Genomic DNA, 60948 nt, shown 5'->3' on the forward strand with positions numbered 1-60948 from the left:
TTCACTCTTGCCCTTCGTCCTCTCCTCCTAACATTGTCCCCAACATCGCCTTTTAGTACAGACATCAAGTAACCTTCCTCCTGCCCTCTTGGAAAAGGAAAGACATGCAGCCTCTCTCTTTTCTTTACTGTTTAGTGCAAATATGGAGCATTCTTAATCTTATAGGTTTGTGCTTCTTCTACATTATTAGTGACCTCCATGCTAATCTGCCTTCACAACCCTTTGAGCTTTTATTCTATCCTCCAGTCTAAACACACCCCCAGACATTCATCCACCTACAGTGGCACTGAGTGGAAAAGTGAAATAAAGCCCCATGCCTCCCCTTGCAGGACACTGAGTTGTTGAAAAATTATCTGAAGTTTCTATAAGGCAGAATGAGGGGAGTAAAATCCTACGGTCTTTGTACTGCTCAGAGCCTCTGCAGCATATAGATCATTTGTCAGTGCCAGTTTGAGGTAGTCTCTATAAAAGGCTGTTTTGAATTTGAAGCACTCACAGAACATGATGGTTCGGCTAAAAAACCATGCATTTTACATGTAATCACCAGGATAATTTGGCTGTATATCGTGTTCCCACAACTTAATATTCTACCTACAGACGCAAGATCAAGAAGAGATTCCTTAACTTTGACAGGGCACATCACATTATACTCACTTTATTATTGGAAATGATCACCCCAGGGTGCAAAAGGGAGCAAAGGCATAGTTTCATCATACTTTTTTTTTTTTTCCTTTAAAACACATTTACTGCACTGTGGGGTATTCCGAAGCTACAGAGCGCCACTTGCCAGTGGTCAAGTGGCTAAATTTTACCTGGATTGTGCAAGAAAAAAATAACTGCTTAATCTAATGCTGTGCTGTGGAAAATTCACACTGGAAAATTCAACTTCTAGGCACACAGTTCATATCCTCAAGTGAAAAGTCACTTTAGGGAGTGAAATATAGTGTTGTAAATGCTGTACCCATGGATGTAACTAAAAACTCTCCTGGGTACAGCTATACATCTCCCTTAGACTCAGGACAGGATCTGATTCTGGATTCCTGACCTAACACTAAAAGCACAAGGAAACCCTGACAGTTTTGATGCTTGCTAGGACCAGCAATGAGTTTTTTTTTCCTCTGCTTTGATGGTTATTACAACCTATTAAAGTTTCCTATTCTCCAACTCTGCAAAGACTTGAATGCACTCCCAGTTGAGCAGACCAGAAAAATATACTCTCGAATCTCAACAAGCACTTGATACAGTACATTTATCTGGCAACTGATTGATATCACATCTATTTTGGCATTATGATTTTTTTTTTTATCCTCCATATAAATGCCCTATTTCACAATCTGGAAGGAAAAGGAACAAGTGATGGCCCATAGCTATTTAATAGCTATAAAATAAAACCTATAAAATAAAAGTGAAATGAATTATCAAACCATAAACTAAAGTTCGGTGTTTAAAATGGGCCATGGCTTTAAAAATTCAATTACAGCTTTAATAGAAACAAGTTTACTCAATATTTTAATGACCTTCTCTCAATGTTTTTTTCCTCCTTTGCAAAGCCTGGCATTACCGAGGATGCATGGCAAGCCTACCTTTCCTCTAACTACTTTAAGATTGATTAGGAAACAGAAATATTGATGCATTTATCCAAAATAACTTAATTAAATGAGGCAAAAAATAGCACACAGAAACATGTCTCAGTAGAAAACTGGAGTTGATTTAGATTAAGAAAGGTTACATTTAATGTTCCTGGATTGAAAACATTAGGACCATTAACTGAATGTCAGCAATGGAGAATACGCTGGATAGGAAACTCATATGAGTTTTCTTAACTCATCAGTGAGCTATTTCCTGAGTTTCAGGTTAGGTAACTTCTGCAGATTTGCACACGACCAGCATGCAGAGGGGTCCTGCAGGGCACCTCAGCTGAGAACAGCGGATGAAGAGATCATCTCAGAACAGTAATCTGCATTATCTTTGTTGAAGTACAGATAAAGTCAGGTTCATGTCTGCTTGGTTTCGTCAAATTGGTATTGCGATGGTTTGTGGGATGTATTTAGCAATGGGCTGCCAGCGGTGTTGGTTTCTTGCACTCCTGGATGCTGAGTCTAGACTCAGTCCTAGCTCCTGCTGGTTTCAAGGAGAGCCTAAGTGAGAAAAACCCTTAAGGACAAGAGTTCAGGGGCTGTTATTTCAAGCAACAGCACCTTTCAGGGCTGTGGTTTTGGAGGGAGCTTTTCTTGTCTGCTTTACTTTCCTCAGGACACATTAGGATTTTGACAAAATCTCTAGAAAAAGAGAAAGGGGGTGCTGAAAGAACTAGAGAAAAAGAATTGTCTCTCTACTTTGTTTTGGCAACAGCCCATTACTTCATTTTAAACAGTGCTTCTAAAATACACAGTAGCATCAGATCCAAGTTGCAATCAGATAGGTCTAGGTTGATCTGTGTGGAGCTTGGCTGATTTTAATAGGACTCACCAGGAGCTCTATAGCCTGCCCTGACAAATCCAGCTGAAGAATCAGCACCACTGATAAATTTAAAGCTTTGCAGGTGCAATAACATGAAAAAAATAGGTAAGTGTTTCTGGGAGAAAGAGGGGAACTGCAACTGAAAATACAAGATTCTCAAAGCTGCATCCAAGGCGAATGGAACAAAGATCTGAAAATATTACCCCTAGATGTTTTCCCCCTGCAGTTGCAATCATTCCCAGAGTACCCTGCTTAAAATAGGTTTTTCAAACCATGCAAGACTAATCATTGCAGTTTGGAGATGTAAGCAGGCACTTACCATGCAATTCACAATTAGCTAAAGATGGTAGAAGAATCTCAGTCGTGTTGGCACAGCGGATTTAAAAAAAAAAAAAGAAAACATTTTTATTTCTTGTAAGAATGACATGTGATGGGAGAGTAGAAAAAGATAATTGTCATAACAAAGGGAATATGTTATTATTTATTGGCCATACTTAAGCACTGGGATCTTGGATTACAGTATCTGGTGACAAATGCCGCTTGAAATTCTGTAAATATAGCTTAAAAGGTAAGATAACTGAGTAATGCCAAATGTGCTCTGCAACAAACACTTTCAAAATTCGGGTCTGGGAAGCAGATTGACATTTTCTTTTTGTCCTACAGAAAAAGTAAAATGCAACATCTGAGCACCAAAAAAATCTTGCTCTCTTTGGGCTTGATGGTACTGCAACTAGGATTAGAGCAATATTATTCACAGCTGGCTTTAAAAATTCTCTTGCCACAGCTAATAACCTGTCCCCTGCCGCTGTCAAGCCCACCCAGCACAAGGGCTGTCCCCACTTGAGACCACTCAGGTTTGTTACAACAGAGGTTCACCTCTGCAGACGTTCCCTCCTGGGTGATGGTGAATTTCACCCTCCTGAACTTGGAAGGGTCACAGCACTCAGCTCCCCGCAGGATTAGACCATTTATTTGTCAAGTGGCAGCTGTAAATCGACATTTAGGGTCTAATTTCTACATCCTTCAGTTTTTCAACTTATATTTAGCCAAAACATTGACACATTTATCTGATTTGTCGCTATTAATTTCCTGGTTCCCTTTTTATTTTCTTCCTCCTCTTGCAGATTCGCTGGGTTATAAACTGCAGTAATAACCTTTCCAAACCAATTTTTCTTTTTGCAAAGCTTTTGATTTTTTTATCCCTCCACTAGTGCTGGGATGCTGATTACCCCCCTCCTTCCCTACCCAGCTCTAGAAGTGCATGCAAACAAAAAGGGGGGAAAAAAAACCCTCAGCAATAAGTTGGCTGATTCTGGCAGCAAGACAAATCTAGCACCACACAGCAGGCAGGCAGAGAGTGCACTGCTCATCCTTTCGGTTTTGTCAGTGTATGGGAATGCTGGACATCAACACACAGCGAGGGATTTGGCCGAAAGCACTCCTCCTCAGCGTCTGAACCCTGCTGCTTTCACCCCCAGTTGGAAGATACAGGTAAAAATAGAGAAATGCTTTAGCTAACTGGATTCGGTGAAAATATAAAGCAGTTTGAAGAAGCCCGGACAGCTTAATCTTATTCCTAGCAGGCAATGGAAGTAAACCACAGTGTACGGGCTGATAGCTACTGTATACATAATACCCTCAGGTACTGTAACTTGCATGTGATTCTTTGCATTACAGCAAATAAATTGTCGCAAGTGGCAGTAAAGACCTTTTTAATACACTTTGTTCAAGTTGCCTTTATAAATATTTATCAGTGTTTACATAATTATACCTCTCTCCGACAGCAGGCTTTACAGCAACTTTGAACCACAGTAAAGAGGCAGACTGGATGCCTCCTTTTTAGCCGGACCGTATCTATTCTGTGTTATATGTACATCTATTACCAGCATGCTATGACCATATCACTCCTTCATTGCATAATGTAATCTATAGTTACATTACAAAAGAATCCAGCTACTAACAACTACGTAATATTGATAAAGCAGTTAGGAACAGAACATAAATTTAATGGGTGAGATATTACATAGCATAATAATCTGCAGGAAAAAAATGTGTCTGTGTAAGTAAACACAATTTATTATAGCAGAAACCTAAACAGAAAACATATTTCTTTGTCAGAAACTTTCTTTAAAAGAACTTGACATCCCAAAATTCTTTTCTCCCCCCACCCAGATGTCAGAAGCCAAGACAGACAAGGTAAAAATCAAACCAGCAGAAAGTTTTGAACATGACAAGCAAAATACTTCTTGGCTGAAGAAAGGTAAGCTACATTGCTGAGTTATTAGTTACTGGTTTGTGTTCAGAGATATTTCTTGCTTATCAAAAATTCTTTTTTGAAGAAAAAGGCATAAAAATACCTTACAGGCTTAAATATGGCCAGGAATTTCTACCACATGAATTCCATAGCTTGACTGCTACAAAACGTGCACGTACATTTGTTGACGGTGCATAAAGGCCTAAACTGCCAAATTTCAAAGTAACCTGAAAGCTCATTTTTCTAATATCCTGGCATTCCTGAGGTAGCTTTATTTGACCTGCACTATAAGCCACTAAGAAGTAAGGATCATCTTAATTCTGATGAAATGTTATTAACTCAAACTATTACTGAATTGGATTAACATTTGTTTGGTTTTCTCAAACATGAGTGAGGATCAACCCTGAACCTTTGGATTTGGCAGTGTGTTATCTTAGAATAAAGTAGCATCAGTTGTCAACGGTTTATGAAATATAGACTCTCAGAAGTAGAGAAGTTATAAAAACAAGTATCGAGACCTTTTTTGTTTTAATATCTGTCATTTTTCAGCCTTTATGTAAATAACGTGTCAAATAATGGTATTTCAAATACCACATTTTATTAAACTATTTAGAAGACGTACCATTGTAAAGGTTTTCTTATTGCATATTCCTGTACGCATAAAGAAGGAAGGGATATATTTCTTGCTGGGAAAATTGATTTGCCAAGTTAGTACATAACTTATTACATCTTTATGTATGTTTGCTGGTCATAGCAGAGTTACTTCATATTGTATTTCATGTTACTTCATGTTGTATTTCATATACGCACAAGAATATGAATTAAATGGTTTCAAAGCAGAGGCTTTCAAAATGCACGTGATACAAATTAAATATCCATGCTTGCTTAGGTTTTTAATCGGTTTTTAATGAGAACAATTACATTCTAATCCTAACAAAAGTATTTTGGGAACACTCAACAAGTGACCTCATGTTTTGAGAACATTACCTAGGAGGATATCGAGGAAAAGGCTCATTTATATCTATATTTATATCATCTGTAAAATGTGCATCACTTTTAAGCTCATGTAGTTAATTGTACGTTAGATCCTTTAGCTGCAAGAGGAGCTGCAATCAAGTAGGCCTCACAGCCTTCATTGTTTATGCAGCACTTCCACAGAATGAAAATCGCACGCTCGAGCAGAGCCGAACGGCCAACACGCAGGCTTTGTTTGGCTGGACACAAAATCTTCTGCTTGCAAGGTGTCAGCTAACTTCACTAAAAACTCTGCAAGCAGAGGATTTGCAATCCGGGCATCACAGGGCTCAATACAGGTGAGGGAGATCTGGGTCTGATCCTACAAGACAGCATTCTGCTTTAGCTTGTAAACAGCAAACATGTAAATTAATTGTTTATTCCATCAGAACAGATTAAAGCACAAGAGGTTTGCAGCTTTACAAAGGGGGTGTTAAGGTACAGGGGACTTTGAGCAGGATGACACTGATGGCACGGGCCCTCAGAGTCCCATGTGGTTATTTATCCTCTAGTCCAGACCTACTCCAGCAGCCAGGCGGCATCTCTCTCACCTGGATGTTCCTGAGCTCATTTCACTTAAGTGATGCTAATCCACAATGTTTTCTTTCTCCACTTCCTAAGGAGAGACACCGTCCAGAGTTTCTGGATCATCAGTAATGGCTTGATTGTTTTGTACTTGGAGGAGCTAGCCTTTCAGAAAGAGCCAAACGCTGCTGTTGGCACCTCTTCTCTCTGAAGTGCCACAGAGCAGAATTGGGCCTTGAAGGTCTTACACAGCAACTGAATCAATAAACAGCTAAAATGTGTCTCATAAGGAAAGGAAATTTTCCTTGAGATAAGAATATGGGCATTATTTTATCTTATATTGAAGTTTGCTTTTTTAAAATGTTGTTGTTTCTTTGTTTTAAGCAGTTCTGTGGTACACATTGGGCTTTTTAGAATATGGTAAACCAAATTGTCTGGAGCAGAAGCTTAACTTCTATGTTTAAATGTTTTAAAAATATCTCATGTATAGATTTCAGGCTTTCCAATAAACAATGAATTGTGGAGAACAGACTTGTACTGTTTCCGTCAGGCACAGTAAGAAGACTATATGTTCTTTTAGCAACCAGTTTTAAAGAAAAGTTATTTTTATTCATGGTTTTGTATTGATTATTTGTTCCTTCTAAAAAACAATCATGAACCACATAGTATCAGAAATAAGCAAAAAATATAGACTAGGCTGTGGCTTTAGTATCTTTCCTAGACTTCAGGTTTTTCCTAATGCTTTGCAAAATAATAGCCTTTGGACTGGTAGTGCAGTGGGTCAACATCAAAATAAGGCACCAATTGCATTTTTGTTGTCTTTCAACCTTAAAAGCTGTTTAATCAGGAAAGAAGGGATGGGGATTTTAATCTGGCATCCAGTATTTTAGGTTTGGTTTCTTTTTTTTGGAATAAGAAATTTTGCTCCTGTCTTCAAGCCTCTAAAAGCAGAAGTTGAGGTCTCATTCTGAGGGAAAACTTCTTCCACAAAGCAAAACAGAAACCAAACCAGCCTTATGAAAAATATTATAGGAAAACATTAGGCTGTGCATATAGGATTGTATCTTAGTATATCAGCATGAAGATCATAAGTGGTCCTACTCATGCCTCTATCTCTCAGTTAGTCATTTACACCCACTACTGTGCTCCTGCACCCCTGCCATGGGTGTACCAGAAGACTGATGGGAGTTAATGATAACAGGGTAAAAAATAATGCTGCACAAGCCAGCACAGACTTGGAGAGAAACATCTACATAATCATTGCCCCAGACTTTTTTTTTTGATGGGCATTGGCACATTTGTACTTTTTATTTCTTGCTTACCCTACAAGCCTTTTTTTTTTTTTTTTGTGGCAGGCCTGAGGTCCTCTGCAGCACCTAGCAGACTGCAGAACTATAACAAAATCATTACAAAAATGTAAGCAAAGAAGCGGACCAATAAATGCATGCTCTAGGTTTGCTAGACTTTAAGAAAGTCCTAAATACATCTCTGTACCTCCTAAGGCTCTTAGCACTTAAGTCTGGATGTGGACAATATGAGAGACTCCCTGGGTTGAGAGTGTGAATGAGGATGGTGAAATGATCACAGTCCTATCCCAAGATGTCTTAGGGTAAGGAATTTATACCAGCAGTCTCTTCTGATAGTGTGACATGTTCCTCAGGACTATTTCTAAAGATCACACAACAGATGAGAAAGCCTGTGCTTGGAGGGTATGCATCAGACCATCACATGCAAATCAACCAGAATCTGTAAGAATGAGCACAGAGAAAAGGCAGTTCTTGGCCTCTTTCTGCTTGTCTTAGCACCTGTGCTGTGCTTAGCACAGGTGAGAACCAACTCAAGAAAAGCCTGGGACATAAGAATAAAGCCAGAGAATGAGCCCTATTTTGTGTAGGACTGGAGGCAGTTATCTCTGCTTGCTTCTTCCCACGGGGAAGAGCTTGGCATTGGAGATAGGAGGCAGGTTTGGATGGAGATAGAGTTCCCCGTGCCAACACCTACAAAACATCAGGGCAGAGTGAAACATGAACTCATTTGCAAAGAAACATTTGCAGAATTACCTGCATTTCTACCCTGAAAAACTAAACTAAAGCAGGAATTCTCAGCACACACATTATCCCCACTTATACATGTTTTGCCCTGACATGCACAAAGTGACATAAATGACAGAGTATATAAAATATGAATATGCATAAGTAAAGAATGACCAATGTAACTTGAAGGTAATATTAAAGAAACATGCTCTGCATGGGCCTGTGTCCCCATCTATTTCATGCACCCACAAGATATGCAACAAGCAGACCATTACACCCCAAGCATGAAACATCTCTGTGGGCTCCTAATCAAGCACAATTAGAGGGTCCTGTGAAATCTGGAAGCTATACAAAACATGCTTTTAGAAATGCAGTATCCATGGATGAGTAGCACTTCCAGGGGCTGACTTGGGGATGCTCCCACCTTGCACAGCACTGCCACAACCACAGAGCTGCCTCTTCCACATGGACCAGGGCTCTTCCCATCATGGTGGTGATTTAGTGCCAGATTAGCAACCATCTGGTGGGAAAGGAGGTCAAAGCAGAGCTAAATTCACACCAGCCTCAGCATGTGGCTTTTGGAGTTCCTTACAAACATTTAATCTCTTGGTATCACTTGATGATTACAGCCATATGGATACATGGGAGCAGGCAGGAGCTTATCTGACTGACATAAAGCTGTAAAAGGTGACACTGATTTTGCACAGGGGCCAGCAGCAATGGTCTGTTCACTATTCCTGCATCCGTTGCAAATGGAAGGGAAAATGTGCGAGGGCCTAATGCTGCCCTCTGACAGTTTCAGCCAAAACTGGCCACGGCAGCCCAGGAACGCAGATCCGAGTTGCACAGAAATGAAATTTCATTTCAGATATTTTCCACACAAAGCCCTCCTGTTTTATGCTGCCCAGCTGTGTACACAAATGCCCTCCATATATAACTTCCAGTGAAAAGTTAATGAAATTACTTCCTTGCTCTCCTGCCAAAAATATAACTGAAACGTTAATCTCAAGACTTTCTCCAAAATAGCCCCTTTCTGCACTAAAATTCTCATAAATCAGAAACATTTTTGTCTAAAATAAGCCTGTTTTCATTGTCTTGCAAATAGTAAAAAGTCTAGCCCCAATTTCTTTAATCGGCTGCTCTAGCCAGCAGATTTTTGCTGTAGGGTGAAATTCAGCCCTGTACTGAGGGTCAGCACAAGGTCAGCACTTAAACCATAAAATAGGGCTTAAGTGGTAAATAGAGCCTCTGTTCAGGATTATATTTCACCCCTCCAAGGACTACACTTCATATGAAAAGGGAGATTTACTCATATCATAGACCCGGCTGTAGTGGCATTATTCACATTATTCAGATAACACTTTATTTCGGAAGTAATCCCATTGGGTGAGATTGTGCCACATTTCTTAGTGGTACATCCCAGAAATCCAGTGCAGGAACAGACTATTTCTAACTGCACCACACCAAAACATCCCACAGCCTGGTCCTGGGGTTATATTCCTGGGGGTAATAGCAAAAGCTTCTCATATTGCAGCACTCAAATGCCTTTTCCCCAGCATCCCCCTCTCACTGGTTACCCAGGAGCTTTAAGAGACTTTTACAAGAAGTAATAAAGTGCAAAGGACAACGCCATGAGACTGGTTTTGCGGAAGAGTTGTCCTGGAGACGCTCAGGGAATTTCCCAGCTCTTTCACAACCCTCCAGCTTTTTACCTGGTTTGCAGGGGCTGGAATAACCGTTATGGGGCTTGTACTTTGATTTCAGGGAGATGATTCTCAGCAGAGTGTTCTGCTCTGACAGGCCTCCCTACATTTAGGAAGCTAAATGACATTTTTAGAATTTCTTTCAAAACTCAGAAGTCAGTGAATACAATTTTACGTAGACTTGGACACTTGTTTCCTGAATTTTGCTGACTTGGGTCCAGAAGCTTTTTTCACTCTCTTCTTCCAGCCTGAATTAAGTCATTTGATTGAAAAGCTTTATAGAAGACTGATAGCAAAGAAGTACCTCTCAATTTCATGTAAAAGAAAATGCCAAATGCTTATAAGATGAATGCTCTAATCCAAGCAGACTGTTTCCAGATAAGACCACCACACACCACCACACACACATAAAGACACATTTAAAAACTGATGACAAGGATCCCAGGGGCCTCAAATTCCTGGAAGATGCCTTGTCAGCTTCAGAACTATGACCAAATGAATTAATCAAGACAACCCTTCCTTTAAGTTATAAAACAGCAGATTTAAAGACTCTCTTCCATTGGAGAGGGAGTATATGAAATCTGCAATGGTCCCAGCTCACCACTCCTAATTATAGTTTTATAAACTGAGTGGTCCTTGATCTTTGAACTGGAGGGTCCTTGGAGATGCAAGACTGCATTGCCACAAAAGTGGAATGAATGTACTGTAAAGATAGTGCTACTTCTCTGGGTGATAGGGTTAAGTTTAAAAAGTCACACTCCTATGCTGGATTATTGACTGTAAAAATGTAAGTGAAGGCTTATTTAGGTTTGCCTTAAGTAAATTTGTTCCAAAGGAAGAGAAAAGTCTATTTCATTCAACTGTCAATGCTGGGGAAGAACTGAAGATGTTGTTTCATTCACCTCTGGAAGTTTTCCAGACCAATTCTATTCTTTTCTATGCTTGGGTAAAATATTCCAAATATTGTCCTCAGTTGTGTCAGTAGACCAAAACATGGAATAACAATATAGACACTCAGTTGTTTATTTTCTCAGCAACATACATGTTAGAGCAGAATCCACATACCAAAGGGCCTCCATAGCACTTCGTACTTAGGATGGCAAACCATGATGCACAGAAAAATCTTAGCCTAAGGGTCAGTGTCAAAGCAATGAGTAATACCATTAAAGCTGCATTGGCTTGCAAAAGATTTCATTTGTCCCAGTAAGTTTAAGACATACCTGTAATCATTTTAGAGCATTAATGAGGCAAGAGGAATGAAGCAACATATCTCATTTTTACCACTTCGATTCATAGAGGGAAGGGTCAAATGCCAAATTGGTCTCCTAGATCTAAGGCACTACAAGGTAGAAAAATGCCTGTACTAAACAGAATTAAGTAACCTGGGTGAAAAAGAAAATTCAGTACTAATAAAAGCAATAAGTATTTCAGAAGCTTCATAATTTTTAGTGTTTGATTATGGTATATCTGCTCCCTATTAGGAATGTGGTTGGCCTTAGATTCCAATAGCCATATCACTTTCACAGGGCAGTTTGCTACTCTTCAAGGTGGAAATGGAGCCCAGTTTTTGTTTCTTTAATCAACTTCACCCTACATTTCTGAAAGCTCAAAAAATTATTTGTATTCTTCTGATCTGGAGTAGTAATGCAAGTGTCCTCAGGGTTATTACCAGTTTCTTATAAAGACAGCAAGACCTTTGAATCTAATTGGATATTAGATGTTTAGAATATGAAAAACAAACATTTCAAGCCTATTAATAAGCATTTAGTTTATTTCTAGAACATAATTGTTTGATAGAAATCACATCAAAACAACCTCTATGCAGGCCTGATTTGCTTTCACCCCGACACTGAAGGCAGGATAATTGTGGATATAGGTAGTTCAGCACTAGTTTTCAGAAGGTGTTTTACAGGCCTGCAGGATTACACACTGATGTAGAGCCAGATGGACCGTCATAGCGATGTAACAAAATCCTTGCTATTGGAGGGGTTCAATGAAATATTTAAAGATATTTAGATTATGAAAAAATAGGCCTCCCCTTGTCCCACTGAAGACTTGCAATCCTTCTCCAAAATACAACTGCTTCTAAGTACTCAAAACAAAATGCAGTCGATGGGCTAAAACTTGGGGATGCTGTTTGTCTGTTACTTATGAAGGATATTACAGGAAAAGTTGAGACAAAGACCAAAAGTGGAATTAGTTTAAATATTCATTGTTAGCTGAAGTTCAAAGGAATTATTTTTCCATCTATTTTTAAAAGTATTTAGAACTAAGTCCAAATGGAAAGATACTTAGACATTGAGAGTGACTGCTCTAAATGGCCAATAATAAAATACTGGACATAAACCCCTTATCAGAACAACTTAGTGATTCATAAGTAGTTCTGTGACTTCAGATCTGGGATGAGAGCACGTGATTGTATGAGAGGACTCAAATTCACACCTTCCAAAAGAAAACTTTCAGCTATCAGATACCCTATGTAATTATTGAAGTTTGGAGATTCCCAAGTTTCTATGTCTGGATGGACTACTTAAAGCTCACTGCTCCAGAGAGAAGTGAAGGACACTACAGCCCAGCAGGTAGGACACCTGCATGAAGGGAGGAGACTGGCTCTAGTCCCTGCTAGAGAGAGTATTCAGCTATCCCATAAAAAGCAGAACACCCTTGACAGGTGGTCTCACACTGATGAGAGCAGGCAAAGGTGGATTTGAGACTGGGTCATGCCAAATCTGCCAGCTGCTCTCACCAGGATCTCACATAGGTGGGAAGGGACAAGAGCATCTCCCCCAGCTCTGACTCAGCAGCAGTGGCTGGCAGAGGTGCTCAATGCAAGCATAGCAGCCCTAAGTACACAGGGGTGGTCCTTCTCCCCATTCCTTCCAGTAGTTTTTCCTACGTTAATTCTTGTTTCCTCACCTGTCCCATCAGTTTATTGGCCCCAGTTACCTGATCCTCTGCATGTGCTGTACAGAAGGTTGAATCTGGGACTCTGGTGCCTGCTGGGCAGAAGGATGTACGTGAAAATTAGGTGCTGAAGCCCTCAGTGTCAGCCGGGTTTCTTAATAGCTCTTACTACAACTGAGATTAATCTCTGAACAGAATTGCATAAGGCCTCTTTACCACCTAAGCAATATTTATGTGTTAGATCTTTGCTATCCCCCTAAACTAAATTAATTTTTATTTTATAGGACTCAGTCTCTTAAGGTCTCCTGATTATAGTGTCTCATTTTAATTTCAGTCTTTAATCTGAATAAACATGTTAGAAAAACACAGACACAATTAACTTAATCATAAATTCAGATGGATTGTTTATTATCTGTCTACTTAATGTGCTTATGATTGCAGCAGTTAAACATGATAATGTTTTTTCTCACACATAAATGAATACACACAGTACAGAAATACATGCAGGAAGAAAGACTTTTGCCGGAGTATGTCAGTAGGCTCCCGAGACAGAGAAGTAGATGCACTGCTCACTGTTGTGCTCTACAGAAAAAACAAACATTGCCATGATAGTGTTGAGACATCTGAGAACTGATTACCGACAAATTACGTTCTTCTTGCTGAAATATGCCTACGTGCAGTTTGGAAGGAAAGAAAACGTTACTGCAGCAGATGCAGATAGGAACACTATTGGGCTATACCACCGCCCTTGTAATCTAAAAGCAGAGGTGTAGATTTTGGGTAAATAAGATCCCTTTAGTTCTTCAGAGTAAAACACAGGTCAAATGAATGTCTTCCTACTGAAGCAAACTCAGACATCAGATTTACAGAGAAGAGTTTTCTGCTGTGTCTCTTTGTAAAGAGAGTTGTCTTAAAAAGGGGTTAAACCCTTTGAACACTAAATTGTCTGGTTTGTTACATGCCCATGGCAACTAACGCATGTGCCAAAATGCTATCACATATCCACAAATACTTGGATGCCAAAATAAGAGTTGGAATATGATTCTTCCTGTTCCCACAGCATATTCAAAGTAAATAATTATTTCAAGCATGCGTTCACTTAATTTGGTGATTATTACTTAGAGACTTTTCTCTGTCATTAGGCTAATTTTTTAATGGCCACATAGTATACCACAATTAGGTTACATTTGGCTCAGGAATATTCAAGTTTCAGCTAAATATAAACCCCAATACACAACGCAAAAAACAATACTTTGGCCTCTCCCCATCCCCAAACAAGAATCATTTATCATCTTTGTTTCCTCACTCTTGGTTCTCAGATAAAGCAGCCCCAAACACATGTTCTTATGTCACTAAAGCTAAATTCAGACTGGTATTTCCTATCTCTAGCCTTCCTAGGGTTTCTAACTTTGTGTGTTGACAATCAGAAAAAGGGTCTTCAAGGTTAACTGAACTCTCTCATCCTACATTTCATGCTGGCTCTCTGCATGAGGCTCACTCTCACCAAATAGACCTTAGAAATAAGTTGAGAGGAGTCTTAGAAAAAAAACAGAACGTACCCTCAGGTAATTACAATTTTGTAGGGCTGCTTCATGTAACACTCTTCTATCAGATGCCGTTCTTTCAGCTTTCCACCCTATGAGCCACGCTTGCTCTGCACGCTCTTTGAATAACAAAATAGTCAATACTAAACTAAATCACGACTTCTCTCTTGTTGGTTAACAGAAAGGCTAATACACTGGGCAATCCATGCCATTATGCGTATAACAGTTTTGAATTTGACTCAGACCAAGCTGAGGTTTAATGCCTTTTAAGATTTTCATATAGACATCTCATCTATGTTGACTGCTGGTCCTAAACTTACATCATGGCTGATAAATCAGTCAGTATTTCTGACTGAAAAGAGTCCACTATGATAGAAAATGGGCAAAGAGGAAGAAAGGGGAAGATAAAAAAAATGGAAACAAGTCAATTTAAGCCTCTTCACTTTTACTTTGCTGCTTCTCAACGATTTCCCTCATATAAGAATGCTACAAAAAAAACCCAAGTAAAATTTTACAATAAACTTTTTTCCTGATTAAAAGAAAAGGAGAGGTTGTATGCTACTGGAATTTTAAACCTCGAATCCATGCTGATATTCCAGAGGTGGGCAAATCAATAGAAGAGGCAGGAGAAGAACGTTAAAATAATCATAGGAAAAAGCAATTATGGCACCTAATAGTCATTCTGGTTAGACAAAGTTGTGACCAAACATATTGTCTTCAGATATTTTAAGTGTTTACTATTTCAAAAAATACTGTTGCTGTTATAAAACAAGATAACAAATATAGCATAAAGTGTTTAACATACATCTATTTCAGCTTCCAGCTAAGCAATGATTTATTTTTCTGCTTTATCTATGATTTAAATAATTAGCCTATGAGCTTCACATAGATATTCACTTGACCCACAGTCTTGTCCCTAGCTTTATGATCTGCACTGTTCTATCAGAGATGACAATCATTAAGCATAGACAATCCAAACAGCAGTGGAAGCTTTCCCAGCTCTGGGTTGGAGGGAATCACCAACAGTTGTAGAAGGATAGTACAGTCTCCATACCTCAATTTTTTTTTCATGAAAGATAAATAAAATATAAAACTAAGCTGTGGTTTTTACAGTATGACACAGCAGTATTACTTGCATTAGGCCAATTTACCACTTATGATAGCAGTAATAGCACTAAAAGCCAATAAAAGTGGTTTGTTCGTTCAAAGATTGGCTTTTATGGCTTATTCTAAATATTATCAAGTGAATCAAAAGCTGTCATTATAGTGTCTAAAAAGCCTTCGTACCTTGTAAGCAAACAGTGTGACTTTGACAAATAATCATTAATATGCCTGTGTGAGACTAGGGCTAAAGAGAAATAAAAAAGAAAACTGAATATTTCATTTTATATAAATCATTAAGATCATTTCAGTTAAATTTCATACAAAATAACACAATTTTGTATGTAAAATGCCATAGTTTTCCCAAGTTGTTTTTTTTTAAATCTGTGAACATACTTTTTTCCACAAAACAAAAACTTGTCAGATAACTGAACAATGAATGATTGAATTATAATGATATATTCTCAGCAGCTTTGTCAAGAAAAAAAAAAAAAAAAAAAAGAAGTCATGCACATGGCTAGGTAGTGCCTTTTAAGCCAGCATCTAACCTAACCTTCCCTTGGCTCCCATCCTGCCTGCCAGAAGCCCCAACAAGCACAGCACCGCTCCCCCTCTTCTTGCTTCACAACAGAAGGTATGTTCCCACAGCACTGCAGAGGTGTAAAGTAATTTATCTCCTGCCTCATACCTGGCCAGCTACTCTTGCAAGAAGCTCAGGGGAACAGATCCAAGGCTCTGGCAGCTCTCAGCTGCACTCCACCCACCTCCTGCCCACTTAGATGTGAACAGGAGGGTCCAGAGACCTGTGCATTTGTACGTAGGGCAGACGTTGGATATATAGGGTTTCCTCTTTGCAGTATTCCTCGCTGCTGCCCAGCAACACTAGGGCAAGTTCTCTTCAAAGCTGCACACCCCAAGTCACTACCATCTCCCATTTCTAGTCTTTGAACCTCTTGAATGACACTGCCCAGTGCACATTTGTCAGCAACAGTTCAGAATTAAGGTTTGGGCTTAACACTGGCTGCCTAAGACAATTATTACTGGTAACATTGCAGTGATTCACATGTAGCTTCCTGAAGTGTTTGAGAAAGGATGGAGGCAAAGAGACAGACAGGAGAAAACACCCTTATTACTGCCCTTGTACCATCACATCAGTGTCCAGTATCGCTTCTTCGTGCTCTCCTGCAGCATAGCCTGCTAGACCTTATAGATGCGTTACTTCAAGTCACACACCTCCAGCTGGGTAGCCCTGTTGGCCCTATAGAAGTTTTGGATCCCTCTGGGTAGGCATTACCTGGACTACTAGAGAGGGTAAGATGGACAGAGTGGAAACACAGCAAGAGCTTCAGGACATCATGTGGAATGGGACACCACCTAGTGCTGAGATGACTCCATGGGCAGGGTGAGCACAACATCACATAAAGACTGTAGGTACTGGGAAGGTTAAGTGTGGATTGTACGACAGTCCTGACTACATAATCAAGGCTTTTCTCAAAGAATTTGGATTGTTGAAATATTAACTGGACTAACTATAAAACCTCAGCTGCACACACACTGTGTGCCCCTTCTGCTCATAAATATTTTTCAGTGCAACATCAGCAAGAGGATTTGGGAACCCCAATTATTAGCACCCAACAAGGAGTCTGGCCTCAGGGCTGCGGGCCACAGTGCTTTCTCAGCCCCCAAGCAAGCCACAGCAACTTCTTAACCATGCTGGCAGACATCCAGGCTCTGGACTCAAGACCAGGGTATGCAACTGTGGCAAAAGCCTGGGACAAACTAAGTGCCTTGGGCCAGGCATGGCCACCTGTCAAGTCTCATGCATTGAATACAAGCCTTGGGCAGTTGGCTCAAGCATTCATGCTCCCGCAGCAAGTGCTGTGTCTCAGGGAGTTGTCTTGCCTATTGCTATTTACAGTTTTTGGGGCCCCATTGGAACGGCAGGCTAGCGTGCTTGCAGTTGACGGCGTTATGTGATACATTGTGCAGCTGCACAGAGTGCATGGGCTAGCAGAAACATGTGGTGCTGCACTGCCAGTGGAATGATTCCCCCAACACGGCCCTTTAAGGGCCACGTGTGTTTTGCAGGCAATTTATTTGCACAGAAACCCAACAGACCTCGCATTCCAAGCTTCTAATTTCTTTAGCTATTTTTCTTCCATAGATTAAAGGACTTTCCAGAAATGCTAGGTTACCAGTGAGGTAGAAAGATCCTAGGTAGAAACTGATGCAGCAGGTTTTGCCTAAAGTACCCTAAAGCATGGTAGGAAACCTGTTATGATCTTCTATTTGCTTGCATTTGTCCAAGAAATGGTGTAAACTATTCTATAAATCTATACCAAATAGAGCTGCTTCCCTAAAAAATAAAATCTCCCACTGAATTACAGGTTTATTTCAACCCAAGGAGTGAAAGAGTAGGTAAGAGCTGTTTATCTACTCACAAGACTAAAAGTACTTCAGTTCATTTGAATCTCCTCTTTCAGGCATTGTCTAGCAACTGAGCTCTGTTCTAGACCCAGTACACCCACCTAACGTGCTCTTCTGTGCCCAGGCATAAGCTGGTTCAACAGAGGGTCAACAACTGAGACCTAGAGAACATAAGCTGCTTATTGAAATCAATAATGTCAGTGTTCCTCTTCCACTTCCAACAACAGTATTTTGTAGTACTCATTTCAGCTTAAGTATTCCTATAAAATGGTAAGAAAAGATTTTATTGCACAAAGGTTTAAGTTGTTTGGCCTGTTTGCTTTTCATGTCATGGGTCTGCAATGCATGTATCCATCACATACAGTTTTCCTGTATTATTTTTCCCAAGGGTTCAATCCCCCCATACTTTAGCCCCACCATTTCTTTGTCACAACCAAGTTCTTTATTATTGCTGAAGAAAATCAGAGCACAGGACTCTACGGGTTGCTGTGCAACCTGAAACAACCTATGCAACACTGGCAAAAAGCAAACATCAGATATGATTCTTTTGACCAAGATTTCGAGAGCAAAGTCTCTACAATTACTCATATGCTTGAAGTTAGGCTTGTGCTTAGGCATGTTGCCAAATCTCCTTCTGACAGAAAAGGAAGATGAAGAAAATGCTTTGGCCTAGATTAGGAGCCATGTCTTGGGTGTAGTGTTGCCCTGTTTCTAATTGCTAGTGTAGCCAAAAAACTATATACTTCCCTCCACTTGAGGGACCACCTGGAGAAATACATTTTTTTCCCCCCTCAAACTTTGCACAAGAGCCCAAAACTTGACTTTAATATAATACACATTTTCCAATTTCCACCCCTCCTCTAATGAGATGCATTGATATTTTTACCTGCATGTACTGTGTTTTGTTAATGGGAAACGTTTCAAACACTGTGTGGTAATGGACTGTGGGATATGGGATTATAAGTTTATTAATCTCAAGAGCACTGTGTAGACTGTACCAGTAAGTTACAAGCAGACTGGCAGAACAGGGTTTGGATTCTGGCAGGAGATCTCTTCCAAGCTTGCCTGTTAGGCTGCATTTGGCTCTGCTTTGAAACTTTACGCTGAGCTATAGCCGCTTTGGTCAACTGTGCTACAACAGGCTGCACAGAGTATTCTGGCTCTGGGTCAGCTGTGTCAAAACTAGGGTGACCTGGTGGCCAAGGAGATGCACTCTGAGAAGCTGACCACTAGGGTTTGTTGCATAAGACAGAAAATGTTGCTATATCCAGAGTTAACAGCAAAAAATTTAGTCATGGTGTGCTTCCATTGACAAAAAAGCTCTCTCTGCCCATGAAGATTGTATTTATACACAGTGATGTTTAAATGTAGCTGTATGCGAGTTTACACAAGCATGCTAGTCGAATACACCCTCACCTTACCTCCTGACACAATAGGTCAGTCTAGATTTTCCAATGTGGTGGCTTTTGCAGAACTGAAAGGCGTTTTTGGTACAACTGAAAGACTCTTTTTAAGATGAAAAAGCCTGCTTCCTCCAACTTTCCCTCAGGGGGTTTGGGGGAAGTTTCATGGATTTGCCCTTAGTAATAGTCTGGTTTGTCTGCAGCAAGAGGAAGAAATAAAAACTAATGGAAAGGGACATTTCTTCCTGGATCAAAACTGAATAGTTCTAAGAATGCGTTCTCAGACTGTACTCAAATACTTAGAGGAAACAACTGCTAGGTCAAATGATTCACAATGTCCAGCTCTGCTCACACACTTCATAATTATTTTTCCTAATCAGCTAAAAAAACCTGATAAATTTTTACTTTTCATTTGAGAGTCTCAAATCCTTTTTAGCCGTTAACAACTGAAACAGCCTATTTGTTCCATGAAGGTGATTAATAGGAAAGGAGGTGAAGCAATTACTTAGAAGTGTGAAATTAATTCTTTCCTAGATTTGGACATTGGGACAAGAACATACTCTTACAGCAAATCAAGTGAAAGCTCAGCCCAGAGCCTTTTTAAACTTCAGAACAGTTCAGATCTCAACTTTGCAGCTGTGTTTGATCTTCCCTTATGCTACCACATCTTGAGGAGCTGAAGCATCCTACATTGAGACAGTAACAAAGTAAACTTTTACACCCAATCCTAGATTAGATGTGCATAATATTTAGATACTCTAAATATCCAGCTTTCTGGGTAGCTGAGACCTTTGACTGCAGTTTCCAGTACCCAGCACTTCTTAATGAAGATAAGCTCTGCATGTTTCCATGAAAAACAGAAGTAATTGTAGCACCCAAAATTAGTAACTGTAGATGAGAAAGATCATAAAAGACTGCCATTGATTTTAGTGACAGAAAGGTTGAGCCCTTAATAAAAATGCTAGTACTGAATTATTAGAATCTGGCCTTCCCTGATTCTCAGTCTCTTTTAGTATTTGTTTCATCACTCTTCCAACTGTCTTCCAAAAACAACAAAGTGGCACCACCTTCTTTTTTTGCCTGTGATAACCTAGTTTGTGCAATGCCAACCCATTCAAAATCTTCCATTTAATTTTGAGCTCTGGACTGTGAGCCTAGGATTGGTTTTAAAACAACTAAACTTTCCCTCCAGAAAATACAACACTTTTGGGACAGCAGACACTAACAGACTTGTACATAAGTTTTAAGAGGTCTCTTTCCAGGACTGGCCACACTGACCTCCTTCTCCCACTGGTGTCACAGTGGAATGCACGTTGTGTGTAAAATTAGAACAGGATCTGGTTAAGTACCCTCAAATCCTTGGTCCCCTTTGACTGCCAGGAAAGTGACAGTAGCCATCATCAGCCAGGTGTAACACTGGAGTTATTGACATGGAACTTGCTTTGGAATGTAAGTTTACCCTGAAGTTATTTAGACAGCTGATTTTCAACTACTTTATCTACATTGCCCACAACGTACATCAAAATCCTTTTTTTTGCTCTGTGGTGAAGGCTACCTAAATTATGGCTGGATGAGAAATCTGTTTGCTTTCTCTAAGTAGTGCAAGCTCTCCCATATCCAATGACTCATTGGAATTATTTGTGTGATCTTTTCAACTTCTAATACATATTAATTTCTAATATACAAAACCATTCAAATAAATAATTGTGCAGACTGAATAAAAATGCAATTTAAACTTTTCTCCCCCCCCCCCCCCCCCCCCCCCCCCCCCAACTGGAGACACTTCTTACAAATAGTTCTTTTAAGTAGTCTTAATAGTATCTCTTTAATATTGCCATTAAAATTCACCAGAGTTCAAGAGCAGAGCAAATTTACATGTGTTAAAATAATGGAATTGACACAGATATTACATCATTGCTATTTTAAATAATAATTCTTCATAATTCTAACCTACTTGCTTTAAGTTGCAAATAAAGGGCTTGTTCCTACTTTCATCAAAGTCAATGGCAAAACTCCCTTTGGCTTTCAGGGAGCAGCACCTAGCTTTAAAGACAGGGGCCTCTAGTAATATGTGGTGGGGTTTGACTGCATTCACTAATGCAGCAAAGAATAAATCCCTCTGAAGGAAAAATTACTAAGGACAGTTCTATGAGCTCCAGTCAGACGGGATAATTGTACTGGACTAGCCTGTTCCCAGAAATCATGAGACTCTATAGATTACTCTGAATTTCAAGGGACTTAGAGTTCTTCTGCTTAGTTTCACAAGAAGGTATGTTTTACATAGGGTTTTTTTTTTTTTTTTGCCATTTTAGTGCAATTTTGTGGTTTTCCTTCCTTAATATTTTGGGAGAGATTGCTTTAAGAAAAGCATAATGGCAACCCTCACAAATTCTCCTTCTCTTGGGAGAACATTAGAAGTTTTGCTGAAATTACATAAGTGTTCTTCTATGAAGAATTCAAACTGAACCTAAAGAAATTAAAAAGATCACTATACACAGCTGGAAAGCCACCTAGAAAGTGATCGATGTAGCCCTCTCCTTGACTACAAGAGAAAAATGAAGCAAGGATTTAAGAAATACAAAGTATAAAAGTTATAACTAAGACTATTTAGAACTGGAGAAAAGTGGTTTTTACTAGCCATTTAACACAAAGGAATAAAGTTTGATACCTGGCTATTCCTAGGATGCCTTTGTGTTCTTAAGAAAAAAAAAAATCTGTGTCTACACCACAGCTTATCTGTAAAGTCATCACAATTCAGCTAACTACATAGATCAAATTTTCAGAGACAGGAATGTTTCAACTGTATCTACAATGAACATCTAGTTTGACAGATTTCTGGCCATGGAAGAAATCACCAGTCACTATAGTTAACTTTCTACTAATGCGCCACTAAAATATGTTGAACATTTACTGAACAATAACCACCAGTTGAGTCCTAACCATAATTTTGCACTGCAGTATAGGGCCTGTTAGATGTTATCTGGGAGCCAGAGAACTTTATTAGCACTGTCATAAAAACTAAAGCAGAATCAATCCCTTGTGTTATCATTACTGACACTGCTTATTAGACATAAAGTATCTATCAAACCTCAGCAAATTTAGGTCCTAACTGAAATGGCAATTGCCTTGGAACCTTTAAGAGTAATTCAGTTTAAGAAAACCCACATGAATGAAAGTGTGACCCTTTACTGTGAAGAAAAGAATAAATAAGCAGTACCATGAAGACCAGGGAGGAAATATCAAATTATTCCAGAAAAAAAAAAAATCAAGTTTTGAAGAACCTGCAGTGCTGACTGCTTTACTCCACTTGGAATTACCTCATCACATGTCTGTCTGCTTCCACAGCAGGACACCTGCCCTTATGTTTATTTGGGAAGATAAAAGAAAATGTAGCTTGGATGGTAGGGAAATGTCTCCCAAGCAAGGAGGATTAGGCAATGCTCTGCCTCAGGAAGAGTTTCAGGCCCTGTCACTTGATGGTGTCTAAGAAGTAGAAGAAAAACACCTAAGGGATTAACCTACAGAGGTTTTCCTGTCACACAGGCTGAGACTAGCTGAACTAGGAGGTCCTTTCCAGATGCATCACTGTGATTCTTTTTGGCACCATTCCTCAGCTTTAAAAATTACCATCTTCCCCCACACCAGTGGTGCTAACTCAACATGTCTAGCGCAGGTCATACTTCAGGATAGTCTTGAATCACAGCAGGCCAGTGCTGTGCAATTAAATAAGTTACAAATACAGCTTTTGTAAGAAATTTTAATGTGGTTTTCCAACTATGCTAATAGGAGGAAACAGCATACACCTGACATGGAGGACCAGTTGTTGGCAGAACCCTCATCACTGCATCAAGGAAGAATATTCAAATACGTCTGTCTATCCCTATCTAATCAAGCATACATATTATAGAGGCTATTTTTATATTATAAATACATAGTCTAGAGTCTTCATTCCAACACTATTCTTTCCTCTTCCAACACTAAAACCTGCTTGTCTGAAGACTTCATGTAACTGCAGAAATCTTCATGGGAAGAAATATGTTCTCACGTCATCTATTTTTGGCCTTCTATGCCGTGACAACAGAGGCTGGCCTGGTGTTTCTATATATGAACGCTTCCCAGGTAGCGGAAGAGCTACTGCAGATTGCCTGGCACCTGCTTGAGGATGAGGTGAACAGAAAGTAAAGCCAAAGTATTTTTGTTTCATCAAGAATATCTTGGCTAAACCGTATTTGTAGCAGATAAAAACCTGAGGAAAGTAAACCGGTGGGGAATGGAATCTTAATATTTTGGGAACATGAGATGGTAAAATCAGAGTTCTGAAATAAACAGGTTTAAAATGAATTGGAACAAGAAAGGCAGGTGTCAGGGAGGAATATTCTTCTGAGGGTAAGTATTTTCAAAACCTGGTAGTTACATTTTGTTAGTTCTAACCTTCTTTTAATGAAATAACTTCTGAAAAGGGAATATAAAAACACAGAGCCTGAATGTCAATAGAAACACATTGTAAGTATGATACATCACCAACAAGTCTACCACTGCTAGGTTAACAAAAAACGTAATGCACTTAGAGCTTCATTTGCTTTCTAATATATTTTTTGAAAGACTTGTCTTTTTTTTTAATAGAGCAGCTATTAAGAGAAACTAATTATGATTTGATTTTTAATGGCCTGGGTTTTCTTATATGTATCACTCTAACTCAGGAGAAAGCCCATTCAAACAAATGAGATGAGGCTGGTGTGAACGAATTCAAATGTGACCAGAAGCAGGCCCCAAGATATTTATGGATTGAATGAGTCATTCTTGTTCTGGTTGGACGATTACATCAGTGGATAATTAGTCTATCATCATGCAGGGCCTGAGCTTCCTTTCTCTTACATCACCATACATCAGGAATCCTTGTGTGGAGTTCACTAATATTTTACTAGCCTACAACCAACAAGATGGAAGGACTGAGCCCACAGCCCCACACCCCTACACTAGTTGTGCATTGACTACAAAGAAGCTGCCCCATTTAAATCAGCAGATCATCTGGTCTTTCTTCCTTAGTCTGTTTACCTACTAAAACTTTCATATAAGGTGTTTTAAGACCCGTTTCTCATTTAAAATGTTAAGTAACTGTGGTCATAAGAAAGCACATTCTTTTTCTGTCATTTGATTCAAGAAGTAACTTTTCTTCCACCGGTCTCCAGTGACACATCCATGGAGATAGTAAGGAGGAATTGAATAGACAATGTAAATTTGACTACTCAAGCTCCCTCTACACCAAATGCTGTTCTGTGAAAAATCTTTAGCAGTCCAAGTCTCTGCGCATTTTGCAGAAATTTCTGTGTCAAAGTAAAACAACTATGCCAGACCCAACAGTATTATTCCCATTTTAGGCACACACCAGGTTTGGTGGTGCTAGAACAGCATGTGACCCATCTATCTCATCTCTAAGAATAGGCAATACCAGCTATTCAGGAAGACAGCTCAGGAAATGTTGTGGTGGGGTGCTGTATCTAGATTCTGAAATTATGGAAGGAGAAAAAAAGATGGCTGGAAAATCTCCAGCAACCGTTGGAGTTCCTGAGAAATTTTTCCCCTCATGGCAATGACTTTAAGGCTAATTAGAGGCAGAAAACCAAAATGGCAGCCTACAAATTCCCCAGATACCAGGTGTTCACCAGTAAAATCTGTTCCCTGGCCACAGACTGTCACTCTTCTCAATGGTTTCCATAGGCCTCTCCCCTACCAGACAGTGGGCGGTCTGCCTTCCCAGTACATCTGTACACGTCTCACTTCTGAGAAATGGGAAGGATTAAAACCACCTTCAAAGTGGAGAAATCAAGTGTGGTTGCTTCTTGGATCTAGCTCAGCAACCCCAGAAACTGTTCAAGAACCACAATGATGCTTTACACCAGCTTCCTCATGCTGTAGGCAACCATACAGCATCGTGCTTTGCTGCTATCTTGTCCCTGGACAGCCAGTGGTCCACCAGATACGCTGAGCTGGAGAACACCGGATTTAAATCATTCCCAGTACAGTTTTACTTCCTACCATTACACCTTTTTCTCAAGATATCTAAGCACCAAGCATTGCAGTCTCACGCTTTCATATTCATGTTATACTTCGCTAATACCATGTAGAGTTTCTTTGCATTAAGTGGTCTATTTTATCTTTTCCCACAAATAAGATATCTGCACTAGAATGTATCCTATAGGCAGCTCTTTTCATATCTAAATCCCGAGGATTGTTTTTTTTTAGAAAGAAGATTATATATTTATTCAGAAAGTAAATGAGATTAATAATTTTGAAAGTAATTTACAAATAGCAATCAGCTTCTGCAATGAAGGTCAAAAGAAAAAGGACACATTAGCAATTGAATAACTTCTCTCCCTTTAAAGTTTTAATACCTCATACCTGTTAATAATGGGAAATATCCTTCTTCAAGAGTAGCATTTTCAAAAATTGGTAGGATCCTTTGCTAATTCTAATCATCTTTTAATAAAATAATTTGTTAAAAAGGATTATAAAAAAGCATGAAAATGGAATGTCAATAGAAATGTACTGCCTATACAATAAATAGTTAATGTATTTTCTAAATGAATGATTTAAAATAGCTATTAAAGTAAAGAGAATGAGCTTATGTTTCTAGTAATGACTTCTCTGCCTCAGAATGAAATCTGTAAATCCCTGATTGCAATTTCACATCCCAAAAGAACAAGCAGTCCTGGGACCGATGCTTACTGCCTTATCATTAATACTAGCATACCACATGTGTGATTTTTTTTATATCACTGGTTTGAATATTTAGATTTATACTTGTGTATGCTTTATATTTTAAATCTCATACAGCTATTCTGTCACAAAAATAAAGCTGTCCTTCAACAAGGCTTTTTTCTATGTACATGCATACATGTATACACAGACTTTCAGTATAACTACAATTTTATTCATAAGAGTGCATAATGATTCAGGCTGTGATTGTTAATAAAAATGCATTTCTAACCATCAAATTTGAGTCTATTATTCTAAGTTAATTGCATTTGCCCTAAAGAGACTTGCGACTGGCTGTCAGCCTATTTGTGTCAGTTCCATTTTATTCATCAGTCAATCTTGTCTCCTCTTTTTTTCACATCCCATATATTGATCAAATAGATTTGTTAGCATGCCTCTGCAGCTTTAAAAAAGTTTGTTATTTGTCAGGTTTATTTGATTACTATATTAGTTTGTGTGTTATCTTAATTGTTATTTCAATAGAAAATAAATGCCCTTTGATAGTCCCGCAAGATTCCCGTTAAATATAATCCATATAACAAGTTAGTGGATGGAGTGAATGTGGTAAGAAAATAAACACATTAAACCTATTTTAAAAGGTGGTATTAATCTGCAGCTGTATTGTACTTGATCCAAAAGACAGGAATAGAAATAAGTACAGTGTGAAACAATTTTGATAAACATCAGTGCCGTATCATTGCGTATTATGCTATGTATAAAATACTTTAAGAAATAGACACGTGACAAAATAAACTGAGGTCATATCTGGAAGAGTGGGTTTTGTGGTTAAACGTGAAATGGAACGATATTATATATGGCTTTAGACACTAAAAATTAGGCTAGAGAGGCTGCAAGCAAAGGCAGGTAGAAATGCTGTGTTACGTGGGGCAAACTTTTTATAGGGAGAGAAAACAGCTTTTAGGAAGGTATTTATTGGAGCAAAAGAAATACCTAAGCAGGTAGCTTCTTCCTCTGTAAAGATATGATATGCTGTTCAGTGGAATAAATAGGAGTTTAGCTAGATTAAAAAATTGAAACAGCATCTCATGCCCGTTGGTCAAACAGTTTTGGTAATGACTTCACAAAACCACAATTTTTACCTCAATCTTCCCAAAGGGGAAGGTGAATCAACCATTTTTTCCATACAAATGCCTCAGAACCCTGCCTCTGATACCTTCGTTATCAGCAAAACTGCATAACCCTGGCTTCTTACTTAACATTGAATCTGGGATCTGCCCAGCTGGTAGCCGAGCTTACATAGTGTCAGAAGTAAACTTTGTGGGAAATCAGTAGTAATGTGCTTACCATCTCATTAAAAAGTTATATGAGAAGTCCATGTGTCTTAAGAAAGCCGCTCAAGGCATTGAAGAATTGATTTCATAAAAATTTTAGGAAACTAAAATCTTGTGTTTTACCTGTACTTACGTACATTGACCAACCCCATAGTTGTCTGGAACTGAAACGTGAAATTACCCGAGTTAGCCTTTCACAATAAATTTGGGTATGTTCTTTCACTTCTTTGACCAGAATTAGTCTTCATGTTATCTAACTTTAATCACCTAGAAATTTGGTTTCATGTCTTGGTAATTATCTATATTTTGGGTGCAGCCAACATCAGGGGGGTGGGGTGACAAAACAAGGCTTCCAAAGAGCAATTTTTTCCTGGCTTAAACTCATCTGTCAAGGTGGGATGACTTGCCAGCAGGAGGGCTTGTCTCTTCCATTGATTATTGTAGAAGTTTAAGCCAGACTGAAGACCTGTCATACCAGCCTAAGGAGGACCTATCATTATAGCAGGAATATTTTTAAATGCCTATACCCAGCTGTGGACACCTGAAATGTCTGACTCCTAGACTGTTTTTCATCTGGAACTTCTTTAACAGTATTTCATAGAAACAACCATGCTAAAGCTTTATTTGCCCTAAAACGAAGCTCAAATTTGCAGTTGTCCTAGAGCAGTTAGCAACACTCCTGCAATTCAGAAGTGTGCAGTGTGGTGATCATTTCAAGCTAAACTCTTATGACTAGCTAGTATGGAATATAAACAGGAACAGATGAGAAGAATACAGCCTCAACATTTGAGACAACAAAGAAAGAGTGAAATGATTGCTACATAAAAGACATTTCAAAGACCTCCCAGAAAAGCAGGCATAAAAATCCCCAATAAAAAGGCTCAGCAAGAAACCTGTCACACCCCCTAATCCTCAGCAGACTTTAACAAGATGTTCACATGAGCCAGAGATTGCCTCCTTCCCCAGAAGACAAAAGGCACAGAAAACAATACTGTCTAGCATAGGATTAGGAGGCAAGAGACAGATAAAAAGGATTCCTTAGCCTTACAATTAGAAACCCCAACTCTCCAGCCAAAAGGATAATCACAAACAGACTGCAAACCTGTGTCACAATAATTGCTGCATCTTTCTTTACTCTTTGAAAACTGATATATTTTCTGAAGATTTCTTTTAATTTATTGCCACCCCAAGAAAGGTTTTGATGGCCATTTAGCTACAAGACAACTGCTGCTACCAAACCACAACTCAGCACACATGGCAATAACCTCTTATTTCCCCTTCTTTACATTTCCACAACCTCCAACCAAGCAGAAATTAGATTACCAACGCTCGTACCAACCTCCCAGTAAACTGTATAACTAAAAGCAAAACTATATGTAATGTACTAGTCTTCTAACAAATGATCAGCTTACTGTGCCCTAAAGCAGACACACACAGATTCATCATGCCAAACCTGGCATAAGCATGTGCTCAGATTAAAAAGGAAACGACTTAGTTGTTATAACGAGCATCTTTAGCTTTATTTGGTATTACTAATGCCTTTAAACAGAAGGCAGGGTACTGGCAAGAGTAGAAAACAGACTTGAAGGGGGAGGAAGACTGCAGGCTGGAAAGAAACTACAGTTTCCAAAGTCTGACCCTCCTGCTGTAGCTAACTAGTGACCATAAGCTATAATAGCTGTAGAAGTTTGTTGCATAAAAAAAGGTAAGACTCTCTCTGAAGCTGAGCAAGGCAACCACAAGACTGACAACTGCATTCATAAAGCAATATAGTAACTATATTAGCAACAGACATGACTTCAGCATCCAATCTTATATGATTAGGAACTATACATAACCCCACTTTGTAGGTGATTAGAGGCACTCCAGTCACCATATCCAATGGGCAGTTAATGTTGCTAGCCTTTCCCAGCCTTTCTGTACCATCAAGGAAAGGAAGAGTCAAACAATTTTTTTCTTCAGGTGCAACACACTTGCAAACTACCACTCTATGCTCTTGTGATCCTACTGTCTATTGGACCTTAAATTTCCTGCCTTAAGCTAATGTTCAGTGGCCTTGTTCTGGGCAAGTTAGTATCTAACTCAGAGCTACCTCATATGCTGTGGTACATGAAATAATCCCTCTCTAAGTAAACTACTTGGGAAGAGGTTGGTAGAGATGCAACCTTAGCCATTGTCATTTGTTATGGCAAGACACAAACAAATCACACTTCCCAGAAGAATCACGGCTTGAAATAAACACACAGAAAAAGGCATATGTTTCTGCTCTCTTTTTAGCAAAGCTCAAAGGGCGCATAAAGTTTGGTTTACACATACTTGCAGAAGAAAAGGGAAAAAAGTTATCTACAGATTTCCAAGTAAACTTTCTGGACCTTGGTCCAGATGAGAGCAAGTAATTCACTATGTACGACCCCAGAGCAGGTAGCTAGCAGCGTGCCAGGCAGAGCAATACAGGATGTAAATCACTGCAGGGTAGGAGTGAAGGGTAGTGCGGTCTGCGTGGTGCCGTAGTCTCTTCTCAGCCATACAGTGACCCAGGGACTCCAGGTCTTGCTTGTGGCATAGTGTCAAAGTCTCACAAACCTTCGCCTACATGCGCACTTGTGCTCATGCCATGAGGAGCTTTGCTGCTGTGATGCTGAAAGGCCAGCTATGCTTGAAACAAGAGCCTTGAACTAGGACCATAACCCCGTCTGCTGTCTGAAAATTATTTCCAGATCATGTTTTTCTCATTTTATAAGCAAGCAATTTTCTGGTTGCCACTATTTCAAGCACAACTTAATATTTACAAGGTAGACTAGTATTTTTCACAATTCACATTCAGATCTAGATTTACCAAAACTACAGAACAAATCTTTGAGTGGCCCCTATATGGCACAAAATCCCACATCCAGTGGTATCACAGTGTCACCCAAGCATTCAGTCGTTTAGATAAGATCTATGTCTTCCCCTCCAAGCAGAGGAGAATTACGTAGTGCTACAAACACCATGAAATCTTCTGCTTTGTCATCATTATTGATTTTGAGATACTCGGATACCATGGTGGTGAAAGGCACTGCAGAGCCCTAATATACCTAAAAGCATAGGAAACATTTCCATACTGAGAAAGAAAAGCAAAGATAGGCGAGCTAAACTTGAACCTCCACCATCTCCTAAAACCAGAAAACTACACTGCATGTATTACAGCAGTTATATTTAATAATTCATTCTGCTAGCTTCAAAAACCTGGAAGCCCAGCATCTTTATATGTACCATTGGTAGGAACAGGGATGCGATGAAACACACAGTGATGAGGTCTATATTCAGGTTCATTACCAGTGTTTTCCTCGGTTGCGATTATTTTAATGAAGATTTTGCCTAATTAAGATTTTCATGATTTGGTGTAGGAAGCAGATACAACACCTGATATAGCATGCCCTGAAGCCAAACATTTCCATCAGCTTTAATGGGCTTTAGATCAAGGCAGAGCCATTTCACTGATCAGGTGCATGAAGACAACTTGGACATGAGCCACCAAAAAGACAGCAAAAACTGTAAACTTTACTTACTCAGAAACTCAGGGGTGAACACTGCATTAGTGAGTCAGGATCCTCAGGGAGTCTCTGCTCCTCTGTGTAATACAAGCTGTGTTGACCTTATGAAAACTGGTTCCATCCCCTAGGGGAAAAAAGATCATATCAGTGAGAGGCCAGAGGACACTGGACCCTTAAAGGGAAGAAGCATCTCTCAACTTCTCTTAAGAGCTGTTTTTTTCCATACTCGTGAGGTCAGTTAGGGGACTAAGTCTCCAGCCTCAGTAGCTTGGCTGGTCTCCTCCCTCTGATAACAATAGAGTTTTGAGGCATTTACAAAATGCTGGTGCCCGTGTGGGATAACAAAGCCACCTCACCAGCTGAGGAGCTTTTTCCTGCCTAGTGAAGCCTTCCTCTCCCATTCTTGTTTTCCAGAACTGGACAGCCCCATCGTACAGCCCCTTGGAGACTCAGGTAAGTCCCCCCACAATACACAATGCATTGCACTACAGCCTTGCAACTACCCTGGCCCCTTTCATGCAAGAAAACAAGCTCAATTATTCTGATCCCATGGGGAATGTGAGCAACATTTTTTGCCTTAAGATGATGAGTCAGTATGTTTCAGATTTCAGCCAATCTTTAAAATAAGACTATTATTTATATTAATGGCTTAAACATTCTAAGGTTTACTCAAAACAGCAGAAGTAGTATAGAAGTGCTGTGCAGCATGCTAAGCCTACAAGATTGAGTATGATTATAACAAGCTCTTAACCTCACAATCATTTTCCTATTAAAATTGAGTAAGAACTCCAAAGGGTCAGCCTATGAGTGACACAAAAGCAGCTTGTTTCAGGCTGCAGGATCTCAGTGGATTAGTTTGTGATCAGACAACCCCCTAACTGACACCTAGCTACCTTAAAAACACCACTAATTCTGCACCTTACCTGGAGAACAGCCATAGCATTGCTTTCATCCTCCTACCTTTATTTATCTGCTGAAGAAGGAGGAAGGCCTATGGTCCCCTCCCTTCCCAGCTGAGGATGTTTTCCTGAGTGAGGGTTCTTGAACCAATTGGTACCACCTGAAGGCCTTCAGAAGGTGGAGATATGCCAATTTATCTGCTTCCTACTCAGCCACAGCAGAAGTGTGTAATGCTTATCTGCTTCCTTTACTTCTGATGATTACCTTTAATTGGAGAGTCCCACCTGGAGCCAACCTGAGAGACCTCTCAGGTTTTGGCATTGGCTCTCAGCAGTCCTCACCGTGACCACTAATGGGGTGTTGCTGACCAGAGGGTGACGACACCAGGCCATATAGCACCCACAGCCTGGGGTTTTCCAGTAATAAAGAGAAGGCTGTGTTAGAGACCATGTCATCTAAAAAATTTTAAAAGCACCATGCCCCAACTAGGACCTTTCTTGCCAGAGCACCCAAGACTCTGTAGTTGCAGGTAAAAAGCCTGGACCCAACGGCTCTGCAGGCTCTGGCTATGCATTTTTTTGTATTGCAAACACACACGATGCAAACTTTCTCTACTGGTTAGTGGACGCTGCTGGGGGTTTGGTAGGCAAGGTCAAGACAACATTAGTCTGCCCTGATAAAGCATGAGGAAGTAAATCGTTCTGTGCAACTCAGAAGTCATTTGATGGTACTTTTTGGCATTTCCCCCCCCCTCCCCGCTTTTGTTCTGTCAGCCTGAAGAGAACAGCTCGTGTGATGTAATTTAGAATGGAGCTTTTTTAAAGCTTTCACTCAGGAAAAGCTTCGGGAGCTCTGGGGGTATAGCTTAGCTCCGAGAAATAGAAAGAAAGCAAGTTTGCATTGACAGCTTGATCCCAGAGAGAGGTGGCTGCCTGCTTGTCTAACAGGTCCTCTGGGTCTGGATGAGGCAGAGACAGAGGAGCAGTCATATTAAGTGAACGTGCGCTGCCAATGTTAAAGGAACAATTACCATTATTCTGCATAGTTCACTGTTTGCTGCTGCTATTTCCTTCAATAAAACCTCTTTTCACTTGCCAATTGGAGCTTGTCATGTAACAATATTTCTTATGCACAATACACATACTAAAATGCCCCTGTGTTTTTAATACATTTATAGTTGTTAACAATGGCGGTATAGTGACAGAAAAAAATGTACTTGCTTTGAATACAGAATAGATTGAAAAAAGAAGAAACCAAAGGCCCTGCTCTGAAAGATTAATGGGGGTTAGATTTTGCCTAATCTTAGTGTTAAAAGTGACACCTCTTCCATGTCATAGACACTCGCTTTTTCCTCTCAAGGCCTGGGCTGTGGCCTCCTTGCTCGGAAGGGGCTGTGCACCTGAGCCTTGAGCAAAAGCTTAGGTGAAAGTTTTGATGTGAGGAAGTGTTGAGGAGAGGGTTGAGCTCCCACCCGCCCCCATGCCTGGGAAGCTTTGAGGGGGACATACAAGGGGCGCTGCTCCTGGGGCTTTGGCGAGCTCAGCACACTGAAGGTCACCCAACAAACCCTTTGATCCTTGCGCGTGGTCTGCAGGCAGGTGGGAGCGTGTTGACTTACCATCTAACAACACCTGAAATCTCTGGTGTTCACTGCTCACATCAGACACTAGCAAAACTCCTTGTAAGTGCGGTTCCTTGCAAAGCAGAACAAACAGCTGGCTTTGGGGAGAGGCTGGCGTTTCACGGAGATTGCAGGAACTCTGCAGCTCTCCTCTGGAAGCTCGTACAATGAAGATATTGTGCTAGTACTGCACTTGCCAACGTTACAAAGCCAAGCAGAAATTACGACAGTGAAGGTGCCACAATGAGAAGAAATTACGTGTTTGCGCTTATGAGCAGGCTGAACCTAGTACTTCATGTACCCAAATGAGCAAGCAGCTGTTTGGAGACCTTTGTAGCACCGTCATGAAGGAAACTTTCTCCTGCCATGAGATTCGCGATTTCTAAGAATATGATTTTGTTCTGAACAAGTTAATATACACAGGAAAAGACATCTTGAGTGTTCCTGGACTCTCCTACACTATCCAGGAATAGTGATAGACTGCGAGTTTAAACACATCCTTCCACGGCACAGTGAAAGCGTAGTTAATACTGCGAGCAGAACAGTTACCATGTTTGCCTTTGCCAAAGCAAAGAGTACAAGAGTACACTGTCCTAAAAGTACTTATCATAATTAAGAAAGAGTGGATGTCACCTCTGTGCCCCCAAAATAGATGTTCTGCATCTTTGGTGTCCCCCAGGAAAAAAATGTTTTGTGAAAAGATATACAGCATGATAACATGTTCTGCTTCAGACAGTGCTTTGTCTACAACAAGTCTTTCTGAGGAATAGTGCAAAGAAACCCAGAGAAGGCTACCATATTGGAGGTTGTTTTGGAGCCTGATCTGTTGAGCTCCCTGGAAGTCTATCCACTGACATCTGCTGATACTGGATCAGGCCTAAATAATCAGGCTAAATAAATGGTTTTCCAGCATGGATGGCAAAGGCTGCTCAGCAGCACCCAGGGAGGTGCTGAGATGGTAATAAGATTAATAATGTTTGCTATGGTGGACAAGTCCATCTACCAGTTTTGTTCCAGTACAGCATACAGATGAGAGAGTTAAAAATGGAAGCGTTTGCTAGGAAAGTCTCTAGAAGACATAAGACTCTCACCGATTGCCGTTCATCATCAGATTTGAGTCAAAGAAAAGCTTTTAGACCTTATTAGAAGACATGCTTTTTTGTAGCTATATATCATTACATGACGATTTACCATGAGCAAAGCTTTAAGGACCATCTATGAGAAACGCTGCATCTTCTATGATTTGAAGCGCTATTTGATGATGTTTAAACTGTTTGGAGATATTTTAAGAATGTATGTGGGTTTGATGGTGTTTTCCCCCACCAAATCAAAAGGCTGACAGCTTCAGAGCTCCTCTGACATTAATGCTGTGCAAGGATATATTTGTGACCATAACTGTATATAATACCTGCTTTGGGTATAAACTTTTGGCACATAACTTCAGTGTCATTCAGAAAGTGGCACAGTTGGCAAAGACCTTGGCACATGAAAGGAAGACACTGTGCTGTCTGTTCATTGGAAAGTTCACAAATTCTGCCTAGAGATCCCTCTAATATTTTCACTTTTCATTAGATAGTGCTTATCAAAAATAAAACCCAGAATTTTAAGTGGTTTCCAAATTTAATGACACAGAGTTTTAGGTGGAAAAAAAATTCCTTTGTCATAAACTCAGTATTTTCTGCTTTACATTTTCTATAAATTTCCCAAACTAAGCAGAATGAGCAATTGCACAAGCATGTCATGGGGTGAGACCTGCCTTTAGTTACTGTGCCAGTATATTAAATAAAGCCCTGTCCACTTCTGGCTACTCCATTCTGGTTAGGATTTTGTTTCTGAAACTTGATCATATTGGCAGACAGTCTTAACCTCATTGACAGGGTGAGTAATTAACCGTGAGAAGAAGGAAGGAAGACTGAATTAAAGTAGAAGTGCTGTCGAGGCAAGGACTATAATAATAATAATAAGGTTTGCTTTTTCTTTAGTGTGAAAGCAACACGATCAATTCAGATAAGATAATCCATCAAAATGTCCAGACTCAGGCTCTGCAGTGAGGAATAAAGAGAATTTGAGAGTTTTGAGATATCCCTGCAATACAACAAGCAGCTGCCCATGAGTGCTGGGATAGACCTGCCACAGAACCTGGATGCAGCCCCATCAGTGGGGTGGCCTCAGGGGTTTTGCATGGGGCTGGGCCTCCCAGGGAGGGGACAGGGACTGGCACAGCCCTATGGTGGCTGGGGTGACCTGCTGACATTAATAGAAACAAATAGATGCTAAGCGCTCCTCTTGGAGGGGGAAGAACAGGGCTGTGTGGTTTCAGCTCAAGTTCAGTTTGAGACTTACTTGCTCTGAGTTGGTTTAATTATCCCTTTTAGCAAAATGTCAGGAGAGTGCAGCCTTGAAACAGCAAAAGAGAAATGAAAGAATATGGAAAGAAGATTTTATTTTTCTTTACAAAATCTTTTTATGGCTGTTTCATGTGATAGAGCTGCCACACCACCTACAAGATCCAAAAATCCAATCTGGGGATTAAATTCAACTTCAGAAATAGCCACTCCTTCTTGGAGACTCCCAGAGAAGATGATCTCTTTCAAGAGCTGCTGGAGTAACAACAGCGTGCCAGGATGCCCTGGTCACAAACTGGAGGAAATTAATTCAAAACAGGCAAAAGAAAAAAATTTTTCCTATCAGCAGGCAGCACGTGAAATGCCAAGAGCTTTTGCTGCTCTCTGGACTAACCCCAATTACTATAATGGATTTATTTCATGGAGGCCATTTCATACAGTCACAATAGCCAGGATGCAAATAGACACCTAAAGAAAAACTTGGTATGAAAGAAAACAGTGGCTGAAGGAGAATTTGGAAGTTCAACTCTAGAAATAAACCTTGGGGGCTCCAGCACAGCTCTCCCAGGGGGTGCATGGCCATATCCTGCGCCCTGGCCCATGGCTTTCAGTGATTGCATTGCCTGTTGACCAACCGATGTTATGTTTCTGTTGCAGTTAATACGTGACACCAAAGCTATGAAGTTCCTGCAAAACCCCCATGATTTATCTTGGTGCTTGTCAGCAAGGGCTCCTGAGGACGTGGTGCCAAGCTCTGACACAGAGCGATGGAGGGTGCAGGTCTCTGGGCAGCCACCTGTAAACCATCCCACGAACATGCTACAAAAGCAGCTGTGAATTTTGCTGTTGTGTTCGTTGAGAGCATGAATCATGTCCGGTGTCTAATGCAGATGATGATGTCTGATGCAACAGGAACTTTTGAATTAGCACATAAAACCCTTTCTATAAAGGGTTTGGTCCCCCTTCTTGCAAAGTCTGTTACAACTCTAAAGTCTAAGCGAACAACATAAAATTCACACTGATCCCTTCAATTCTTTTTTAAGCATCCTTAAATCCAGCTTTTTTTTTTTCCTGCTGTACATCTTACTTTTTATAGTTAAAAGTAATTTTAAAGCAAAAAAGAACATAAACAATATACACTGACTCTTGACACTCCATTGCTTTTTTAAACTAGAATAATAAAAATTTGCAAATGAACAAAAGAGTGGGAGGAAGATATCTGATTTACAATGTTTTTGAGATAAAGAACACTATAAAAAAAGATCAATGTGAATAATAAAGCATTGTTAACTGAGTCATGACATTTCTATTCTCAGTGAAGATTTGAACAGTAGAGCTCTGCAAATGAGCACCTTGTGCCATTTTCAAAGTGGGAGGAAGACATATAATTATAATTTTTAAAGTGAAGAGAATTTTAAAAAAATCTCTGTGAAAAAGTTTATTGAAAAACATATCGACATATCAATATGACATAAATTACTTTAATTTTATTAAACTAGGAGGGGGGAAAAACCTCTTTTTGAAGACTGGCTGCAGAAAACATTCCTTGAAAAGAATTTTCTTTATTAAAAACTCTTTTGCTAAGATGAAACAGCACTGAATGTCAGCACTACCGTATATTTATTCTGTAACTCTTCCAACAGCTGAGATCTATAAAAGAAACATATTTTCAAAACAGTTTTAACCTCCATTGTCTTGATCATTCATATTAACATTTTTCATGTCACCTATTGAAATCCCTTAAAGGAACCTTTTATTCAGTCAAAATTAATGAAGCCATTTTCTTAAACAGCCTCCAAAAAGTAAAAAGGATGTAATGTTGTGCATTTTATTTGACATACGTTTTCTGCCATTTCACTTATTTCCGTGACGAGAGCAAAACTTCATATTCATGCGGATCTGCAGAGAAAAGTGATTGTGAGAGAGAAGAAAACTAACTCTGCCCTTGCTGTGTGTGCAATTTAAATCCACAGTGAAAATACAGCATTGATCAGATTACTCCAATTGAGTCATTTAGTGCTTTGGCATTCCTGAAGTTAGGGCCCAGCTGTGAAATCATAGTTGGGGCCAAACTTTGCTGTTAGGTGAGCGCACATGGCTCCCATTTTCTTCAAAGGGAATGACACACATGGCCAATATTTAACTTTCACCTCTTCCATTCTTCAGCTAGCAAAGCCAGAACCAGTGCAGGCAATTTAATAGAATTAAGAATATAATCAAGATTTTCCAGGACTTACTAGTGATTTGGGCTATATAATTCAATACACCTCAAAGCACAGACGTTCAGCATTTTCTGAAAATCAGGCCATCTCGAATATCTTACTTTAAGCAGGTAAAACCATAAATCACTTTGAGTATTTTGGCCATTGGATCCTAACAAGAGGGTGTGGGATACCTCTTCAAAATCATAAACTCAAATCTCTTGGTTGGCTGGGATGCCTGGGAGACTTACCGCATCCCAACTGATTTTGGGTACTGCCTTTGCACTCATTTCTCTGCCATTACCATTACGGGACTTGAACACAGTGCAGATGCCCTTCTGCAGCAGCTGTCCCCTCAAGAAAATCTAGGTTCTGGTTCTGCAGATTCCCTGGGATGGACTGCACTGCTGGGATGGCTCACTAGGCTTTGAGGCCCAAGTGCCACAGAGAGAAAAAAAGGATGCATCCCAAAATCTAGCTGCCCCATGGGGTATGCAGCTCTTCATTTCAACTCAAGGTCAAGTGGAAAACTTTCCTACCGTCCTTGCTGACTCTCCTTGTCGCTTTTCTCCAACTCCATCTGTTCCTCACCCATCTCCTTCGTTCCACGCTCGCCTCCCTCTTCTTCCTGTGTCCATCTGTTCCCTCCTTCTTCAGCGCAAGTTGGGGAAGGGAAGTAAATTCAGTCATTCACTGAACAGATTTCAAGATGAACCCCCTCCCTCTCCAGTTCTAACTTCATTCATCATAGTAAAAATTATAATGAATAGGAATGTTGAAGGTGAAAATTTATTAGGGATTGTGTTGTTCTCTTATATCAAAAGCAGCTAAAGCTGCATATAAACATTGGCTTCATTCATTTTTTTAATATATGGTATAATTAGTGAGAAATATTAGTGGAAGTTCTTGCTATGCAGTCCATCAACACATGCCTGTCAGAGTTTAGGATCTGGGCCAAAATTTCTTGCCAGTCCTATGATAGATTTATAATAAGCCTATAGAAGGCTTTACAGTCAGCTGGGTCACTAATTCATGAAGTTAAAACTTATGCAATGAGGTCAAAAATTCACTATTGATAAAATACCCCCTCCAGGGATTGCACCATTAGCTTTGTTACTGCAACAGCAAAAGAAAAGTAAACCCAAAGCTCCTGTGAATTACCAGTCCATCATCATAAATCAGAAGAGAAGCACTTGCACAGGTTCATGATGTCATATGAAGCCCCAAATGTATTTATAGCCTTGTGTACTAATTCCTGTTTCCTTATGACAAAAATAAACAGTCTCTAAGTCCCCTGTATCCTTATGCCTGAGCTCAGCAAAATGTAATGGGCACAAAACTGTGAAAGCACCCATGATATATTAATCTTGAGCAGGTTGCTTTGGGTCGGCTGTGACGCCCGCTCTCCCTCCGGCCTCTGTGGATGACAGCAGTTCCCATGGAGTTTGCTCCTTCTGCTGCGCTCACTGTAGGGACAGTCCCACACCCTCACCTCCTACTTTGCTTCCCTGACCCTGGGAGAGAGAAGGAAGGGAGATTTAAGCCTCCAAGCCCTACCAGGGAGTGGATGGCCTGGCAAGCATAGCAGAGGTGGAGAAGCTCAGCACCCATGTGGTGACCTGGGCTTGCCACCACGAGGACCTTGAGCATGTTGTCCACCAAAAAGGCTAAGCCGTAGAGGTTGGAGCCTGAGGACGCAATTTCCTCTCTCCTCTTTGCTGATGATTTGGGAATCTCACCTAAGGTTTCTGGGGTGTTTGGGCATGGATAATGCCCCACATTTCATTGCAGACCTCCCAGCTCTTAAATTTTCTGTACCTACCTGAAACAGGAACTTCTGTGTTTGCCAGTGATCCTTTTCCCCTCTTTGCAGATGAAACATTCTCTCTTCGGAATTTGTTTTTCTTGTGGCTTCCTTTCCAGAAATGGGACAGGGAGTAACAGAAACAGTGCACCATCCCACATAACCTTCCCCTCCGAGGAAGCACATTTGCTTCTATTTTGCCCCAAAGCAACAACTCCTGAAGTCAGTGACTGTCCCTAAGTGGCTGGGGGTGATACATGTGCCAAACCACATTTATTTACAGTGTCCCTCTGCAGTGTTGTTTTGTTTTTCCACCAAGACAGCTGCACCAGCTCCCTGTCGCTCCCAGCACTCTCCAGGGTGACGCTGAGCAGTGAGGAACATCCAGGTAAGCTGCTGGCCCCGTGCATGTGCCACACCATACATCCCCTCTCACTGCTGCTGGCACACAAGTTATGTCCTTTAGACTGGCAAGAAAAAGTATTGTGTTTTTCTTTTTACTTTTTCTTTTTTGAAACATGGCCATCGAAACCTGGGGTTTGGGTTTCATTTTACTATGAGTCTTCAAACCAAGTGAGTTCAGTTCAAGCCTTTATACTTACAAGTTATCATCCATCAGGTCTGATGTAGCACTGCCTGCTTCGTCTCAGGACTGAATGGACATGGCACACGGCTTTTTCAGTGATGAGCATGTGATACATTATATAGACAGGTCGCGACAGCAGTGCATGGGATAACGAATGGCAGGGAGGTCAGCCAGGCATCCCTTTGGTTCTTTCACTGCACTGATAGACAGAGATGCCTCATAGTGAAATTAAAAAGTTATACATCCTAAACTGCTAGAGTTTTCCACACAGTTCACCATTAACCCTTGGGACTCCTTGCCACAGAGTGTGAGGCCAGGGGCCACTGACAAGATGAACTGGGAACAAATATCACCAGCAAGTAGATCCACAGGCTTCCTCATCCTTACTTTGTAAGATGTGTATGAGCCCTACATAGGGTGACAGATCAGTTCTCTTCCTCCTCTTTCAGAGGCAACTGCCCCTAACCAATTGCTCCAGACAGCTCTGTGGCATTACCCATATTGCTGCAGTCCCTGTCCAGCAGAAAAGAGCCCCTCTTATTCCCCTGTCCCTTGCCAAAAACAGACTTAGAACCCTTATAAGCCACTGTAAAGAAGCTAATTTCAAAAGCGTGCTAGGGAACTCCAGCCACCTAGTGCTTTAAACTGAAGTTGCTGGGGGAGGGCAACCTCAATCCACCCCACTCCTACCAGTTTGACACCAGTGCCAGCAATAGATGCCCAGAGCCTGGAGAAGGATCACAGGTCATCAGGAGAGCAGCTGAAGAGGAGCACAAAGGAATTCCAGCCACTCCAGCCAGTAAGTCAGATTCATCGGGGGCTCAATCTAAATGCCTCTATGCAAACTCACATAGCATGGGGAATAAACAAGAGGAGTTAGAGACATGCACATGCCTGTAGGGCTGTGATCTTATTGGCCTCCTGGAGAAGTGGTGGGATGGCTGCTATGACTGGAGTGTTGGAATGGAAGGATACAAGCTCTTTAGGAAGGACAGAGGAGATGGGGAGGGGAGTCGCTCTCTATGTCAATGACCGCCTGGAGTGCACAGAGCTCCACCTGGGGATGGATGAAGACCTGCCCAAGAGCTTATGGGTCAGGATTAAAGAGAGGGCAGGGACAGGTGACATTATAGTGGGGATCTGCTACAGGCCACCTGACCAGGAAGACTGAGCAGATGAGGCCCTCTATAGATAGATAGAAGCAGCCTCACATTCACAAGCCCTGGTCCTCACGGGGGGACTTCAACCACCCTGATATCTGTTGGAGGGACAACATAGCAAAGCATAAGAAATCTGGGAGGTTCCTAGTCTGTGTTGATGACAACTTCATTTTCCAAGTGATAGAGGAGCCAACAAGGAGAGGTGCTGTGCTGGACCTTGTTCTCACCAACAAGGAGGGGCTGGTGGGGAATATGAAGCTCCAGGGCAGCCTTGGCTGCAGTGACTATGAAATGGTGGAGTTCAAGATCTTTAATGCACTGAGGAGGGCACACAGCAAGCTCGCTACCCTGGACTTCAGGACATCAGACTTTGGCCTCTTTAGGGATCTGCTTGGTACAGTATCATGGGATAAAGCCCTGGAGGGAAGAGGGGCCCAAGAAAGCTAGTTAATATTCAAGGATCACCTCCTCCAAGCTCAGGAGTGATGCATCCCAACACAGAGGAAGTCAGGCAAAAAAGCCAGGAGGCCTGTATGGGTGAACAAGGAGTTCCTGGACAAACTCAAACACAAAAAGGAAGCCTACAGAATGTAGAAGCAGGGACAGTAGCCTGGGAGGAATACAGAGAAATTGTCCAAGCAGCCAGGGATCAGGTTAGGAAAGCTAAAGCCCTGATAGAATTAGATCTGGCCAGGGACATCAAGGGAAACAAGAAAAGCTTCTATAGGTATGTCAGTGATAAAAGGAAGACTAAGGAAAACTTCGGCCCTCTCCGGAAGGAAATGGGAGGCCTGGTTCCTTGGGATATGGGCAAGGCTGAGGTACTCCATGACTTTTTTTCCTCAGTCTTCACCAGTAAGTGCTTAAGCCACACCGGCCAAGTTGCAGAAGGCAAAGGCAGGGACTGGGAGAATGATGAACCACCCACTGTAGAAGATGAGGTTCGAGACCATCTAAGGAGCCTGAAGGCACACAAGTCCATGGGACCCAATGTGATGTACCCACAGGTCCTAAGGGAACTAACGGAAGAAGTTATTAAACCACTATCCATCATATTTGAGAAGTTGTGGCAGTCTGGTGAAGTTCCTACTGACCAGAAAAGGGGAAACATAATTCTAATTTTTAAAAAGGGGAAAAAAGGAAGAGCTGGGGAACTTAGTTCAGGCCAGTCAGTCTCACCTCTGTCCCTGGCAGGACCAAGGCGCAGATCCTCCTAGAAACTATGCTAAGGCACACAGAAAATAAGGAGGTCATTGGTAACAGCCAACATGGCTTCATTAAGGACAAATTGTGCCTGACAAATTTGGTGGCCACCTACAAAGGGGCTGAAGCATTGGTGGATAAGGGAAGAGTGACTGACATCATCCACTTGGACTTTTGCAGAGCATTTAACATTGTCCCACATGACACCCTTGTCTCTAAATTGGAGAGACATGGATTTGACAGATGGACCATTCAGTGGATAAGGAACTGGATGGATGGTTGCAGTCAAAGAGTTGTGGTCAACATCTCAATGTCCAAGTGGAGTCCAGTGACAACTGGCATTCTTCCTGGCCAGTATTGGGACAGGCACTGTTTAACATCTTTGTTGCTGACAAGGACAGTGGGATTGAGCACACCCTCAGCAAGTTTTCCAAGGACACCAAGCTGTGTGGTGCGCTCAACACACTGGAGGGAAGGGATGCCATCCAGAGGGGCCTTGGCAGGCTTGAGAGGGGAGCCCATGCAAACCTCAAGAAGTTCAACAAGGCCAAGTGCAAGGTCCTGCACACGGGTCTGGGCAGTCCCAAGCACTAACACAGGCTGGGCAGAGAATGGATTGAGAGTAGCCCTGAGGAGAAGGACTTGGGTGTGTTGGCTGATGAGAAGCTCAACATGGCCTGACAATGCACACTCGCAGCCCAGACAGCCAACCATATCCCGGGCTGCATCAAAAGCAGCGGGACCAGCAGGTCAAGGCAGGTGATTCTCCCCCTCTACTCCACTCCCCTGAGACCCCACTTGGAGTACTGTGTTCAGCTCTGGGGCCCCCAACATAATAAGGACATGGACCTATTGGAGCGAGTCCAGAGGAGGGCCGTGAAGATAACCAGAGGGCTGGAGCACCTCTCCTCTGAAGACAGGCTGAGAGAGTTGGGGTTGTTCAGCCTGGAGAAGAGAAGGCTCCAGGGAGACCTTATAGCAGCCTTCCAGTACCTGAAGGGGGCCTACAAGAAAGCTGCAGAAGGACTTTTTACAAGGGCATGTAGTGATAGGAGAAGGGGTAACGGCTTTAAACTGAAAGAGGGTAGATTTAGATTAGATATAAGGAAGCAACAGTTCACCATGAGTGTGGTGAGGCACAGGCACATGTTGCCCAGAGAAGTTGTGGATGCCCCATCCTGGAAGTGTTCAGGAGCAGGTTGGGTGGGGCTTTGAGTAACCTGTTCTAGTGGCAGGTGTCCCTGCCCATGGCAGGGGGTTGGAACTAGATGATCTTTACATTCCCTTCCAACCCAAACCACTCCATGGTTCTATGATTCTGTTGTCTCAGGCTGCAAGACCCTGGTTTGTGCCTGAGCCAATGAAGAGAAATAGGGGCCTGGGGGACTACTCTAAAAGCCAGTCTTGGTAGTACTGCTCCTTGCTATTAAGCAGAGGGATCTGGGGCTGGCATCAGTGGAAAGGCAGTGATTTACTTTGTGCTTTCATTAATTTAGGCACTGTAGTCAGCTGCCTGGATCGCTGAACTTAAAAAAAAATTAGAAATTTCATTTGGGTATTGAGATTATCTCTGTCTTTAACACAAACATTGGTGAATGATCCCAGTCTTCTACTACAACCGTCAAGGCAAACCCCAGCTTCCCCAATTAAGGAATAAAGTTGCTGCTTCAGGATACTATTTAAAAAAACAACCACTTTGTAGGGGTTTACCGCTAGTTGCCTCTGCCTAACACAGAATAGCCTGAGCTTTCTTCGTTATGATACAGTTAATTTTCCCTTTTAATCTGCTTTGGTGGATGATTTCTACAGGTTAAAAACACATACGTTTGTGGATATCTGAAACGGAACATAGGCTTTTAAAAGACAGTAAGAAAATTTGACCCTCTGCCCATTTCTAATTGTAATTTAAAATTTTTTTACATTCTCATTTAACAGTAATCATAAATAATATCAATTGTACATAATATATTTTTAAAGCCTATTTGGCACCACTTATTTGTGAACCTATACCTCCACTTATTTATTGAAACTAGTGCTGTTCAATGCAGCAACAAACTATAAAAGAAGAAAAAGCACTAACCACTTTTTTTTATGCTGGTCTGGCATAATCTTTATTTCTTTAGACACTTTGTGCAAACATTAAATTGATAAAAGACATAATGTAGATGGACCTACAGCTGAACTGAAGGTAATTGCGTAAAAATGAAATGGAGACCTATAATTGTACACTGCTTTAGCCTCTATCACACTGTTTTCTGGAAGCAAGGATCTCGCTTGTCATAGCAAGTTGCTTGTTACAGTGATTGCACGAAGACTTGATCTAGCTGTACAAGACAAGTATAACATTACTTAAAGGGAGCTTTTCAAACTAAGAGTCTGACACTAAAATGTACTGTATTTTCAAAGATGTAGGACGCTTTAACAAACAGAAGAGTCCTTGAATGACAGCTTTTGTTACCCTTTTGTTTGATGGTGCTGTATTGAAAAATTCAGGTTATGTCTATGCTTTTCTATTTCTGGTTTTGATTTCTCTTCAACAGCACTTCAAGAACAAAAATTGACTCAAAACATGAATAGTAGAAGTCGGTGGATATAGTAAATGTTAGTCTGGCATTTACTGATTACTTCCGTCTGATTTTTTTTCAGTCTCGTTTGTTGAAAGCTTAAATGCATTCTGTGGGCCTTTGTATTGTTGCAGAAATGGGGAACTCAACGGACATATTGCTATTTAAAATATAGCCGGTTTAGACTTTTGGGCCAATTTTGAAAGTGGAGAATGATAGAATTCATCATTCTTGCCTAGGCCTTTCAAGCTGATCTGTGTGTATTCAACTGCTCAGCCTGTGTGTAGCTCTCAGCCTGGACAAACAAGATCCATTTGTAAGATTGGCACCTGAATAATAGTTGGGGCATGTGTCTTTTGGACTCAAAAATCAATTATTATCCAATAAATCCAATGCAGAAGCGGGACATTGCTTCCTCCAGAGCTCTGCTACTTCAATTAGCACAACTTTTCCTGGGGACAGTATGTTATTGAATGAAAGTGCAGGAAAAACTGTGGTATGTCATTGATTTATAAACACTGGAAAACAGTGGTTACTGTACATACGAGGACATCCAAAATGCATGAATTTTCACATTTTGGACTCAAGAGGCTGGTCAAGAAGTCAAAGAGGGGAAGAAAAGCTGTACTTACTTACTTTGTGGGGGAAAACCATCAACAAACTATCACAGATGGGCAAAATCAGACGTGCTTTGCCCAGGATGCTGGTTTCCTACAACCAGTGTACAACCTGCAGGCGAGCACCGCTGTGCTTTGCACTGCTGCTTCACACCTGGAGGAGCCAAAACCTCTCCTGCCCTTCCTAAGTCCTGCCTGTGGCTTTCCTTTGTCATAACACTCACAAAACCTGACAGCTATAGGTTTCTGAGACTCCTTTCTGTGTCACTGCTGTCTTACTGCCTCCTTCTCTCCACTTCTTTCTATCCCACCAGTTGCTCCCTGCCTAAGGCCAACCTGTAAACTCTCTGCGACAGGGAAAATCCACATTTCCTTCATAGCAGACTTTGTCATTATTACAAGTTCAAAATCAAGCAAAAACATCTGCCAACACACATTTTTAAAGCAGTTATTTAAAGTTAAAATGAAAATAGTAGCTCAGTATTTCTCTTATCCTCCCCCAGGGTCTTACTGGGCTAACCTCAACCCACCTTTTCTGCTTTTATATATTTCCCCACATGAAGATGATCTAAAATGGCATGAATTACGACTATGAGTAAAAACTTAAATAAATTGCTCACTCATTCCATAAGTAAATAGAATCATAGAAATCATAGAAAAATTAAGCTTGGAAGGGACTTCTAGAAGTCACCTCATCTGGCCTCCACCTCAGGTCAGGGCGAACTCTGCAATAAAAGCAGGTTGCTGGGATCCATGCCCAGCTGAGCTCTCCACACCTCCCCAGCCTCACTGGGGGTTCCCCCAGTGCTTTAAGCCTCCCATGATGAAGAATTTTTTCCTGTATGCAATCCCAGTTGCCCTTGCTGCAGCCTGTGTCAGTGACCTCTTTTCTTTTCACCTCTGTGCACTGCTGGGAGGAGTTGGGGTCTGGCTTCTCCATTACCCTGACTATTAAGTGGAAAATGGCATCTAGCACCCTTCTTTGCCTTCTCTTCTCTACACCAACCAAACCTAACCCCCTCAACCTCTCCTCATACATCAGGAGCTCCAGACCCCTCACCATTTCAGTGGCTTTCACTGGACTTGCTCTAGATACCAGTTGGACCTCAAATCCTTGCTTCCTCCCACTTTGAGCCCAATGGTCCCAGTGGTTTTTCACCTACCTTGCAATCCACCCATCCCATCCATGTTTCCCCCTTTTGGCTGCAAGGATGTTATGGGATGCAACTGCAGTCTCATCAAGGTTTCACTACCTATCAACCTTCTCTTGGCTTTTCTTGAATATATGTCAGGGGTCAAAGGTACCTGAAAAATAAGAGATATGCAGGGTTTGTTTTCTGGCTTCTTGCAGCAGGATGCAGACTAGCTGCTTTAGAGCACTTACCGTTCCTCTCAGAAAGGAATGTTTGCAAAACTGAGGTGTTTGTAAAGATTGATTATCTGTATATAGCTCAAGAGAAAGCATATCACAAGATTTAAGTAAGATAAAAATTGAGGCTGTGCTTGATGTGAGGTGCAGGAGTTAATCAACTGTAGATAAGAATTGATGAGGTTTTATCATCCCAGCCATAGGGAGAATGACAGTGCTTCTTGGCCTCTTGATCACTTCGGAGAGTAAGCGAAACTATATATCAACCCATGTTTATCTGTGCCTGAGAGGTTCTTCAAGAATAAATTGAGCTCAGAACTCTTCTTAACCTTTGCCCGAGTTGGGGTTTAAAATTAAGCTCTCCCTCTGGTTTTTGAGCTGCCTTTCTGGCATGTTGACAGCATGTGAAGTATCCCATCTTCTAGTTGACTTCCAGGCTAGCAACACAAGTGTGGATGAAGTTATGAAATAATGAATCTGGATGTTAAACAGAGACCACCTGGCTTTCTTTGCTATAAGATAATGAGCCATGGCGAGCTGGCACATCTGCATCTAGGTACCACCTACACACACATTGCTGGCTGTAAATTTAGGGAAACAGGGCTGCTGTTGAAAAATAACAAGGTAATTGTCTTGCCTTCTTTTATATCACAAATTAAAGTTAGGATATCACACTTGAAATAGATGTTGACTGAGTTCTGTTCTCTCTCTTAACCTGATCCCACCCAGTGGAAGTGAATTATTACTTAGCCTCTAAATTCACTGGGTTTAAGTGAAAACCTTAGAATGCAAGTTCACAAATACTTATACTATGAATAAACTTTACTTGCATAAAGAGATTGAAATCTTTAGGTAAGTAGGGTTAGACCTTGGAAGTAAACAACTGTAGGCTTGGAAGTTCTGCATATGTTATTCTTTCAGATCTTTGCCTTAGTACCACAAACAAGTCTTTTTCTTTTTTTTTTTCCCTAATCCCACCAGATAACCAGCTTACAAATGAAAAACATACAGATGAAAAGCCTATGAAAGATATTGTTATGAGTTCTGTCGCAGAATTCAGCATCACAGATGCTTCATCAAAGAGTACGAAAAATGAGAAGAATTTGTCAGATGCGAGCACATCATCCATTGCTTCCCTGGAGAAATGCAGAGAATTCACTTACATTGAAGATGACGCATCAGTACATCAGAGAGACAGTGACGGTATGTTTCATAAAACAGTTCATATTTAGGCTGATTTCTAACTAATGCCCATTGCAAGATCACTGTGGCTATCCAACTTGAAAGAAATGCTTACATGCTGAACTGGAGGTTCAGGAACATAGCTGAAAGCAGCGTTAGGTTGCCCTGCAGACGTTTTTGTGATAGATGAGAATCTGTAGAAGATGGTCTTAAGTTGTCAATTATATTAATGTCATAGAAAAGGAGCTTAGAGGCTATTGTGCAACAGAGCATTTGTACTTCTGTAATGAGTGTTTACACAGAGGTACTAGTGTCAGTATCAGATAAACAGAGTATTTCACATGGACCCACTTCTCCCCAGTAACAGAGGCTGTTGCTTTTGCCATTGGTACTGCAGCAGCTGCTGAATAGGTGCTGTGTTTGGTCGTCTGCGCATTACATCTGTGGCCTTGTATGTGCAGTTCTTGTATGGACCATTACATCCAACCCTGCCGCTCCGCTGACCCACCACCAAACCCTCCCTCTACTGCCTACACTGCAAAACTCGTGTGGGTCAGGATGAGGAGCTCTTTTCATACGCTGCCCTGTTTCTGCAGAAAACTCTCTCAGATGACTGAGCCAGGTGGATACACGTGGGCAGGAATTCGGTTAGTTCAGCATGCTCTGGGTCTTGAAAAACATATGGAAAAACAAAGCGCTGTGAAAGGTAGTTACAAATCAAAATTGCAGCAGAAACCCAATAGCTCAGTGCATTTTCGCAAATGAACGTTGCTGAAACAACAGGACTGGGACTATTAATCAGAGCTGTCTTACCTGTTCAGAAAAGGAGCTGATCCTTTTTATTGTGTAAAAGCACAAGTTAAAAACTGAATACCTGCGTTATTTTTTGTAAGAGCTCCTGAGGCAATAGTATAGCCAAGAGTTAAGGAAGAGAATGGGTTGTGAACCCTCATTACAGACCACGGGGCATGACTCCTGCTAATCTAAATAGTATAACACCCCTGATTATAGTGGAATTATGCTGAGAACCAGCTATTCCTGGTTATTCCGATACATATGAAAAAAATGCTTCTGTGAAGCACTTTCAAAGTTTCTTCTGTGTGCCTTTTGCAACAATGGATTAGTGTGTTATATCCAACGGAGTTGGGATCTATCGTGTGTATCATATTAACAATCCCTGAATTAAGCACTTCTAAATACAGATCGACACAACAAACTACAATGCTCTCCAGGATCCATTACCGTCTCCATTGTACCCCTGATCCTGTAACAAGGGTTGTCCCTGATACATCTATTAGAATGCATTTAATTTTGATGAAGGACCTGAAATATTTATTTAATTTAGGGGACTCATCCTCTAGTCCAGACACTCACTATTTTCTGAGCTTACTGACTCTCTGATCAGGCCCCTCAACAATTACTGGCACACAGGTGTGTACCATGTGATGCAAACAACAGATTTCATACTCCTTAAAAAAGCTAAAAGTGAAGGAAATTAACAAAAAACCCAAGCTGTGCTCAATTAATAATGTTAAGGGCTGGCTGGAAGCCAAGAAAACCAAAGGAAGCCAGATTTGTGTTTGTCGCTGCATACTCTGCTCACTCTACTCTGACAAGTTACTGCTTATTCCATACACACGAGGCCAAATCCTGTTTGCTGGTGCATGGAGAACCTCTGAAGGCAGAGAGACAGCTGAGAAAATTGGTGATTATTTTGTTCCCTGTGCTCAGAGAGGAGTAGATCCGAAGCTCACGGCTCTCACCGGGGCTGACCATTGTGGCCCCAGCAAGCTTTGGACCAGGTTTGTTCAGAGCATCATCTGCGTGAGCAGAGGGTGAGCTGACAGCCACCAAACAAGAGCAGGAAAATTTAGAGATGAGGCAGGCTAGCAAAATTATTAGAAGTTCTTCTTCTGTGGTAATTAATCTACCACTGTAGAGAATGAGAGCTGAGGTCGTTGCTCTCACTGAGATAAATGCAGTAATGCTGTTTCCCAAACAGCAGGGAAAACAGGAGAGAAAACAGGAGATTGCATCTTATTTCATGCAGTTTGTGGCTAATTTATTTTCAAATATATAAATGAATGCATAGGAATGGATGCTTAATTGCTAATATCTGTTATTTATATACATTACCCCACTTAAAACAGGACAAAAAAGCCTCACACATGCAGATTTTTTGAAATGTGTTACATCCATTATCACAGTTCATGGTGTGTGCTCTGATGGGAATTTAAAAGCATTTTTACTGCACATCACAGACTCTGTGCTGAAACATTACTTTATTATTAAAATCTTGTGCTTTTTGTGTGCTCTCTTTCCTGGATGAAGCCCTAAGGATCATATCTATTCTCTCAAGATTACATAAGCACCATTATGGTTAACACACTCAGGAAAAAACCTGTTATTAGAAAACAGATCTTTGGAGAGAAAAAATATCGAAAGATCCTTAATTGGTATATAATTTTGAATTTAATCTCTCACATCTATGTATAGGAAGGAAAATGCATAAACATAAGATCTCTAAAAAGAATAGTCTTAATTACACCATGGACTACTGAATAAAATGATTACATTTTCTACACTGTAAATTTCATACAATTAAACGCAGCAGTGTCACCTTATAAAATGTTTCAATTTTATAATTATTTCAGTTCATTTAATTAGAAAAAAATATAAGCATGAATTTACTAAGTATCACCAAAATCTAGTCATTCTCATTCTACAGAACTGACTTAGAAGTTAGTTGTGCTTGTCTGAACTTAAATAGATCTTGACATATTTAAATAAGTATTAAAATTGATAACATTGGTGATGATATGCTATTTAGAAAGTTCAATCACATGCTATTCATTCTTGCTTTAACTGCTTTTTTTTATAAAGAAGCTAGAATGATTTTTTTAATTTTGTTTTTCATCAAGAAAGCTTTCTTAAAAAGGAAAAAAAAAAAAAAGAGCATAATTCTGGAAACTTCCTGGCAGTGAACTTTATGTTACGTGAGATAGAAAATGCCACAACAGAACCAATGCAGTTGAATGAGTTCACAGTTAGTCATCCTAGGGCAAGAAATGTGGTTATAACCATATGCTTTCCTGCAAGAACCAATGAAAAGGCATTCATATTGTTGAAGGCATTTTTCCTTCCAAAAACAAGGAGGGAAAAAAAAATTTGAAAGGTCTGGGTCTTTGCGCTCCAACTGGATTCACACAGTCAGAATCTCACACCTGCTCCGAGCCCTGCCGCGCTGGGAGGCAGCCTCCCCAGATGCTGTACTTTGAACGGTGGGGAGAAAATTAGTTGATTTTTGAGGGGAACAAATATAACACAAAGTTTTGGTCTCGGTGAGCAAGCTTTCAGGAATATTCGCTGGCTCCAGACGCACATCGTAGCTAATACATTTTTCCAAACTTTGGTTTCCTTTCAAAAATTAACAAGTCTGTGAATGAAAAGGTGAGAAACCTGTTTCGGTGGGGAGGTGGAAGGACCCTGGGCTGAGAACCGATCAGCATGCTGCCCTCTGTGAGTGCTGTTCTCCAGACTTGCTTTTCCTCCCTGTCTTTGGTTAGGCAATCTAGCTGTCATTGAACAGTTCACTTAAACAGACTACTTACAGGAATCAAACTATAAGCAGATGATGAATCTGTACTCTTCGTTTCCCCCCTGTGTGTGGATTTGGTCTTGTTCATAACCTCATCTCAGTCCTTATCCAGGCCCCATCGCAAATTCGTGAGCCAGGGGTGCACTATCCCATGCGCCCAGACTGACCACATAGAAAAGCAAGAACTAGACCTGGAGAGTCTGAGGGTCTGATCCACTCTCCACAAAAGCTTTGGGTGTTTGTGCACTGACTTCCAGCAAGGATTGATTCAGTCCATAACAGACTTACAGCCCAGAAAGGATTCAGGTCTGAACTCTTTGTATGCAGGCAAATATGCCCCTGAAAGTTTTTTGGGGGGGTTTTGTTGGGTTGTTTTTGTTTGCTTGCCTCCCTAGAAATAGCAGGAGTAGCCTGATGATTTTTACCTTTAATCATGAACTCTTGTGAAAAAGAACATGCACTCCAGCGTTGGGTGCGTCGGTCAGGTAGCACGTGTGGCATCACAAAGCAGCAGCACTTCCAAGCTCCTGCAAGGCTGCAAACCTCCCAAGCAGAGCATCCCTGCTGCGTCAGGCTCGCCCCTGTGGTGAAAGTTATAGCCCAAACACTTTAAGAGCATAGAATCATAGAATCATTTAGGTAGGAAAAGACCTTTGAGATCGAGTCCAACCATAAAGTTGGTTCAGAGTACTTGTTCCTCTGAACTTCACTGCCGCAGAACGTTTTCATTCAAATTATTTTCATCCGCTGTTTTTTTTCCAGAACAAACATAGAAAATAAATAGTTTCATTTGACTTTATGGAAGTCGTTATCATCAATGTACTTTTAGCCCTCTCTGTGTGCTGTCTTGCATCTCATTTCTGTGTAGTCACACTAGCCTGAATCTGGGTAATCAAGCACGCCCTTTTTCTTATGTCTTGCTGCTTTTCCTTTTTCTCAGATGAATGCGCAACACTTATCCTGGCCTGCTTGTTCTGCCAGTTTTGGGACTTTCTTATAATGCTGCCTGATACCTGTGAACACTGGCTGACAGATACCTGTTGTCCATCCAATAGATACTACCAGACCTCCAACGAAGACCACGCCAACAACGACTGCAACTGTGACTGTGACATTGATTGCAGCCTTTTTGAGTCCTGCCACGAGACTGGTGAATGCCTGGAACTTGCCATGGAGATTTCCGAAGTCTGTTATCGTTAATAGGAAAATAAGTGACAAAATTGCTCAAAACTGCCTGAAAGTGACCTGACAGAGTACAAAGGAGATTTTTTTTTTTTTTTTTAAGATAACAAGAATAACCAGAGTGTTTGCCAACCAGGACTATGTGCATTGCGCTGCTCCCACCTTGGAGGTCTGGATAGCTGTACCATTCCGGTTGTATGATTTCACAAACCGCTGAAACCAATAAAGGGAAAAAAAGGGGCTTCTCCTTTGCCATAGACGAAAACAGAATTCCTAAGTGCCAAGTGTGCTCGATGCTTTACCCTCTGTCAATTCAAGGCTTTTATAAACCTCTAATTGCTTTAAACACGGATTTCCCCATTCATAAACAGAAGACAAATTAGAACATTATTTTAGGACTGATATGTATTAGTTTATCTTCCTAATGGATTCATACCTAAACATATATTACACATTGTTGGTTATTATTAATAATGTATGATATAGCATCATTTTATAATTAAAAATTTATTTATTCAATCTCTTAAAACACACTCATATGCTTAGTTTAGGTAGAAAAGAAAATTAAATGAATTAGAAACCATGCTAGCGGTAATTACAGCAAATGTCTCTAAAAATCTCCAGTGAATTTTGTAGAGGAAGCATTTTAACAGGGTAGTGCAATTCGACAGTGTATTAATGTGCGTGCCTATGGTTATGTAATAACAGGTTATGCCTATTGTTCATTAGTTATAGGAAAGGGCTCCTTAAGTGTAATTAGCCTAAATGGGAATTGACTGCACACTTCCAGAGGACAATTACCCCGTGGATAGCCAGTAACTCCTTTGCCTGATTTTCATTTGTAAGATTTCTGCAAGCAGCAGAATATTGCCACCTATTCTAGTGGAAACAGGCACCTCCACCTGTGCACAAAAGATTACAAAATGACAGTATCTATCCTGGCTGTGCTTTCAAACTCCCTCTATCTCTTTTCTGATGGCAGGTCTGATTAATAAAAAGGAAATGCATATTGCACATTACACATATGACAACAAAAGCATGTAAATTCAGCTGCCTGAGGGTGAGGAACGCACGAATTAAGCACAGAGGAAAATACAGAGTTGCTTGCTCACATTAGGTATTTACAGACTAACACCAAAGACAGTGTTTGCTTTGTACAGGCACTAAAAATTCTCCCAAAACCCCCACTGATCTCAGTGCAGAAGTGCCTGGGAAATCCCACACAAGAAACCTGGACGAGATGCTGGGATACTCAGCATTGCTGAAATCATTGAAGCCACTTGTTTAACAATCTGAGTTTCAAACCTGTGGTCCTGACACATGCATATTTATCAGAAACAAAAAATCCTGTGAATTTCCTTTTTCTTTTTCCCCCACTTCTGGAAAATTCTGATTTTCAAAAAATCAGAAAGTAGGTAGAACTGCTAACAATCTTTGTACAGGTACCTTACAAAGCTTAGCGACCTCAGGACAACAAACCTTAGAAACACAGCGAGCAGCCCAGCATACCGTGTTTCTGTGCTCCTTCCAGGACATCAGTGGGGAGTAAAAGAGGTTTGCTTATTTTAATTGTGATGTCACATTGTGAGTTGTAGCCACCTAAAGGAACACAGTCATTAGTCCTTAACTGCCACACCTGCGCCAGCCTGCTGGCTGGGTCTGGACCCAAACCCCAAAACCACTAACCACAGCCATCCAGGAGGCACTGGTTTTGCACACCCTGGGTTGGGCAATGTTGAGTTTTAATACTCCAGCTTGCACTCTCCCATAGATTTTTGATCTTAAATATCCCAATCCTGAGCGTTACAACTGAACTCTCAGTGCAACGTATCGGGCCACGCAGGCTTGGATCATTCCACTTTCTACCATAGGTTGTCCTCGACAAAGTCGCAAGTGGACATGTATGAATGAAGTCACTGACCTAAAGCATTTAAGAGTCAGAAAAGGAGAAAACTTGCCTCACATACCATTTCTTAGGGAAGTGCTGATAGAGATGCACATTGGTCGTCCTTGCTCTTGATGCTGCCTTCCAAAAGGGTAAGTGCAATGGCTGGAAGGCACCCAAAAGAGGAAAACAGAGGGTGGCATACCCCAAAATGCTGCCAGTGAGGGACCCAGAGATGGGGAACTTGTCTTGCAAGCAAGGATGTCTTGTTCCAGTGCCGAGCCTGCAAAGTAATACACGCTGACCGTACTGGGATCACCCATGGCAAGTGAGGTCTCCATGCGTCAGATGGGGAGCTGCATTAAGAACTACTGGCACAAATATTGTTTTTTTTCAACCCTTTTCCTAGGAATCATTATTCAGAAGAGCTTTTTCTCATGTTAATCCATAGGTTGGCAAACTGAGGTCATGTCCACTACAGGGCATGGATATCAGACAGAATTATTATGGTCATGGCCAAAGCCATGGCTAGACAGGATGTCCCAACAATATTAATTGAATCACATCGTGGGATACATTGAGAGCTGTTGTAGTAAATGGTGGTGTTTTAAATAATGCAGCAATATCTCCTTGCCTAAAGTGTACAATAGCACATTACTTGGCTTCCTGTTTTAGGAAGTAGTTTTTTCGGGGCCTTCTGTATGAGCATTGAAACCTTGAAAAACGTGTTATTTTGTACAACGTAGTAAAAGCAGCAGCTTATGATGACTTTGTTTTCTGTCATAAAATTGTTAATTGCAACATAATATTTTCATGCCACACAGGAACCCTTTAATACATTGACGCCAGAGAAAGCCAGTCAGACTTTTCCATTAACTGTTCCAGAAACTGGGTTTGCTCTTTGGAGAACCATCCTATACCCACACCAAACTGACTTCCTAGGCCAGAGAAATACCCATTTATCAGATTTGAACATGAATAGACATTCCAGTGAAACAGAAATATTTGGAACAATTCAAGGCTGTCTCTGTATCTTTTATTTACTGGGAAGGAAGGTCTGAGTGCTTGAGTAGGAGGCGTTTGGGTGGATGGCTGTTCTGAACATGTTGGACTCAGCTGTGCTCCCGGAGAGATGTCAGCTCTGCAGCATGTGAAACCAGGTCCTCAGAACAACAAATAGAAGTTACCATTTTGCAAACGGGAACATCGCTGCAACACGACGCCTCTCCTCAGCACCATAAATGCGCTGACAGATTGGTTGGGGGAAGAGAGAGACAGAGATAATAACGAAGAGCTATATTGCTACCTTCTACAGGAAGGGACCATGGGATGCTCTTTAAGGACCTCCTCTTGGAAATGACCCAGCAGCCTCATCCTTGAGAGGAAAATGCCTTTGCACCTCCTTTCACTGTGTTCTCAGGACACAATACAGATTAGGTTGTAAACTCTTTACAGCAGAAATTGTAATTTGCTAAAAGTTGTACTGCACACAAAAGACTGACAGTGAAAGGCCTCAGGGTGCTTCCAAACGGTCAAAGACCAGTTTTCTCAAAGGAAATTAAATACTCTGACTGAACATGAGCCCTTCCATAAAGTCGTTCTGGTGCCTTACTCCATGCACACTGTGAGTCCCTTTAGATATGGAGCTAACAAAAATTAGCCCATATACACCCCCAAATACAGGGATAGAGCATGTTATATTATCTCCTTTGACTTTCCTCTGCTTCCTAGAGCATTTTGATCATTCACACTCTTTTAAGCAATCACAGCCAGAATGACCAACATCTTCCAAACGCCAGGACAGCACACAACTCTGCCTTAACTCCAGTGCAGCTTAGGGATTCAGGCTGAGCGCTACATCTGAGCTCTAGAAGACTTTGGTTTTCAGGAAGAAAGCAAAATACGGGAACAATTAAGACGTTTGCAATTGTACTTCTCCTATTGTTATGCTTGTACGGTATCAAAAAATGTTTGGTAGTTTTGGACTAAGAATTTACGTATCTATTAAATTTTTCTTTTAATTACATGAAATGGTGGTTTCGTTGCTTCAGTCTTCATCTATGTCAAGTTATATTTTAGGCCTCTTAAAGGCAAGGTGAGTTTCCTATTATGCAAGAAAATAAGTTTACCAAACAGACTGGGTTTTCCAGGCACTGCTCCACTATAATTCACAGTAACTGAGTATTAATCACGATTAATAATCTATCATTCCTGTGGTCAAAGAAAAAAAGGAGGGAATTATTGAGAAGCTGTATTTTCTCTTAGCATACTTCATATAATTGCACAATGGAACAATTCTATGGAACTCATTATTCTGCTGGTAACAATCTAGATTTCCTTAACTTTGCACATGAACAGGAATCGTTACCATCTGATGCATGTTCCATGGCCTGTGCAAAATGAGTTGGTGGGTGCAAGCCAATTCATAATGGATGCGTGCCCATATCACAAAAAACACCATTATAATTGGTACCCTTAGGAAAAATGCCAAGGTCTGAGTGTAAACAGAGCACTTTCTGTCCCAAGAGCTAACTCTTCCGTGGTCAGAGTTGAAGTGCAATAGAAAGAGCAATGCTGGACTGCATCTGCTGCCTCTGTAAAGGGCTTCACGCTCCCGAGGCACCAGTTGGCATCTCATATCCCCTTCAAAATAACAAGAAAAATCACTCTTAAGGGACACACTCGCGCTTCTTGCCCCTGCACCCATTAAAGTCATCATGGAGGTTGCACAAGGATAAAATGAAACAGAGCCAATCATTGTTACAGTACATAATTTGTCTTCTTTCTAGGTGTATCCAGAAAAAAAATAAATCTATTGTCACTAAATAAAAAGTCATGAATCCCCGTTTGAAATTTAAGAAATCTACAAAGCAGAAAATGCTGAAAGTCACTGACATCATCTCCTAGTGCTTTCCAGTGGTGAGCCACCATTCTCTTTGTATTGAAGAGGGACCGTGGACTTCCAACAGGGCAGTTCACAGGCCACCAGAGTATCTTGCTTGTAAAATAAAAAGCAAAAAAAGAAGATGTCTCATGGACATTCTGTTGATGGCCTGCCTGAGCAGAGCAGTTTAAGTGACAAAGTAATATTGGAAAAGTCTGCTTCTTATTAGAAAATCTTGCAATTGGAAGAGTCATTCGCATGCTCATGCCACAGCATATTAAAATGACCATGGTACAAAGACAGGAGAAAACCCCCACCTTACACAAGCACACAAGAAAATCACCATCAATATCATTAAAATTCAGACTCAATTTATATTGCCATTTTTGCCACGATTTCTACGACGTAAAAAATAATGCCATAGAGCAGTAAAGAAAATATTATTAGATCAACTGTATAAAAAGCATGAGTGATTCCATTAGCAAGCACAGCTGAGAAAAGACAGGATTTATATCAAATCTAAATCTGATAAGATTATGCAGCCAAAGTGACGTGTCCATTTTAGAAATCATACAGGAGAGGGACAGGGAAGCAAAACAAAAGTAGAATTTTGATTTTGTGCCTATAAACATGTTTCATCTTACACAACATTTGAAAACCTGATGGAATCATCCTGTTAGACCCTCAGTTTTACACTGAATTTTTTCTAGGTAAACAGCAAGTGCGCAGTTAATTTAAAGGGAGACCCTTTGTTCATCTTTATTGCAGTATGTTTACATCATTCATTCCCTCAGAGAGTCAATGTGCCTTGGCACTTGATACAGTCATCATACTCTCAGGAAACAGAAAAGCTGCCCACAGAACCACAGATTCAGCTCCTGGAGACTTTTGGGGTGCTGTGTCTGCTCCACATGGAAGGTGAAGAAAAATATGCCAAAAATTGGTGTTAAATGGGACAGTCAATTGTTTAAAATAAAAGGATCAGGTTTTTCAATCTGTTCTCTTTTGGAACAGCAGAGCTCTCCCTGCACTTCATGAGCCTTTTCATCAAAAAAGTAGCCAGAAATACCTCTCCCCAAGAGGTGTTTTTGGCTAGTACAATGTCCAACAAAGTCAACTGGGGAGAGAGAGGGAGAGAGACAGGTAAAGGACTAAGAAGCAGAAAGAGACAGGGTAGCGTTAGGTAATGTGACTGATAGCAGTTGTTAACTAGCTCATGATCTCCAATTGATCCCTGGAAGAGTTTTCTCCTGTCAGGGTAATCTTTGTGATTTTTGCTGCACCAGAGGCAAAAGAGCCATGGTATGAAAGCAGGACAAGCATCAGTGGGCCTTTGCCCCAGCTCCTGGACATTTCTGCTTCCCCGCACGCTGCCCACTCCTGTCCTTGTTTACATCCAGATGGTCTCTCTGAATTAAATTTCATTTGCAAGGGATTTCAGCACAGTTCAAAATCAGGAGTGGAGAAGGACGTGCACCGATATTCTTCTTCTCAAAGATATAATCAAATATTAATCCATTTTAAAACGCTCCATTTTACTATGCATTTCGATTTTTCCTATAATCTATAACGCATACACACCATAAAGTCATCACTGAGAGGGGAAGCTGGAAAAATCCAGCTACCTTTCCAAATGGAAATCAGAAGATATATTTTTAGCTACATTAAGCCAACTGCATGCAGCTCTGCACACTTATGTAATTCCAACATAAAAATAATCCATAATATTCCAGAGGAAGAAATCCAATTCTTAGTCAAATAAATTTTCATATAAGTCCATCAAAACCCATTCCAAAAATGTCTCAGTCTCTCTGAGTGCTAGAGTTGGAACAAAAGAGTGAGTCCTTTAAAATGCCTTTGGAGCTTCCAGGGATGTTAAATCTAATTGCCCTTAGCATAGCACCGATCCACAAAGGTTTAAGTCATGGAAAATTTATTTTAGCTTTATAGAAGATATACTATGCAAAGTTTATCATGGCACAGTAAAGTCAGATCTGAGTTACTTTGTGCAAATTTCAGAAAGAAAGAAATTAACCTTTGATGCTTCACTTTGACTAACCAGGACAGAAGAATGTGTCTTCTCATTGCAGACACGCAACATTATATGAAGGTATATGGCACGGAATGGTATGATATGATAAAATATCAATTTGTGCACTTGAGTGTATATATGTACGTAGAAATCCATATTTATACTCACAGGTATTTATAGCAATGCCTTTATGTTCCAAGAAACAAGAAAGGATAGAGAGTGGGCAAAGATTAATTGTGACAGAAACCTCCTTAAGGCAAAGCCAGAACCAACATTATTTGTTAATACCTTTAGAAGCTGTACAATTATCAGAACTAAGGTTGAGCAGAAATTTTCCAGTAAAACGGTTGTTCATGACAGAGTGATCCTTCGCTAAAGCAGACCCTGCAGGTCACAGGCAAGGTAACCTTGGGAACTGCTTGTTTCCCTGGAGGGCTCCGTGGGGCTTTGGCAGCCCACAGAAAGAACAACCCGGGTCCTTTCCTGGGATCCTGGGAAGTCCTTAAGATTCAGGTCAACCATCTGTTCCATTTCATTAAAATATAAAATAAGAATTAGAACAGAAACCTCCCTTTTTTTTGCAGAATGTGTTTTCTTTGACAAGACTTCCATGAGTCCTTTCCTTTTCTATCATCTATCTGAACCATTATTTTTCCTCAAACTCCAGGATTGTCTGGTGGAATAAACCCTCCTATCTTTGCCTGTAATGGCTCTGTCATGATCAGTGTTTTGTAGGCATGGGAGGAGACTATGTCTGACCCAGAGAGCTCCTAATTTTAAAGACAAAAGAGGGAGAAGTATAAGACTGTAGAGTCTACAAACAGGAAAGCAGAACAAAGGGACCAAGGGTGGATTTTTTCCTCCAA

At 40.8% G+C, this 60948-nt stretch overlaps 1 protein-coding gene across 3 annotated transcripts; it reads left to right on the forward strand.

Moving 5' to 3' along the window:
- Positions 1-4632: 4632 nt before the first annotated feature.
- On the forward strand, positions 4633-53317 carry MDFIC2 (MyoD family inhibitor domain containing 2). 3 transcript variants are annotated; one of them, XM_075095465.1, is made up of 5 exons: positions 4633-4720; positions 31364-31402; positions 40140-40208; positions 48301-48522; positions 53040-53317. In XM_075095465.1, the coding sequence occupies exons 1-5, from the start codon at positions 4633-4635 to the stop codon at positions 53297-53299; spliced, it is 678 nt and encodes a 225-aa protein (XP_074951566.1). In that variant the 3' UTR covers positions 53300-53317. The 3 variants fall into 3 exon arrangements, with proteins under 3 accessions (XP_074951566.1, XP_074951568.1, XP_074951567.1); XM_075095467.1 differs by lacking the exon at positions 40140-40208; XM_075095466.1 differs by lacking the exon at positions 31364-31402.
- Positions 53318-60948: the final 7631 nt, after the last annotated feature.

This window comes from Phalacrocorax aristotelis, chromosome 6 (assembly GCF_949628215.1).
Source record: "Phalacrocorax aristotelis chromosome 6, bGulAri2.1, whole genome shotgun sequence".
NCBI classification, from domain to species: Eukaryota; Metazoa; Chordata; class Aves; order Suliformes; family Phalacrocoracidae; genus Phalacrocorax; species Phalacrocorax aristotelis.

Coding starts and splice junctions, on each gene's coding strand:
- MDFIC2 (XM_075095465.1), top strand. CDS start 4,633: ATGTCAGAAGCCAAGACAGACAAGGTAAAAATCAAACCAGCAGAAAGT. Junction 4,721..31,363: donor TACTTCTTGGCTGAAGAAAG/GTAAGCTACATT, acceptor CTTGTTTTCCAG/AACTGGACAGCCCCATCGTA. Junction 40,209..48,300: donor GAGCAGTGAGGAACATCCAG/GTAAGCTGCTGG, acceptor TAATCCCACCAG/ATAACCAGCTTACAAATGAA.